Genomic DNA, 72,089 nt, shown 5'->3' on the forward strand with positions numbered 1-72,089 from the left:
AACTGCTTCTGTCACTTTCCATTGACAAAACTGCACTAGCCATAGCTCTGGATGTCAATGAAGTATATAGGGAATGGGTAGGGATGGACTCCGTTAGATTACAGTGTGTGCTGCAGTTTCCTCATCAGTAACACAGGTGACTATCATCTTTCTCTTTCAGAACCTTAAGGATTAAATATGTTTCAGGTAGAATATCCACACACTGGGGACTGGATGAATAAAATTTTATCTTGTTTATTGCTTTATTTTTTTCTCCCTCTATGGAACATAATAAAAAGAAGTTTTTGCTCATCTAGCACATCAAACTATCCAAGGGAAACACTCAGTAAGGTACTAGAATAAATAAACGAATGACAGTCTGCAAAAATGACTTTCCATACGACAGTTAAAGATAATGGCACAATGAAGAGAGCCTTGGGCAGAAAGACAATAATCTTAGGTCTTGAATTTGGTAAGCTTAGATGAAATACAATTTTTTAAAGGGCGTTTTATTTTCATTTATTTAGGCAGGACAGAGCCACAGGCGTCTACGTTACATCCTAACTACCTCTGAATATTGATTGAATTTCCTCTCCCTTACCCCCATGCTTTCCATACATCTTCCTCCCTCACCCTTTTGCAGGGATCTTCAGGACCACAGCCTGAGCTGCTCGCTGAGCTGTTCCCTATTGCCTGGTTTACCTATAAGTGTAGGAAGTTAGAAGAATGCCCCATAGACCAGAGTAGTGGTTCTTAATCCTGGGTGCACCTGGTGAGAATTACCTGGGGAGCTTTTTAACTAAAGATGCCAAGCCCCACTGAACACTAGAATCTCTCAGAGGTAGACCTCTGATAATATTTTCACGTGATTTTTATGAGCATTAACTGGTGAGAATCACAGATATACGTGCTAAGTTGCTTCAGTCATGTCCAACTCTTTGCGACCCTATAGACCATAGTCTGCCAGGCTCCTCTGTCCATGGGATTTCCCAGGCAAGAATACTTGAGTGGGTTGCCATGCTTTCCTCAAGGGAATCTTCCTAATCCAGGGACTGAACCTGAGTCTCCTGTGTCTCCTGCATTGGCAGGCAGGTTCTTTACCACTAGTGGAATCTGGGAAGCCCCCCAACCACAGATAGAGTACTTCCCAAAGTGTTTTGGTTCATCTATGAGTTCAATTATGGAGAAAAATCCCTGTAACATGCCTATCACTATTCTATTCAACAATTTCATTAGCAATTTGAAAGATGTTGAAGGCATAACAAATTCACCAATGGCAGCAGAAAAGACCCAGTGTATCAAAGACAAATATAAAGTTTTAAAAAATAAAACCATTGCTTAATTAGCATTTATATAAAACAGAACCAAAGATCTAGTTGCTAACATATTAATGTGACCCAACAATATGACAAAGGCTGTCAACAAAGTAAGTGCTATCTTCAGGGACATGAATCAATGTGGCACATCTTTCTATTTGTCTGCTCAAGATGGGTTCAAGATGGCAGAGTAGAAGAATGTGTGCATATCTTCTGTGAGAGCACTAAAATCGCAACTAGCTGTTGAACAATCATCAACAGGAAGACACTAGAACCTACCAAGAAAAGATACCCCACATCCAAGGACAAAGGAGAAGCTGCAGAGACAGTAGGAGGGGTGCAATCATGGTAAAACCAAATCCTATAACTGTTGGGTGGGCAACCCACAAACTGGAGAACAATAATATCAAAGAAGTTCCTGCACTGTTGTGAAGGTTCTGGGCCCCATATCAGGCTCCCAGCCTGGGGATCCGGAAGGGGAGTGGGAATCCCCAGGGGATCTATTTGTCTACTCAAGTCAGCAACTGGGTTAAATCTGGCCGCTGCTTACTTTTGCAAGTTTTATTGGGACACAACTACATTTATTTGTTTATGTATTGGCTATGACTGCTTTTGCACTACAAGAGCAGAGTTGAGTATTTGCATCTGAGACCATAGACCCTGCAAAGCTGAAGGTATTTACTATCTAGCCTTTTTCTGTAAAGGTCTGTCAACACCTATTCTACTCTAAATCTCACCCTCCCCATCTTCCTTAGTAGTAGGACCTACAACTGTTATCTGCACATACAGCTGCTTAAAGACTGCATTTCTCAGTATCCTCTGCATCAGGTATTTCGTGTGACTGTATTCTGGCCAGTGAGACATGTATAGAAGAATTTTGTTCCAGCTTTCTGAAACCTTTCTTAAAGGATGGTCCCTTCACCCTTCATGCCAGTTGGAAATGAAATCTGATAGCTGGAACTCAAAGAGCCATCTGGGTCCATGTAGATAAAGGCCTAGGTTTGGCAGCCTGGAACTGAAAGGGGCCTAAGATCCTGAGTCCCTGACGACTTTGTAGAATTTCCATAATAGCCCTCCACTGCCATCTGCCAGGCAGTTTTTACATAAAATTAAAAGAAGTATTGGTGTGTTTAGGCTACTATTCATTGGACTGGGATGCTCTGTCACCTACATATGAATCTGTCCTGATAGATACAGATGTATGATGTCCAGATTCTAGCACTGATTCTGCTAGTTCAACACATTTGGACCCTTCCTTGTGAAGTTACAGAATTCTCCATCATGGGAAGGTTTTCAGTCGATCCTGAGTAACCACCTGTCAGACAAGTGATGCAGAGTTCCCTGAATTGGATGGAGGTTAAATTATATGACCTCCAAGATTCTAAGTTGGTTATTCCTGGACCACATTTTTCTTTATTAATGGAAAGTGTTAAATGGGTTCTTAGTTCAAGCACTTAAAATGATTAAAGTAACCAGCCAGAAAGCCACGCTGCCAAAATGGAAAGTGCAGAAGGAGTAAAATATCAGCACAATTTTAACTTTCTATTTGCAGCAAAGCAATGATTTGGATGGTACATTAGGCTCTCATTGAGGAAAGCACTGACACTACATCAGATGACAAAATCTCCTGTCCAATAAGCTAGAGCTATCCATTTTCATAGAAATGCTGGGACAAGGGAAATATCACTCCATATGGGTGATTCCTTTAGCATAAAATTTGTTTTGTTTTATGCTTAGCTTTTACCAATGTAGTTAAATTGAGTCCAACCTAAACAACAATAAATATCTTAACATATCCTTTATTAAATAAACAGGAAGGAACAGGAAATTCTTGAACTACCAGAGGATAACAGTCAGGGATTATGTGACTCTGGCACAAACATACCTTCTCAGTGTTGATGCATCTTTCTATTTTCGCAGGATTCGTTGTAAATATAGTTCCTCAAGGATCATGCCATGACCCAGCAAGACAAGCCATGTTTTCTCATTATTTTCTTTCACAGTGTCTTATACTTATCCTTCAAGAAATTGCCACAAATATAATCAATCGTGAGAGCCCCTCCTAGTAGACCGTAAGGTCCTCAAGCACAGTGGCCATGTCTGTCTTCTTGTGTTCTTGTCCTTAACGCAATGACTGGCAATAGAGGCAATCAATAAAAACTTGTGAATGATGATGATGATGTAGTTAGGAAAGGTAATCCTGTTCTTTATTATATGTTACCTTCACACTGGAGTGTAGCTGCAGGTTTCTCAACTTTAAACAACCTGAGGCAGGATTATTCTTTTTGAAAGAAGTTATTGCATTTTAACCAAAAATGACAGCCATATCAATGACAAGAAACTGGAAATCCTAGCAGTGGAAACTTGTCATCTTCTTTTTGGCTTGTGAACATCTGAGAATGCTTTCATGTTTGGGGAATTCCCAAACCAGTGATACTGCTTTGGGTATCAGCTTTGGGATACAGCTGAAAGTAGCAGACACTTATCTCCTAGGCTCTCATCCACCTTGGGAATAAGTAATTGATCTAGATTCTAGTCATTAACAAGCTTTTGACTTTGAGTCAGGAACTCTGACAGCTCTTGTGGCTTGAAAATAAGACCTATATAAAATTCGGTACCATAAGTTGGTACTCCACAACAGAAAGAGAGAAAAGGTTTGAAATGATGATGCTGGGAAGAATGAAGACTTGGCATGAGTTCAATAATATGGACTTCCTGTAGGAAATTTCCATTAGGTCAATCAAGCTGCTGCTATTGTTGAGTTTCCATTTGTCAACAGCACCAACCCTAACTCTTGATGGGCACCTAGATGACAGATGTCAGGCTGATTACATGTGATTTATTTAACCATGAAAGGAACTTCAATTTTTCCATATTAGAACAGGTAGTTGATAGCTTACCATGAGCAATGTCGGATTCGTGATCTCCAAAGAAGATTTAGCTTCGGGACCAGAGACCAGGCTTGACCACTCAGGGCTCTTCTGTGGCAGAAGTTTTATTACAGTGAAAAGGGACAGAGAAAGGGGGTGGAGAGTGCCCCCCTCACTAGTCTTAGCAAGGGAGCTATATACTTTTTTAATTGGTTATTACAATAAATCAAAAGAATGTCTCAAGTTTTAAAGGTCTCACCAGACCCAACAATATATATTTTAAGATGACAGGATTAGTCAGAAGGTTCTCAGGAAGAAGAAACATGTCCTCAAGCAGGACACATTGTTGTTATATAATCATAGGTACAGAGTTTAAGCAAAAATATATCCTTGAGCAAGATGAGTTGTTTTGTTGTGCAATCATCAGTTCTGGGCTTAAAGGAAAAAAAGAAAAAAATGTTTGTCCTTTTCTCCTTCTTGAGAATTCCAGACCCCTCTCTCCTCTTTGGGGACCCAGGACTTCTTATCAATCTACTTTGAAATTGACTCTCTCATAGCTATTATTGGTTTGAGCTTTTTTCCCCCACCTACCATGTTTCTTTCAACAACTATCCATGGGATTACTGAATACCCTATACTACACAATAGTCTCACATAGCACTGGTGATTACTTAGACTTATGCTTAAAACATAATTAAGGCAATAAAATGATTATTATCATACTTTCTAGTCTTACCACATGCTGCTTGACCCAGAAGCAACCAGTGGCATATACCAGTAGGATGTTTTATTAAAGTATATTTGAGTGTCAGCTGCAAACAACTTGTGAGGCTGAGGTATTATCTTACAAAGTGATATATACTCTGAACCAGAAACCAATACACTTATTCCTATAGTCAAGACACAGAGTTCCAAAAACCAAGATATGGGAATATAAGTAATTCATGTCTTAACTTGGGTATCCCTAAAAGCACAGCTTGTGGAGAAAGCTGTATATAGGCTCTCTGGTAACTGTACTTGAGAGGAGGAGGTTAAATAGCAGGAATGAAGTGAAATGAATGTCACAGCTGATACAAGTTTATATTTTCCAGTTCACCACCACACTGGGCAAATGGTACTAAGACCTGCATCTTATGAAAAGCATCTTAGGGTGTTCCTTTTGGGGAAAACATTCCCTACCCCCCACCCCAACATGGACAAAGGTGGTTCATAAGCTTCTGGTCTGCACATGCATGACTACTGAGGAGGTTCCTGCATTGTTTGTGACACAGAATCAGAGAGGCTATGGAGCAGGAAATCAGAGGAACACGACCCAGACCCAGGCTGCACCATGCACAGAGCTTCTCAAAGCCCGTACGGGCCTGGTCATCACCAAGGTGACGAGAAAGACACGGGGCTGAGAGGATTTGAAGGGAACACGAGTGAAATATTTCACACATCTCACTAAAGTCTTTAATAGAGTTACTGTCACTGATTAACATAACAATCCATGAAGTGAAAGTGTTAGTTGCTCAGCCTTGTCAGACTCTTTGCAACCCCAGGGACTATAGCTTGCCAGGCTCCTCTGTCCATGGATTTCTCCAGGTAAGAATATTGGAGTGGGTTGCCGTTTCCTTCTCCAGGAGATCATTCTGACCCTGGAATTGAACCCAGGTATTCTGCATTGCAGGCAGATTCTTTACTGTCTGATCCACCAGGGAAGCCCTGTAACAATATACCATCCTCAGAATATTTTTGCTCTGAAGACTATGATTCTTGGTGTTAACAACTTAGAAATCTTAACATCAAAGAGGAAATTCTTCCACCAGGGGATGAGGAGTAAAGTAAGAAATATATATATATCTCCATCCTGTTGGTTCTGTTTCTCTGGATAACTCTGACTAATAGAGGGTACACTAAATAAAAGTGTCAAGAGCGTATCTCACAGCGTCCCTTTCTGCTATGACATATGCTACTTATCCAGATATTACCAGGAACATTTGCCCTAACTTTGAATGAGGAACCAAAGTTTTTTGGCTGACTACAATTAAGACTCTTATGATCATAATGTTGGGAAGATAAAAAGAAGTTATACTCTGACTGAACTTTATATACATATAAAATTTAAATATATAAAAATATGTATTTTATATATACACACACATTAAACTTTAGTCATGGTCATTACTGGTGATGGCCTACAGGTTGTATTCAGCCCACTCTCTAAGGAATATTTGCTGTTTTATTTCCTATTATGCCTTAGATGAGGCTATCTGAGAAGGTAGCTAGCCAGTTCATAAGATTGGAGAGTAAATTAGATTTATAAATAAACAATTAAAAATGCCAGAGAAATGCTCTATTCCCATGAAGCAAAGACATGCTTATAAATTTAAAAGAAAGCAGGTTATTTGTGGTATGAACAATGCTAATTAAAAGAAACATATATCAACTACACAGAAAAAAATTTGAAAGAAAACCTAAGGACAAACAGTGCTCTGTTCCTCTCTTTGTAACAGCTTATAATACTGTTACTTTGACTTGCTTTTCCTAATTCTATGTACAACTAACTAAAGATTTTATGTATTTAAATGCTTAATAGTAATTCTCATTATGGTTATCACATTACCCACCTTTCTGAGGAAAGTAAAAACATCAGGATTATCTTTGGAAGAAAAAGGAAGATGAAAGGGAATTACCCTACAACAGTCATTAGGATACCCTCAGAAATGGAGCAACGGAAATAAGAAACTGAATATGGCTTCCATTCAGGAAGGCACTGTCTGGTCAAAGTTCACTGATGGTTCCCAATTCATCCATTAATAATAATAATTTTGCCTTCTTCATTCAAATTCTGACACCTATGTTTACAATTTCCTTCTTGCCACACTGGTTCTGCAAAATAGTTGCAGTGATAAAATCAGAACTGCTTTTTGACTAGCCATGACAAAGACGGATCAAAGAACTGATGGAGAGGAGCAAGCTGGGACACTGGGAGGCAGTTAGTTTAGGTGTGATGTGCTGATGAATTCTAGAAGGAAGATTAATGAAATGAGTAGGAAGGGACATGACTGAGAAATATTTTAGGTATTTCTCTGTGAAGAATTAAGGGGGAAAAAGGAAAAAAAAATTTCAAGCCTTCCCTGCAGCAAAAGGTCTAATCGTTATTATGTGCAACAGGGACTGAAATTGACTATAACCCTTTCATCTAAAAAGACGTGAAAAAAAAGTACATTAATTCAACTTTGTGGTATGTAGTTCTAAATAAGTGATTTCAAGATAAATTAAGAAATATTTTCATTCTTATACATTAAATGATCTGACAATCTAGTGATATTTGAAATATGATAATTAACAGTATTCTTCCACAATTTCCAAAGCAATTTTACATGGATTATTTCATAAAGTTTGCATGAGATAGAAGTGTTTTTAATTTATGTAGCTCTTAAATTATTTAATTCTCATATACCTATGTTTCCTTTTAACTCACTGTATTCACTCACTGACAAAACCTTTGAACTTATATTTTTCTAGAGAAAGACCTACTCTCTAATTTTATTTCCTAGCCTATCTAGAGGATATCTAACTAATCCTTTAAAACCTGGTTACTGCAGGCGAGGCTTTCCTCTGCTGGGTGTGTATGTTTTTGTACATGTGTGGGGTAGGTGTAAGTTATCAAGAGGGCAGAAACCAGTAGTATCTCATTTGCTTGGGTCCATGAAGCCAACCAGTCATCTTTGGCTTCTATAGACTATCCCCTGGAGTACCTAAGGTCACGATGAGTCAAACCCATACACACAGGTGGAAAATCACAGCTGAAAAAGAAGAGCAGCTTTATCAAGACACTCAGCTTTACGAAGATAGTTGAAAGGCCCAATTTCGATAAGTTACACCACAGGTATGCAGACATTTGCTGGCCAATGAACCTAACTTTTTAATTTCACAAAATTAAAATGTGTTTAATTCTATTAAGTTTAGTTATAGCAAAAAACCTGTAGTAAGTTTGAAAACGATGTCTGAACTTTGTTTCTTCAACACAATAGATATTAACTCTTAAAAGTTTTCTCTTAAAGTTATGATCATAGTTTGAGTTCATTTTTGTTTAAATTGTGTGCATTTCTTTAATAGTTTAAGGTTCCAGGGAGTAAAACTGAGTCAGTTATCTCAAAGGAATCAGAAGAAAGTGCTTATGTGATGTAAATATCAAACAATTTGAAACCTCTTTCTGATTTTAAAGAATAGTTATCAAAACTTACATTTATGTTCATGATGATTTTACAAAAGAAATTGATTACTATGTAAACAAAATATCCTATAAAAAAGATAAATGATGTTCAGAGGACCAAAAAAATACATCATGGAGAACTGATAAATCCAGAACAACTACTCATTAACTCAGCTATCTGTCAGTCTTTTCGAAATTACCTAACCAGTGGGGTTGGGTCTATCGCTCAGGACACTGAGTCAGACACTTCCCATGCTTAGATTCAGACCATATTTTATCACGTTTCATATCTGAAACATGACCTTATACAGGATTTTTCCCCCTTAGAATTTTTAACTCCCTCTCTCTCTCCTTATTCTCTACAGAAAAGGCATATGCCTTCCTCTCTTCATCATTAATCATAATCATCTGATTCAGAAAACCCATGTAAAGGTATCAATTTTATTGTCAAGAATATTACTCATAGGGCTTACTGACTTTGGGTTCTAACATGTACCAGCTGAATTTGTAAATTTACACCTGCACCAATTTCAATTGTAAGTCATGATTCTTAGTCTAACATCTGTCCTTTTCTATGTTCCTTGAAGAGAAAGGTCATATTTGTTGTTGTTATTGTTTTTTTTTTTTTTTTAAAGTAACAGGGACTTCCCTGGTGGTCCAGTGGTTAGGAATCCACCTGCCAATGCAGGGGTCATAGGTTCCACCCCTGGTCCACAAAGATTCCACTTGCTATGGGGCAACTAAGCCCAGGCACAACAACTACTGAGATCATGTGCTGTAACTACTGAAACCCATGTGCCCTAGAACCCGCTCCCCAACAAGGGAAGCCACCAGAGTGAAGAGCAGTGCCTGGCTGTCACAACTAGAGAAAGCCCATGCACAGCAATGAAAAACCAACGCAACCAACACACTTTTAAAAATTAAAAAAAATTTTTCAAAAAAATTAACTACATAAAATTTTTAAAAGTAACACATTTATTAAGATATTATTGATGTAAAAAACTGCACATATTTATTGTACACAGTTTGATGAACTTGGACCTGCTGCATACACTCAGGAAACGTTCTGTTTTCTCTTAAACAGTCATGATAATCTTATTCTCCTTGCTAGTGATTGGTTTAGGGATATACAAATACTCTATTCTGGCCAATGATAAATAAAAGTGATTATGTTAGAGGCTTCTGGGATATTTTATCTACAGATTAAAAGTGGAGACAAGGGGGTGAGCACAGAGGAAGAGACTCCCTTTTCTCTCTCTCCCCTTCCCCTGCTAGACTTGCTCATGTCTAAATGTGACATCTGAGCTGCACTGGCCATCCTGTGATCCTAGTGGGGAAATTTTCAGAAGGTGGCAAAGTAGAAAATTGAAAAGAAATTGGATTCCTGGTGACAAAATTGAACTAATGAATTAATCAACCTTGGAGATTTAGTAACTCATAATGTTCTCATTTTTGAAATAACAAATTTTCTTATTGTTTAAACCAGTTGAGTTAGGACTTTCTGCTACTCATAATTTCTAGTAATAAACTATCAGTTCATAATATCTTTTCATGACAATCTAGGTTTATTCCCCAATTCTTCATCTCTTATATCTTTTTTTTCAATTCCTTTTTGTTTTTTTTGCCTAAGCTTTTCTTCAAAAAAATACGTCTGAGTTGTATGACATACAATTCTTGAGTCATATGCCTGCAAATATATGTGTGTGTGTGTGTGTGTATGCATATATATATATGTATGTATATTTATTGCCATGCTTGATTGATATTTAGCTGGACATAGTATTTTCTTTCAAAGTCATTTTTCTGAAAAACTTTGAAAGCAATACATCATTAACCTCTAGCTTCTAATGTTGCTCATGAGAAGCCTCAAGCAAGTTCGATTTTCATTCATGTTTAGGTAAGCTGTATTTTTCTTCTGAAAAATTTCAGAATTTTTTTTCCTCTTGATTCTTACACTTCTGAAATTTCATAAGACAGTTTGTGTTTCTTTATAAAATTTTATTTTTTTGGACCTGGGAATCTTTTTTAATTTAATAACAGATATTCAACTCAGGGAAATTTTCTATTTCTTTCATAATTTTCTCACTTTCTTTTGATACTGAAAATCTGACTACATAGATAAACCTATTTTCCACATCTTTTAACATTCTCAATTCTCTTTTCTTCTTTAATCGCTTTTATTTCATTATTTCTCATCTGTGGTCATCGGAGAAGGCAATGGCACCCTACTCCAGTACTCTTGCCTGGAAAATCCCATGGATGGAGGAACCTGGTAGGCTGCAGTCCATGGGGTTGCTAAGAGTCGGACACGACTGAGCGACTTCACTTTCATTTTTCACCTTCATGCATTGGAGAAGGCAATGGCACGCCACTCCAGTACTCTTGCCTGGAGAATCCCAGGGACGAGGGAACCTGGTGGGCTGCCATCTATGGGGTCGCACAGAGTCAGACACAACTGAAGTGACTTAGCAGCAGCAGCAGTGTTCATATTTTCTTACACTAAGTTTCTCAGCTCTTCCTTTCAAATTAATAATCATAATTCTATTATAATAATTAAAAAAAACAAACATACAGTGCTTATCTATGTGCTGAGTACATATACTAGTTTATAAAATACAACAACCCTAGTAGTAGATGCTAATATAAATCCATTTTAGAGGAAAGGACATTGAAGTAAAGAGAGATTAAGTAATCATGTAGTGTTGCACAGCTACTAACTTGGCAAAATTTAGATTAAATACAGAGACTGTGACTCTGGACTCGGTCCTTTTAGCAATTATTCTATCCTGGTTTACAATTTGATAGCAAAGAGGTTGTGAAGAAGAGGTAGAGGTCATGTTCAAGAGACGGAGAGGACAAGTGAATGGACACAGCTCTGGACTGTATTACGACTTCCCCACTCAGGCTTCCTGAAGGTCAGTGGTCAGCGCAGCTCTCCAGAATGAGAGTCCTGCTGTGTCAGGAAAGCCCTAAGTTATAGCTTCCGCCTTTATACTATCATCACAGCACTCCAAAGTTTCCATACTAACATATTTGAAACATGCTGTTATATCCCTGCTGCATCCTTCCAAATTCTTTTTCTTGCTATCACCAGGCTAGGGGATTGCTGATAACATGTTTACTCTGCCTTTTTAAACCCTAATTAAGGCTTCCTAGGCTTCCCTGGTGGCTCAGTGGTAAAGAAACTGCCAACCAACGCAGGAGACCTAAGAGATGCAGGCTCAATCCCTGGGTCAGGAAGTTCCCCTGGAGAAGTCAATGGCAGCCCACACCAGTATTCTTGCCTGGGAAATCCCATGGATAGAGGAGCCTAGTGGGCTACAATCCATGGGGTCACAGAGGAGTCAAAAATGACCGAGTGACTAAACAACAAGGAACCAGGCCTATGCTCTGTGATACTTTTTGCCACATGGATTTTGGGTGGCTTTCCAATTTCAAGACAGTATTCAAACTGTTCTAGACATTCCAGGCTGTCTTTCTTATAGATTTATAACACAAATGTTATAGATTTATTAATTTCTTGTAAAATATTATTCTCATCATTTTAGCGGTAGGGGGAATGGATGTGTTCAGTCACTTATTTCCAATCAAGTGCGTGGCAATCTGAATTCTTCCAGTTTCCTGAAATACCTATCCTAATACTCACCTACTCTCTAGGAAATAAGGAGAGTCTTTCCAGGAAGCCCACTTTTGACAGTTTTTCTGGGAGGTAGTGAGTAGGCACATTTATGAACCCTGCACAAACCAGTGTTATCTGCTGGGGTGCAGATCCTGTTGAATGTATCCAGGTCTACCAGATAGACTGTCCAATTTTCAGAGTGTACTTTGGAGTACAAAGTTTTTTATCATTCTACTCTTGAGTGAAAAGAAGGCAAACCTAGTGCTTGCTTTAAAACATGATTGCATTTGGCAGCAGACATATAAGATTAAAATCTTTAAAAAAAAAACTTTTGGCCATTTTGCAAATGGCATTATTAGTTTTTATTAGTTCAGGCAGCACTTGTAGAACTATGATTCATCTGTTCCTTATATATGAAAAAAAGATTAAATTCAGTAAATGAAAAATATGAACCTCAACAAAAGAGGAAACAATATGTCATTTAAATCAACAGTGGCTTTGACTTATTATTACCAGAACTTTCACCACAATCTGTGGCACATATGTTATAAATTACATTTTTCTCCAGCATATGAAATACTTCAATTTAGTTTTGGCATTTAATCTCCTGGAAAGGCCATTTATTTCTACTTCTATGTATGCCCCTGAAGTCATAGACATTGTTCTTTAAGTAACTTTCCTTTTGAATCCAAATTGAAGATACAGTTAAGCGTATTTAGACCACTCTGTTTGAAATGTTTCTACAAGTTGTGACGGGGGAACAGAATCAAACTTGATAGAAAAAGATCTTGGATAATAGGCAAGGATGGTAGCAGGTTAGAGAGAGAGATTCTTTTCTACCTGCCTCAAGAATGCTAAGGAAATTTTTCACCCGCAGTCCTGCTCAATGTAGACTGTCCATATTGGCAAACGGGAGCTGTCACCCAAATTAATAGCTGGAACCCCTTAGACATGGAGCACATTAGTGCTGTTGCCTGTTGCAAGGATGCAGCTACTGACACTCAGAACTGTTTGCCAGACCACATATTGCAGGATATGCCATTCGTTATATCTTTTAATTTTTGTCCTTGTGTAGACCCCAGGTAATTTAGCCAACTAGAAATGAGAATGAATTGTCTGCTCCATGAGTGGTCTCCCTGAGTTCAGTGCCAGTGATTTAGACTCAGGCACTGCTGTCTCTTTGCTGATTGTACCGTTTGTAGTGCTCAAAAAGAATGATGCTTCAGTGTGAAGGGAAACAGTGAGTCAAGACATACACCAACGGTTGTAATCATCTTAATGACAAACAATAATAACGCTGTCACTTGACACTTAATCTGGTTGCCCTGCTCTTTAAAAATGAACTTCTTATGACTTTGTTTTCCCAGATACCGCTTTTTAACCTTTATTTTACTCATTTTAAAGTAATGTAAAACCCAGTATGACAATATTCATCACAGAACACTTTTTATTATATTTTTCTGCTTTATCAAGACAATTTTCTCTGCAAAAAAAGATGGGTAGTGTAAGGCCATAGAGATAGAGTTAATTTTAGTAATTATGGACCCACATTTATATTAAAGTTTCCTTAATGCTCTGAGATGATGTTTGTGTTCTGTATGCATATGTCCTTTGTCTATTTCTTATCCATTGCTACTCTAGGCTTAGACTTCATTTTCCTTCAAAGCATATATAATATTTGTGCAGATGTTTGTATCTATTTATTATTTTCCTCATAAATATTAATTATTTATATCCGAACAGAAAGAACCCAGGAGGATTGGAGATTATTTATTTCACTAATGCAACACCTGCTTTTATTGAAGTATTAAATATTTGGATAACCAAACTACTAGAAGTAAATTACCTGTCTGCCTATATTTTATTACAGTATAATTTTACTATATTTTTCTATAGCATATATAATATAGTATAATATATAATACTATATATAATAGTCCCTATATTATAAGTATAATTTAGTACTATGAATAGGATTTCTGCCAGAAGACAGAAATTGGATAAAAGGTTGGAGACACTTTTATCTTAAACTGTTAATACTGAAGTTGTCCCCTTCTCCTTGCTTGGCCCTGCAATAAACCTTTCTGTCCTCTAAAAGAAAAAATTAATACTGAGCCAAATGACTGTTCAAAATACAAATATAATCATATTAATAATGACAAATATATACATTACAGCTTGGGCAACATAGGTGTTGGCTTTTATAGCAATGTTTGATTAATCATTATTTTTACCCTTCCACTAGAAAATAATTGTGGAATATTTTTTTTTCCATAATGAACCAGTCTAAGAAATACAAATCTAAGAAAGCAAAATAACATCATTTCTAAAGCCTATGAAATCTAGAACTAAAAGAGTACTTAAAGTCATCATTCTGTGCACACATATTCTTTCCTTCTTCTCATCTGGGAGCTAGAGACCATTAACAGTCATTCATATCTAGCTTGTGCTTCCATGGTATAAATATACTTGTTATTGGTTGGCTGGTTGAAACTTCATCCAAAAAACAATTTTTTTAAAAAATTTTAAAAGGCACAAAAAAATGCAATTAGGTAGTATAGGAACAAAGAAAAATAAGAATTGAAACATAAAATAGAGTCAGGGGTGAGGTTAAAAATTCATGACAAAAACAATCACACAGCTGACATCAGTGTGTATGTAGCAATTACTGAGAAATCTTTAGCATAGGTTTTGGAGGGAAAACAGCTATTTTTTTTTCAATATTGAAGATATGATGTCAAGAAAGATTGTGACTTGAAAATCTTAGATTTAAGTTTTGGTGTAACTAACCAAGGAAACAGAAAAAGTTGTAAAGAAATCATGAAAGGATGTATTTCTGTATGTCTCTTTTAAACAGGTCTATCCTTTGAAACCTGAAATATATATTTTAATTCAATAGAGTACATATTTTTAAAAATGTTAATGCAAAAGAGTATATTAACAAATATTATGAGGGAGGAATACACCCAAAGTAAGAAACCACCAAGAAATAATCAAGTAAAGTTCAAAGATATACCAAAATATTATCAGTTTTTATCTTTGAGTGATGTGATGACAGGTAGTTATTTTTAACTTGCTTTTTTATGATTATTGTTATTTTCTACATTTTCATTTTTCTATTGAGGTATAATTGACATAATATATTAGCTTCAGGTACAGAAGTTACTGATTTGATATTTGTATATATTGAAAAATGATCACCTCAGTAAGTTTGGTTAACATCTGTCACTATTGTCTGCAGTGAAGTTGTATTTTTTATAAAGAGAGACAAACAACACATGTTTTTTTCAAAGTGAATGAAAATAAAATGATCATAGCTTTGGCTTTAAGAAGATTCAGAATACACATTAGACATAAATTATATACAAAAACACTAAATAATAATAGGAAACACAGGATAGCATATGTAAGTAATAAAAAATTTGCATGCATAATCTCATCATATTTCATCTTTAGGTCAACTCTGTTTGTTGACTATTGTAAGATTTACTATTCCCATTTTATCGCTGTATACCTCCAACTGCCTACATTTTTTTTTTTTAGCTTGGATGCCTAAATGAAATCTCAAAGTCCAAGCAGGTTCAGAACTGAACCCCTGATGTTTGCCTTCCTCTCCAAATTGCTTTACCCAGTCTTCCCTCTCTCAATTGATGGTGACTCCATTGTGCCATTTTGCCAGAAATCTTGGAATCATTCTTGACTCCTCTCTTTATTTCCATATCACATTCAGTCCATAAGGAAACCTTGAAAATACATCCAGATTTTGTCTACTTCTCCTTACTTCCATTGTTATTGTTCTCACTTAACCCATCCTCATGTCTTGCCATATTCACATATATACTCCTAACTGGTCTCCTTGCTTCCACTTTGTCCACCACAGTCAGAGTGACCCTTCTAAAATGCACATCAGATTACTTAGATATGCCAGAAACCTGAAGTGGCTCCCATTCCACACAGAGTATAAAATAAAAAGTCTTGCAATGGACTACAAGGCCCTTCAAGTCTCTTCTTTGTTCTCATTCTCTCTTTAAATTTTTCCCTCTTTAGTCTCCTCCTTACTCATTCCACACCAGCCACTCCTAATTTTCTGCACTGGCTGTTTTCTTTGCTGGGATTGCATTTTCCCCAGATAGACATGTGGTGAACTCCTTTACCTCCTTTAAGACTTTGCTTCAATACTGTTTTTGTAATAAGGCCTGCCCTGATTCCCCAAGTTAAAATCTCAACCTGCCTCTGCCTCTCCCATCTTCTGTGTTCTTTTCTACTTTTTAAAAATCACACTACCGATCATCTTACAACATGCCATACCAGTTATTTACTTACATTGTACATTTTGACATGTCTGCGGGTTTGTCTCCTCCTCCTAGAATGTAAGGTATTTGTTTTGTTCATTGACACATTCCAAGCATAGGGTTGATTCTTAATAAATATTTGTTGAATTTGACTATCTAAACTGAGATTTTTATAAGGTTACATGTCTTGCCCCAATTCATAGGAGACAAAAGTAGAATAGATCTTCTTATTCTAAGTCCTTGCAATCTTTTAACTCTTCCATGGGGTTATGATCTGTGCCATAAGAGAGGTATAAATAACAGAGATAAATTATGTTCAGTAGAGGAAAGTCAGGCAGTGCTCTGTGAAGCATTTCATGACTGACCTTGAAGAATGGGTTGGATTCTGAGCTAAAGTAAGGGAAAAGGACATCCCAAGAAGAAGGAAAGGAATGAGCAGAAACACAATTGGAGCTACTCAGGAAAAGAGGCTTAGGACTGACTCACAGTCTAGCCTGACCACAGCGTAAGGGGCATGGAAGACTAATGGGATAGGCACAAAGGAGCAGCTAAGGCTTCCCTTCAGGAGCCTTGAATGCAGGGTGAAAGCTTAGTGTTAATTTGGTAGTCTGACATTTTAGAGCAAGAGGTTGACACGATTAAAGAAAGACTTTAGCAGGATTAATATGTCAGTTGTGAGTAGACTGCACTAGTTTTTGGAATGGATAGGTGAGGAGACAGTTAGAAAGCTATTACAGTTGTCCAAGTGAGGAGTAATAAGGGCTTCTATGAGGACTGTGTCAGTGGGAGTGGAAAGAAAGGAAGAGATAAAGAAGACATTGTGAATTCAGTGGAAGCAAAATGAATATAAACTGGCAAGTAATTTAAGGGGTCCTAGATGACCAGATTAACATGATGATGAAGGTTTTAAGCTGTAGTGACTGAGCAAACAGAAAATCAGAAGGAGCTGGTTTAGCAGGATCTGCTGTATTCTCTTTCGAGATGTGGCATTGAAAGTACTGAGAAGTCTGGACTGGCAGAAAGTCAGCCCTCTGACAGGGGGAGGTACCAATCTTCCAGCATTTTTCTACCCCCTCAGTCACTTCTAGATTGTCCCCTATGAATAGCAAAATGTCTCTTACAGGACTGTTTTCAAGCCCTGGTGTGGCTCACTGGCTACCCAAGATGCAAATTCACTTTCTGACATACAGGGAAATGTTTCTGGTTTTTTTTTTTTTTAATTTGTGCTCTTTTTTTCTTAGTCAGTTGCAGTTGAACACATAAAGTCCAAACTCTGTTCCGAACGGCATTTGTTTCTAAGGATTTTTAACTCAGCCATAGTTGCTCTCCTGCCTGGCCCTGCTGTTTATTACTGGGTTCCTCAACTAGGTCAGGACAGCATACAAAAGTGCCTTAATTGCCACAATATTGGGGACTGAATTAATCCGTAGCAGATGAACGAGGATAATGAAATCAATTTCTTTTCTCTCAATGGTGTGTGCAGCATCATCTCTTCTGATACACTTCAGTGTCTGACCTTTTAAACTGACAGGATGTTCACTGCTGAGGCTTTTTAAAGACATCTATCTCTCCTCAGAAAAATGGAAGCCAGACATCCAAGACCGACTTATATTTGTCTGTGAATCAAGCTGTCATTTTTGTTCTGCCAGAGTCTGTTATCACGTCTGGACAAGTAATTATTCTCTAGGTTAGGTTCTTACAACCTTGAATTTTTAGGAAAGTCCTTGAGACTGAAAGCAGTCCCTTTCTTGCTGCTACAGTTCATGCATATTAGTGAGTTATGTAGTGACTTGGCAGCTATTACTGCTATTAAGCATTTAGTCTATTAAGCACACCATTCTTTTAACTTTGCAAAAGCTTCTAGCCTCCATCTGTTCCCCCTATTTATTAAGATCCTATTTAGTTCTCTGACCACATTTAGGTAGCTGGCAGCATGTTCCTGGTAGAGCAGGTGTAAGCTGGGACACAGAAGGACGAGATGGAGCAAAGACAAACAACTAGCTTCTTTAGGTTCACGTATCTTCTGGCGGGAATCATGGAGGTAGGGAAGAGAGGGCTTCCTACTCAGTACTCATTTCCGCTGGAAACAGGGCACCCATTTCAAGCTGCTGAACAAAACATAGCCACGGCACAGAGAGGTGGGGCTGGCAGAGGACGGAAGGGCCCAGATTGATCTGGCAGACACTGGAAACACACTTCAGTACGTGGAACACAAAATCTAACTCAAACTGATGCAGCTCATCTAAGTTGCTAGGCACTCCAAATCAACTCAGAATTCAATAGTTTCCAATGAAAACCTTAGGTCAGATTTCAGGGGAAAAAATCCTCAGTGAGAGATTTAATAATGTATAAAGAGACCGGCACCTCCTACAGAATTCTGTTTGAAATAGAGAATTGCTGGAATAAAAGTCTCATTACCTACTTCTGCTTGGAGGAGAAACCATTTGCAAGCAGTTAGACAGTGGGTCAGTCACAGATATTACACAGTGTAAATTTAAGCTTGGTAGTTTGACAACAGTATTTCGACTATATTTTGAAAAGGTGTTTCTGCTTTTTCATGCTCATTTATCCATAGGAAGTCACATCCATGGGCAAAAACTCACTCAGCCCTCTCTGACTCCCCACTCCCAATTACCCTGCTTCCGGAGCTGTCATGATGAGTAAGATATGGCACATTGTCCAGAATCTTAATCTTTAAAGCATCATTCATAATATAAAAGCACAGCCCGGCACACACAATAAAGACTGTAAGGAACCAAAGGAATCACAGTGCAGGCTCTCAAGTCTACACTGCAGATTTATAGGAAAGAAAAAAAAAGCATGTTTCCACCTCTGAAGCAGAGCAGAACAGGTGAAGGGGCTACACACATCCCATTACGCTTTTTTGTTTCCGAATGACATGTGATCCTGACCATGCTTCAGGCTTGGGGATGAATGACAGCCATTTCCTCTCCAGTCCTTTATGTATAAATGGTCCAAAGAATCTTAGTATTATTAGGAAAAAATATTAAAACAAAAATATGCTTATTACTTTATTACTTGCTTTCCCCTGCAATTATTGGAAAGACACGACATTTGAAGAAATAAGAGTGCTCCGGAGAAGAGTACTTTCTTACCTAAAATCTCACCCCTTCTTAAGACGTGGAAATACATTATTTATTTTGTATGGGGTTATCCTCAGCTGAATACTTTTAACAAAATAAAGTAAGAATACAGGGCTCCCAATTCATTAAAAAATTGGCATAAAACCTGAATACTACTTTGGGTATCCTCATAAACATACAAACCGGCAGCCACCATTGAGAGACATCAATGTGACACAGCTTCATGCTTATCATTTCTTCCTGATCTTCATGGAGGCATCTCTTGTGTGGCGTTTGGAGTATGGTGGACCTATTTCCCTTGGCTCCACTCTCACTCATACCTCTTTCATTTAGGACTGCAACAAGGATAACTGTCCTTCTCAGTGGTTTTATACTTAGTCATTGGACGTGCAGAACAGTGATGATCAACTCTGTCGTTGTTGCCAAATCATCTGTTGAGTTCATAATGTTGAGAGACCCATGGTAGTTCTCATGGGTAGTTACTGTCTACCAATATGTCCAGCTGAAACAAACAGGAAATTCTAAGAGCAAAACTATTTATGTACCATGTGATCTAAATAATTTGATGACGGCACCAATATGAGATGAGAGACTACTTTCCGTTGTCTTTTAGGCTTAACTTGGGTGACATCAAAAAATAAAACGTTTCTTTTCAACCTCCCTATTTTGGTTGGAACTTTTCTAAATATTGGATTCTCAAGGCCTTAATTATGAGAAAGAAAATTCAATTTCTTTAGGAAATTATCTCCCTCTTGCTTTTAAGAATCTGAGCTCTGCCAAACAGAAACAATAAATAGGAAATAGTCTTTTAGAACCGATTGGAAAAGCCAGGATGCCATCTTTCAACTTGCAGTGTACATTACCAAATGGGGACTGTTTTCTACAAAACATTAAAGGCTCTTTTCCATGTGTTACTTGGCTCAGTGCTTGGAAAAAAAAAAAAATTCTTGCATTTAGAAAAAAATGCATTAACTGAATCCGCAGCACGTCTCATCCAATCCTTAGGAAAATGCTCCATCTTTGCAGTAAGGGCTGCGAGTGCAGCAGTTATATATAAGGTGGGCTAAACAAAGGAACACGCATCATGAGATACCATATACTGGTTGGCACTGCAGCAAGAAGGAAACTGAAATAAGCTTCAGGACAGATTTCTCTAATCGGCAACTTCAAAAAATATTTTTGCAGTTGAAAGCTGCTTTCAGAAAACTGGAGGCACAGACTGAATGCCTTTCCAAGGTCATTATGCTCGAGTTCTGTTCTCGGTTTTGGTGTTGCTTTCTTTCTTCTTAACTTCTTTCCCTGAAATATGGAAACACCCAGAATGCATTATCTTAGAACACAGGCAAACCTGACACACCCACTCTGTTCTTGAAGTGTAAACTGGTTATCTCATGCTTGTAGTGGGACTCAAGCCCACTGTCCTCAGAAGAGATTTTTCCTTGAGCTGTCCAGATTCAAAGAAGTTCTTCTAATATACATAACTGAGTTTTACCTAAAGCCACCTCCTCTAGTGGCTGTTACCTAAGCCTGTTGTGTAACCATTACCCTTGGTCTGCGGAAGGACATGTCTGTCTCTGCTCTTGATCATACCATCTGCCACAGAAGGAACATTTCCAGGCCAGTAATTATGTTTTGCAACATCCACATTTTTACCATTCCCACTATGTAGCAAGCAGAGAGCGATTGTTACAGAGGAGATTACCATTTACAAATCTGTTCTGTCTGTTAGGGATTGTTCCCTTCGCAGGCGGTGGCTGTATGGAAAGGCTGCCATTTGGAATTCCCTACTTGCTAAGGCAGAGGCAGGTTCAGAGGGGCCAGAGCTGTTTCTGACTTTGAACCCTGGGTGACTGGTCCAATCAGGATGGACATTCCAGGAGTGTAAGTAACTGGTACAGAGGCGCCCTTCTAATCTTTCACAACACTGCCCACTGTGCTGAAGTCAGAACACTGGGCTCCTGAGGGGAGCCAACGACATTTTCTGGACAGTGCTCCCCTATGTGCAGAAATGCTTCAGAATGCCACCCCTGTGACTTAAAACTAGCTTCAAATAAATAACTGCACTCCAATCAAGTCAGAGAAAGTTAGTCAACATCTCTCTCCAAGACACTGGGGATTTTCTCGTAAGTCATAATTCAATCCTTCATTAGAAGGAAGAAAAAAAATGTAAATTAAAAATATCTCAGCCAAGCCATTCCCAGAAGCAATAACTGAAATCTCTGCTGGCTAAACAAGAGGCCGCCAGGCTGCTATCAGAACCTCTCTGTTTGCTATCAGTTTAGGTCACAATTAATTTAAAAATTTTACTTGCAATGTAAAGTGAGGGAATACAATAATCTCAATTTACTTTTTTTAATAAAAAGCTTAAGTGGAAAGGGTCCTTTGGGAAGGCTCAGCCCAGGCCAAGGTAATTCTCATCATGAGGAAAGGCCCCTGTTTAAGATGCAGAAACGCAGGACCGCCTGTGCTCTCTTCCCAGAATGCTTCCTCTGAGCTGAAGCCAATTCCTTTATCTTTTTTTTTTTTTCTTTTTGGTTTTGAAAAAAAGTAAAGATGAACTTGCAAACACCAGCAGTAACTGCCTTAAAAAAGGAACTCGAAGGAATCAGGAGGCTCTGCTTAAAGAATACTCTCCAAAAGTGGCAGGGAACAGAGGAATGCAGGGGCAGGTCATGAAACAATGTATCAAACATACAAAGCGTCCAGAAAGGAGCAGGGATCTCCTCCTAGAAGCAGTAGGATAAGATGCCAAGGGACAGCACTGGGGAATCAGTAAACAGAAGGTCATAGGAGGTTTGTTCAAAAAAGTGGTCTGGATTAGAGAAAATCAACCTCAGGTCACAGAGGGCATCTGAAAAGGTACTGATTTAGCATGGGATTCTACTACCTGGGCTAACCATGAAGAGCAAACAAGGCTCTTCTCTGCGCTATCAGAACTAGGGTAGCAGACAGACTACTCTGGGTCATGTTTAAGCACAGTGGAAAAAGGATGTGTGTGTGTACTAAGTCGTTTCAATTGTGTCCGACTCTTTGCAACCCCATGGACTGTAGCTGTCCAGGCTCCTCTGTCCATGGGATTCTCCAGGTAAGAATACTGGAGCAGGTTGCCATGGCCTCCTCCAGGGGATCTTCCCGAGCAGGGATCTAACCCATGAGTCTTCTGTCTCCTGCATTGGCAGGTGGGTTCTTTACCTCTAGCACCACCTAGGAAGCCTGGACCAAGAGATGGGCATAACTAAATCAATGAACGTTAACTAAAGATGGAAGTACTGTCCTAGGAATAATTCCCCAATAACATTCTAATGCCCAAATCAGATTAATAAAATCTTTATTTGAACAGTCTATGGCTGATAACAATCACATTTTTTGTTTCTATGACAACACAGATTTGTTTCTCTTCCCATCCCTCAGCCCCTTCCCAGTCTCCTTCACTCTCTCTCTCTATGTATGGGCCATATCTCAGTGTTCTCATGGGATCCATCTGTGGCCCTCTTTTTATCACACTTATTCCTTTATATGTATACAAGCAATAAATACTTCCAAATCACATCTCACCCCTCACTCCCCCATTGTTTTCTGAAAATTTTAGTTACATAACCAGCTGTCTGCCAGAAATCTTCACCTGCATTTCCTAAAGGCACTCAAAATTAAACACCATCATATCCAAAACTAAACTGAGACTCTTTAGCCTTACCCCCTATTCCTCCTGGGCAAATTGTCTTTCTCCTTTATTAATCTGCACGTTTTCATATTAACATCTGCTAAGGAGTGAACTGTGTCCTAAAAATTCATATGTTGAACCTCTAACTCCAAAGTGATGGTATTTGGAGGTGGAACCTTTGGGGGATAATGAGGGTTAGATGAGGTCATGAGGGTGTGGCCCCCGTGGTGGGTTTCATGCCTTTAAAAGAGACTCCAGGGAATTTGCTCTCTCTCTTTCTCTCTCTCTCCTTCAGGTAAACAAAAGAAAATGTCATGTGAGCGTGTAGCAGCCGGACAAGCCAAGAGAAGAGACCTCAGAAAGAATCCTACCTTGCTGGCACCTTGCTCTTGGACTTCCCAGCCTCCGGAAGTGTGAAATAAAATTCTGTTGTTTAAGTCATCCTGTGTATGATATTTTATTAGGGCAACCTGAGAAGACTAATCTATCATTTAACCAACCACCCAAGACAGAGACCAAACATTAATTCCAGGCCCTTTCTTCTCATCTACTTTCCATATTTAAGCAACTGTGACGTTCCCATTCACTGTCATTTCTCTCTGACTTTCAAATATGTCCTCCTTTCTCTAATCTGACTGTCTCTCTTCTAATGCAGGACATACCATATCATATCCGGATAATTTCAATAGCCTCATTCTTGATCACTGTGCTTTAGACTGGTCACCTCCTTAACACGCCCGTCTCTGCAACTATCACTTCTTCATGGTGGTACCGTAATGATCCTTCCAAAATGCAAAGCTGACTGTCATGCACCTGTTTAAAATTCTAATGTGTTAACAACTTTAGGGTAAAATCTGAGAAATTCAGTATTTTTTAAAAGAAAATTCTTCATTGTCTGATTGAACAAGCAGAACCAAGCAGAACCCTGTTGGGGGGGGGCGGCTTTCCCATGTTCCCCATCTATTGTTTGCAAGAAAAAGGCTGAAGTCTCTTAAACCTTCTCTCTGAATTGCAAAGGGTAGATTCAAAGGGCTACTGTTTAGGGAGGTGAAGCAATTCAGAAACAAAGGAAATGCAGTTAAGAAACAATAATTTAGCAATCAAGCAGAGCCCTAGTTCCCACTCAAGGAATATACATAATATATATCTTTGAGTTCTTCTAAAGGAACTAAGGCCCCCACCCAGGAGGTAGGATGATAACTTCAGGCTGAGCACAAGGTCCCTGGAATACCACCCTCCCTGCAGCCCTAACCCCAACTTCTCCCTTTGAAAAATCTTCCTTAAATAAATAAATAAACATTCTCCCTTAGAAACCATCACGGAGTTTGAGTGTTTTGAGCACAAGTCACATGCTTTCCTTGCTAGGCCCTGCAATAAACCTTTCTCTGCTCCAAACGCCAATGTTTCCGTTTGCTTGGCCTTGCTGCATGTCAGACACATAAACTTAGGTTAGACAACATGATCACCACTTATTTTCCAATTTTATCCCCTGACACAACGTCTCATAATACCAGATTACTTGTGCTTCCCCAAACACATCATGTTCTTTAATATTTTGCTGACTACTTATGTTGCTCCCTTCACTTCAAATGCTATCCTCCCCAAAATTATCCTGACAAATTTCTATTTATCCTTCAAAATGCAGCTCAAGTGTCAACTTCTCTTTAAAGCATTTTCTAATCCTTACTTTTTCTCACTATACTTTTCTACCTTTACAAAACTTCTTTTATTTCCAGTAAGTATTTCCGTATATTGGAATTCTTTTAAATAAATTTTAATAGATGCCTCCCAAAAGTTTTGATTTGTAAATACTTTATTGTTGCCAAGTTTAAAATATGTAATTTTATTATGGTTTCCTCTTTAGTTCATTGCTTTTTAGAAGATCATTTCTAATTTTTAAACATAAAAATGCTACCACCTTTGAGTTGTTGATTCCAAATTTAATTAAATTGTGATAAATATGTTCTGTATATTATTTACTCTTTGACATATGCTATGACTTCTTCTTCTGAGCTACTACTTGGTGAAATTTGTAAATATTTTATGTGAGCTTCAAAATGTTTTTGCGCCCTATTGAGTCAATAAAAAATTATTAGTTTAAGCTCACTGATGCTCTTTGATATTCTTAATTTATAAGTTCCTGATAGAAATGTGTTAAATTCTCCTTTTAATTTCAATAGAATTGACTTTGTACTTTTTGAGGCAGTATTACTAGGTGTGTACAAACTTGTGATATTGATATCCTGGAAACTGTTTCTTTTATTATGCAATGTCCTATTTTTTTTTTCCTATTAATGCCTTTATACCTTGGTGCATTTTGCAGTAAAATTTGAATGTTTTTTTTTTTTTTCTGATATATTTTTTTTTTTCAATCTCAGTGCATATGTTGTCTATTTTTTTCTGATTAGTATATTATGGTATATGTTAACTCTTAATTTTCAAATCTTGTGTATGAAGAATGATTGGAAGCAGATACCTGGTAACATTTTCTAACCTATGAATAGGAAAATTTTTTCCATTCCCATTTCTTTTTCACTGCACTGTGATTTACTCTTACATACTCAATGGTTTCAGGATCTAGCCTGTACCACAGCGCAAAAACTGACTGTGCACATCTCTCTGCTTTCAGTGACATCACAGGAGTACTGGAAATAGGCCATGGCAGCATGGTAGAATTATTTACGCCACAGAAATTCACAAATTCTACAAACCAGGGCCTTTTATTCTTCCAAAGAAAACAGCTGTTAAACATATTTTAGCATACCATTAGGAGAAGGAAATGGCAACCCACTCCAGTATTCTTGCCTGCAGAATCCCAGGGACGGAGGAGCCTGGTGGGCTGCCATCCATGAGGTCGCACAGAGTCGGACACGACTGAAGCAGCAGCAGCAGCATACCATTGGACATGTTTGTTATGACTATCACTATATTGTGTCTTTTATATACCATTCTTTTTCTGCTTCTTTTTACTTTTGCCTTCTGTTCAGTTGAGAAGAGTTTTCAATATTTCCTTTGAAGGCATTTTGTTTCGCCTCTCTAGATTATTTTTAAATTCATTTTTAATGGAAGTTTTTAATCATGTATGGGTATCGATGCTGTTGTTCTGGTATTTGGTTTCTGATTTTTGCCTACCCTCTTTCATATCTGTTCACATCCAGAAATCCTGTGGTTGCCTCCAATCTGATGTGGCATGCCTGTAGTTGATAACCAGATCTTAAAAGATTTTCAGAGTTCCTTACTTGCAATGATATTTATGCTATCACAGGTGAGATTTGAGAAGGAAGGGAAAATACATTCATGCTCAGTAGTGTCCAACTCCTTCTGGCCCCATGGACTGTAGCCCTCTAGGCTCCTCTGTCCATGGAATTTTCCAGGCAAGAATACTAGAGTGGGTTGCCATTTGCTACCCTAGGGGATCTTCCCAACCCAGAGACTGAAGTCGCTTCTCTTGTGTCTCCAGGTGTACTCTTTACCACTGGACCAACAAGTGAGATTACTTGCTTATTATTCCACTTGATAGAGGAAATATTTTTAAATAAGTGTTTTTTCTGACCAGAAACTAATACATATTCATCGCCAAACTCTAGAAACATATTAAGAAGAAACAAAAGCCCAAATCCCACCCTACAGATTTAGCTACTTCTAACTATATTTTTATAAATTTATAATTATACCCTACTGTTTAATTTTGTGTTTGGTGTTTCAACTTCTATTGCTCTATAAATATTATTCAACATATCTAATCTTTTTTGAAAAATAATTTTATGTATAACATTATCAGATAGAAACACCATAATTTAAAAAGCCATTTCACCACTGCTGAATATTTGGGACACTTTACTTTTTGTTTGGCTACTAAAAAATGTTGTCAACTATAGCGCAGGCTTATATATCCTTAGAAATTATTTTTTCCAGTGAAATAACTATTTAAAAATGTGACCTTTTTAGAGAGTATATTTTCATATTTCCGCAATGAAAAATTATATTAATATATACTCCCATCAATACTATAGGCACATGCCAAGACCAATATATTTTATAATTTATCTCTAATACTACTGAATTCAAGATTGTTCATCCTGTCCTATTATTTCTTCTTATGTGGCTTAGAAGAGGCAATATAAAGAAACTGAGTTGCCCAGTAAATGTATTGAAATATGTTAGGTAGATGTTCTTTGGATTTTATCTTAAAGAAAATTAATTCCTCCAACTCTGTTACTCTCTGTCTTCTCCTATAAGATGTAAAGAAACATATTAGATAATATTAGAGGAGAGGTGAGTGTACACCGTTTCCTAAGAGCTAGGAACACTGGATACTGCATTTTATTTATAGCTTTTTTTTTTCTTTTCTGCTTTCCCCTCGGGGAGTATATGGACTGCTGTCTATCAAAACCAAGCATTTCCTAGACCTGTGGACATATCAACATACCATGTCAAATACTGTAATGCATATTTTTATCTCTATAACAATATGAAGAGTTAATGATATAAATAACGATTACCTGATTTTTTAATCAAGGATTTCAACAAAAATGAGACATTCTTTTTTTCCCAACAGATACTCTTTTTTTCCTACAAAGTGAAATCTTGAATTATTTATCCTATGCAATTTTCCATACTACTACAGTAAACTTAGTGTCCCACCTTCTGTTTTCAGTGTAAATAGTAATCTTACATCATTTCAATGTCCTCTGAGCCATTTTAAGGTTATCTGTGCATAGTTGCTAGATTAATCATTTGTATTAACCTGACTCAGTGACAAAAATTATTTAGCTCAATTGTATTTCATAGACTGGACACATTTTTTTCAGTTGTTTTAGAACAGTGAAAACACATTAAATCTCCCTTAGATATTTACTTTCAAGATTAAGAGATGCAGGTCACCCTATGTTTCTTTAAAATCTTATTAACAAACTCATTATCTCCTGTTTCTGTTTTGAGTTATTTAAAAATTGTCACCAAAAATGTTTAGTATGAAACATAAATTTGACCAATATATTACAATGAGTACCTGACTAGCTCTGAATATAATGAAATCATTTGCTTTCTGCAAAAAGCTAGTAAAAAATAAATTAATCAAAATGTGCATTTTAAAAAATGTGCACGATTAATAAAAGAAAAATATCATACCATAGCCTTCAGTAATCAATCTCCTACATTAAAGATAAAAAAATAAGAATAAGTTGGTACAATGGTACACTGTTCCATTGGTACAGTGTTCACCAGAACACTGTATGGTAAGAATGGTTCCATATGGTACCATTGTTCACTGGTACAATGGTTCACTATTAAGAATGCAATAAAGATGTTAATGCATATATGCAGATTTTTACAATATATTTAATATTTATAGAACTCATAGCATGAAAGTTGTTCACTAAGTCTGGGCCTGTCTGTTTCCTTGGTAAGGAAAAATTGAAGAGATTACTTTTTTTCCTCCATTTTCATGAAAGTCCTCCTCACTACAACAAAATAGACAAACAAAGAGACAAGTGTTTCTAGATTACTTGTTTGGTTGGAAGAGAAGGGCTCTAGGGTGTTCAAGAATGTCTTAAGTAAAAGACACTACTATGAGATGAAAAGAGTAACTTCTTTATGAAAATATTAATAGCTCAAAAGGAAGATTATATAATTACTAAGAATAAGATTCACCTCCCCAGAAAGACTTCTGTTTTGATTTTGGTTTTTAAGAAAAGACATTCATTAACTTTGTAAGAGATACTTCATGGGTTTTATAGGACACCTGCCATTATGTTTCTATGAATACATGATTTCTAAAAATAATTTATTGCCTCCATATCTATGCAGAGTACATCATGTGAAATGCCAGGCTGGATGAATCACAAGCTGGAATCAAGACTGTCAGGAGAAATATCAACAACCTCACTCTAATGATAGAAAGCAAAGAGGAACTAAAGAGCCTCTTGATGAGAGCTAAAGAGGAGAGTGAAAAAGCTGGCTTGAAACTCGACATTCAGAAAACTAAGATCATGGCATCCAGTCTCATCACTTCACAGCAAATAGATGGGGGAAAAGTTGAAACAGTGACAGATTTCATTTTCTTGGGCTCCAAAATCACTGTGGACTGTGACTGTAGCCATGAAATTAAAAGATGCTTGCTCCTTGGAAGTAAAGCTATGACAAATCTAGACAGTATATTAAAAAGCAGAGACATCACTTTGCTGACAAAGGTCCATATAGTCATAGCTATGGTTTTTCCAGTAGTCATGGGCAGATATGAGAGTTGGACCATAAAAAAGGCTGAGCATCAAAGAACAGAAGCTTTCCAATTATGGTGCTGGAGAAGACTCCTGAGAGTCCCTTGGACAGCAAGGAGATCAAACCAGTCAATCCTAAAGAAAATCAACCCTGAATATTCATTGGAAGGACTGATGCTGAAGCTGAAGTTCGAATACTCTGGCCACCTGGTGCAAAGAGCCGACTCACTGGAAAAGACCCTTATGCTCGGAAAGATTGAGGGCAGGAAGAGAAGTGGGTGACAGGATGAGATGGTTGGATGGCATCATCGACTCAATGGACATGAGTTTGAGCAAGTTCGAGGAGACTGTGAAGGACAGGAAGTCTAGCCTGCTGCAGTTCATGGGGTCACAAAGAATTGGACATGACTGAGTGAGTGAATAATGAATAACCATGTTTAGTCAACCTCAGACTTCATCTCTTTAAGATTTGAAGTATGCTCATTCATTTTCAAATTACAAAAATGGTGAGGAAACAATATTTCAGTTCACTTCAGTCACTCAGTCATATGCGACTCTTTGTGACCCCCTGGACTGCAGCACACCAGGCTTCCCTGTCCATCACTAACTCCCGGAGCTTGCTCAATTCAAACTCATGTCCATCCAGTCGGTGATGCCATCCAACCACCTCAACCTCTGTCATCCCCTTGTCTTCCTGTCTTCTATCTTTCCCAGCATCAGGGTCTTTTCCAATGAGTCAGTTCTTCACATCAGGTGACCATGAAACTTCAGCATCTCTCTTTAAAAAAACAACCTACCTCCTATGTGCTAGTTTAGCACAAATATTAAAATTTTAACACTTATGATAAGAGTATCATCTTGTCATAAGCAAAGCAGGCAAATGAACTTACATTTAAGGGTTTAACTTCTTGCTGGGTTGTCAAAACCTCAGCAGGAACTGTTCTCTCCTCTAATTCAGTCAAGGAAAAGCATAGCTACTCCAAAAGCTACCCTCTTGTTTTCACCTTTTATAAGACAGTCAGGAAAGCATGTGGCCAAATCATTACAACTTGCCACAATCTTCACAGCCTCTACCCATCTTGGGACCTATCTTGCGTATTAACATTTACAGATTGAGGGATAATAGTAGAAGAGAAGAATAAAGGGTAGGATACAGGATGGACTGAAGCCACTGTTTTTCACTAGAGTACAAATTAGGATGACAGACCAAAGATCAGGCAGTGTCAATTTCAGGTGGCCTCCATCAACACACTCAAAATCCACATTTCCAAATATGAGTGGAGAGCTAGAAAATTCCCTATTAGCCCTCTCCACATGCCTGGAAAACAAATGTTACTTCTGCCTGTCTTACTTTCACACTTTACTGCTGATTCTTTTTTTTAAATTCTGTATCATAGCAGGAAATAACAAATGAATAAACAAACTACTTCACTCAAACAGGCCAAAGGGTCCTTATTGGGAACAATGTAAATGCCATATTCTCTACTATTATCAATTCTTTGTTAACTGAGACCTGTCAGAGATGGCCTCAAATATAGTCTGAGTTGATGGGCCTAATTAAAAGACCTAAATTTTTACAAGGTTCTCATGTTTACTCACAGCGAGACTTTATATTATCATGAAATCCCTATTCAATTTGTGTTGCTTTTCTCAGCCTTTACATTTCCTTAAAAGAACTCTTTTAATGTTCAAAATCACAGTTAGAGAGCAGGATTAGTCTGCTATAGCTTTGATTCCCCAAGGGACATGAAATGGGTCCTCTGATTAATGTTTTGTTTGGGTGTATATCACTTACCCGAAGCAGAAAGGCTTGTTGCAGAACTGAGATGTCTTTGATGTAGACTGTTTACTGTCATGCTTACACTCTCCTGGGAGAAGTGGGTCTGCTGCTGATGGTTGCCTTGTGCACCAGGGAGAGACCTGTTAATCAGGCATCAGGATCGGTCTTATTGCTAAGTTTTGTTAGACCGTAAGTTGGTAGGACAGTTGTCAGCAACATGCATTTGTATGAATCTGTTGCTTGACACCCCAAAATAAGTACCTCTATTTTGGCAAGAAAAAAAAAGTAGAAATTTTAAAGAAACAGAACACCAGGAAACAAAGAACAGAACTCTCAAAATTAAATTTATGAGAGAAGATATTGCTGAAGGAGACAAAGATCAATTGAAATGATATGGGGAAACTAGCTGACAAAGAAGATGGATGTTTACCAAGAATCCTGATATTCCATGAAAGTGTACCATAATAGCAAAAACCTGAAAGCACACTAATTCATGTATTAATATCTAAGCTTGAATGAGATGGGACATAGGAAGGTTTACAGCCAGAATTCGGAGTGCCAACATCACTATCATTCAGAGACTTGGCCTGAATGAAATATTACTTAAGTTCTTATTTATTTCAAAAAATGTATCAAATGCCTCACTTTTTAAAGAAAGATTTTATGAGTTTTGTGGATTTGGTTCTGACGTGGTCTGCTTCATTTGTTTATGGGATTAGAAATAGTCCGTGGTTAAAACATTGAATACCTTTTAGATTTTATTTTACTTTGGTTTCAAAAAATCTTTCAGGCTGATCCCATTTAGAGTTCAAGTTTTTTCTAGGTGAAGTATTGCTCCAATATACTGTTTCCAAGTTGGTGCATAGCATATCCTGCAGGGATACTGCAAGGGCTAACACACTACTCTGAATGTGACAACTGAATCTTTTAGTTATATTCCATTAGGTTAAGTTCATAAAATTTGACCAGCAATAGTTGACTATCAGTCAGGTATAGTAATACTGAAATGGATTGGGAATGCTGTGTTCTAAGGTACCTAATACAAATTAAGGGTGGTTACTATTTTAATAAATGAAGGAGAAAGTGACAAGTATTACTGAGGATATAGGCAAATTGGAATTCTTGTGCACTGATAATGGGACTATGGAATGCTGTAGCCACTATGGAGAATATTATGGTAGCTCTTCAAAAAACTAAAAATAGAACTACCATGAAAGTGAAAGCTCAGTCATGTCTGACTCTTTGCGATCCCATGGACTGTAACCAACCAGGCTCCTCCGTCCATGGGATTTTCCGGGCAAGAATACTGGAGTGGGTTGCCATTTCCTTCTCCAGGAGATCTTTCCCCACCCAGGGATCGAACCAGGGTCTCCCATATTGTAGACAGACGCTTTACCATCTGAGCCACCAGAATTCCACTTCTGGGTATATACCCAGAAGAATTGAAAGCAGAGACTTGAAGAAATATTGGTATACCCATGTTCACAGCAGCATTATTCACAATAAAAAAAAATGGTACAAACAACCCAAGCGTCAACAGATCAATGGGTAAAGCAAATGTGGTAAATACATACAGTGGAATATTATTCAGCCTTTAAAAGGAAGAAAATTCTGACAGTTGCTACAACATAGAGGAACCCTGAAGACATTATACTAAGTGAAATAAGCCAGTCACAAAAAGACTAATACTGTATGATCTGACTTATATGAGATAACTAGAGCAATCAAATCCATGGAAATAGAAAATAGAATGGTGGTTCCCAGTGGCTGGAGGAGGTGGGAATTGACAGCTATTGTTTAAAAGGTACAGAGTTTCAGCTTTGCATGATGAACAAGTTCTATGAATGGATGTTGCTGATGGTAGCATAGTACCTTGAATATACTTGATATCACTGAATAACACAGGTATACAAATGCTAAGAGGGCAAATTTTATGTTGTGGGCATTGTACTACAACTAACATCCAAATAAATAAAATGCTCTTCTGGTGAGATTATGGAAGAAATTTTAGTACCATATTTTATTTGCATTTATCATTATCTTAAAATACTAAGATAGCATGAAGAAAGGAATTTTCTGGGAAAATGTTAAGGCTTTGTGTATTTGACTCAATCAACTGGTTACTTCATTTTAAAAAAAGTAATTGATTTTTAATATCACAGATGGTGATGTCATGTAAAAAATACTTGATAAACTAGCTTTAATGAGCTATTTTAAATATTCAATCACACACTTATTTGTCAAAATATTAAAAAAAAAACTACATCTTTTCATTATTGATGTAGGTTTTTCAACTCTCATTGTAAAGAAGGGAGTAAAAAAATTATTTTTAACAAGGCACTGCAAAGCAAAATCTCCTTAGGTACCATAACTCTGGGGTGAATTAAAGTTGTATTTCAAATACTCTGACCATGCATGTGAATACTGATGTATTGCCCTTTGTTGAAAATCTACTTGAACTTTAAACAGATTTATTGAGATGTAATTTGCATACTACCAATATTCAAGAACTGTAACTGCACAACTTAGAAATTTTTTAGTAAATGTAAACAGTTCTGCTGTCAACACCACAACCTTGTTTTTGAATGTTTTCATCAAACCATAATTGTACTTTGGGCCGATTTACAGACATTCTTTGCAATCACCCTTAAGCCCAGGCAATTACTGTTTTTTCTTTATAGTTTGCCTTTATCTAGAAAATTCACATGAACAAAATTTTCTAGAAATTTCACGTGAACAATATGTGTCTGGCTACTTTCACTAAGTGCAATGATTTGAGGTCCATCTGTGTTGTAGCATGTATCAGCAAATCATTTCTTTTTATTCCTACATAATATTGCATTTTGTAAACATACACACTGTGTTTATGAATTCACAAGCTGATGGACACTTTGTGTTTGTACTTTTGGGCTATTATGAAGAACACAGTTATGAATATTTACATTCAGGTCTTTGAATGGACGAAAGTTTTCACTTTGGGTAGATACTGGAATTGAGAGGAGAGGAATTTATGGGTAATGTGGCAAGTTTGTGTTTAATTTATTAAGAAACTACCAAACAGTCTTCTAAAATGTCAATACCATTTTACGTTCCCATTTCAGCATGTGACAGTTCCAGTTTCTCCAAGTCCTTAATAACTCCTGGTATTGCCCAGTTTCTTGATTATAGTTCTTCCAAATGTCTGTGTAGCAGTATCTCACTGAAATATTTGTTTGGATCTTCCTCATAGCTAATACCTCTTCATGGATCACAGCTGTGCTGAGGCAAAGGGGCTTCTGTAACTTGAAGGTATGAACCACGCCGTGCAGGGCCACTCAAGATAGACCGGCCTTAGTGAAGGGTTTTGAGAAAACGTGGTCCACTGGAGAAGGACATGGCAATTCACTCCAGCTTTCTTGCCTAGAGAACCCCATAAACAGTATGAAAAGGGAAAAAGATATGGTACTGGAAGATTAGCGCCTCAGGTCAGAAGGTGTCCAATATGCTACTGGGGAAGAGCAGGGAGATGGCAATTACTAACAGCTCTACAAAAAATGAAGTGGTTGTGCCAAATGGAAATGATGCTCTGCTGTGGATGCGTCTGGTGGTGAAAGTCAAGTCCCATGCTATAAAGAACAATACTGATATGACACTGAGAGATGAACTCCCCATGTCGGTAGGTGCCCAACATGCTACGGGAGAAGAGTGGAGAAATAGCTCCAGAAAGAATGAAGAGACAGAGCCAAAGCAAAAACAACACCTGGTCATGGACGTGACTGGTGATGGAAGTAAAGTCCGATGCTGTAAAGGACAATATTGCATAGGAACCTGGAATGTTAGGTCCATAAATCAAGGTAAATTGGATGTGATCAAGCAAGAGATGGAAGATGCAACATCGACATTTTAGGAATCAGTGAACAAAAATGAACAGGAATGGGAGAATTTAATTGAGGTGAACATATATTTAAATCTGTGGGCAAGAATCTCTTAGAAGAAATGGAGTAGCCCTCATAATCAACAAGAGTCTGAAATGCAGTACTTGGGTGTAATCTCAAAAATGACAGAATGGTCTCAGTTCATTTCCAAGGCAAACCATCCAATATCACAGTAATTCAAGTTTTTTCCCATCCACTGATGTTGAAGATGCTGAAATTGACCAGTTCTATGAAGACCTACCTGCAACAGTTTCTAAAACTCACACACACACACACACACACACACACACAAAGATGTCCTTTTCATCATAGGGGGTTGGAATGCAAAAGTAGGAAGTCAAGAGATACCTGGAATAACAGGCAAGTTTGGCCTGGGAATACAAAATGAAGCAGGGCCAAGGCTAACAGAGTTCTGTCAAAAGAACATGTTGGTCATAGCAAACACCCTTTCCCAATAAGCCAAGAGACAACTCTACACTTGGATATCATCATATGGTCAATACCAAAAAAAGACTACTTATATTCTTTGAAGTCAAAGATAGATAAGCTCTATACAGTCAACATAAGCAAGACCTGGAGCTACTGTGACTCAGATCATGAGCTCTTTATTGCAAAATTCAGGCTTAAATTAAAAAGGAAGGGAAAACCGTGAGACCATTCAGGCATAACCTAAATCAAATTCCTTGTGATTATCCAGTGAAGATGACAAAGGGATTCAAGGGATTCGATCTGGTAGACAGAATGCCTGAAGAACTATGGACAGAGGTTAGTAACACTGTATAGGAGGCAGTGACCAAAAACATCCCAAAGAAAAAGAAATGCCAAAAAAAAAAAAGAAAAGAAAAAGAAATGCAAGAAGGCAAAGTAGTTGTCTGAGGAGGCCTTAAAAATAGCTGAGGAAAGAAGAGAAGCGAAAGGCAAAGGAGAAAGGGAAAGATACATTCAACTGAAGGCAGGTTTTCAGAGAACAGCAAGGAGAGATAAGAAGGCCTTCTTAAATGAACAATGCAAAGAAATATAAGAAAACAATAGAATGGGAAAGACTAGAGCTCTCCTCAAGAAAACTGGAGATATCAAGGGAACATTTCAAGCAAGTATAAAGGACATTTCAAGTACAATAAAGGACAGAAGCTGCAAGGACCTAACAGAAGCAGAAGAGATTTAGAAGAAGTGGCAAGAATACACAGAAGAACAATACCATAAAGGTCTTAATGACCCAGATAACCACGATGGTGTGATCACTCTCCTAGAGCCAGATATCCTGAAGTGTGAAGTCAGGTGGGCCATAGGAAGTATTACTACAAACAAACTAGTGGAGGTGATGGAATTCCAGCTGAGCTATTTAAAATCCTAAAATATTATGTGTTAAAGTGCTACACTCAATATATCAGCAAATATGGAAAACTCAACAGTGGCCACAGGACTGGAAAAGGTCAGTTTTCATTCCAATCCCAAAGAAGGGCAATGCCAAAGAATGTTCAAACTACCATACAATTGTGCTCATTTCCCATGCTAGCAAGCTAATGCTCAAAATTCTTCAAGCTAGGCTTTAGCAATATGTGAACCAAGAGCTTCCTTTTTTAAGCTGGGTTTAAAAAAGGCAAAAGAACCAGAGATCAAATGCCAACATTCATTGGATCATGGAGAAAGCAAGGGAATTCCAGAAAAAATACCTATTTATGCTTCACTGACTTTTGCGTGGATCACAATCAACTGTGGAAAATTCTTAGAGATGGAACCAGCCCACCTTACCTGTCTCCTGAGAAACCTGTATGTCAGTCAAGAAGCAACAGTTAGAACCAGACAATGAACAACTGACTGGCTCAAAATTGGGAAAGGAGTACAAGGCTGTGTACTGTCGCCCTGCTTATTTAACTTCTAGGCAGAGCACATCATGTGAAATACTGAGCTGAATGAATCACAAGCTGGAATTGAGACTGCCAGGAGAAATATCAACAGTCTCAGACATGCAGATGATATCACTCTAATGGCAGCAAGTGATGAGGAACTACAGAGTCTCTTGATGCAGGTGAAGGAGAAGAGTGTAAAAGCTAGCTTGAAACACAGCATTCACAAATGTAAGATCATGGCATCTTGTCTCATCACTTCACGGCAAATGAAAAGGGGAAAAAGTGGAAGCTGTGACAGATTTTATTTTCTTGGGCTCCAAAATCATGGCGGATGATGACTACTACCATGAAATTAGAAGATGCTTGCTTCTTGGGAAAAAAAGCTATGAAAAACCTAGACAGCATATTAAAAAGCAGAGACATCACTTTGATGACAAATGTCCATACTGTCAAAGCTACAGTTTTTCCAGTATCTGTATGGATGTGAGAGTTGGACCATGAAGAAGGCTGAATGCTGAAGAATCTATGCTTTTGAACTGTGGTATTGGAGAAGACTCTTGAGAGTTCCTTGGACTGTAAGGAGATCAAATCAGTCATTCCTAAAGGAAATCAGCCCTGAATATTCACTGGAAGGACTGATGCCAAAGCTCAAATATTTTGGCCATCTGAGGTGAAGAGCTGACTCATTGAAAAAACCCTGATGCCGGGAAAGGCTGAAGGCAAGAGGAGAAGGGGGCAACAGAGGATGAGATTGTTAGATAGCATCACTAACTCAATGGAGATGAATTTGAGCGACTCCAGGAGACAGGCGAGGAGAGAGGAGCCTGGTGTGCTGCAGTCCATGGGGTTGCAAAGATTTGGACACAACTCAGCAAATGAACAACACAACAACATGGCCAATAATGTTGAGCACTTCTCATATGATTCTTAGCCTCTGTGTATCTTCTCTGGTGAAATATTTTGCCACCTTTTAAATTGGGTTGTCTGTATTCATATTAATGAGCTGTAAGAGCTTCTATATATTCAGATTATTAAGTATATTATTTTCAAATATTTTTCTCAGTCTATAGTTCACCATTTTTTTTTTAGTGGTGTCTTTTAAAGAGTAAAAGTTTTCCAGGTTTTTCTTTATGGAATGTGCCTTGTATATCATACCTAAGAAACCTTTGCCTCGTCCAAGATCACAAGGAATTTTCTCCATTTTTCTCTGAAAATTTTATAATTTTAGCTTTGTATTTATGTCTACAACATTTTTATTTGACTTTTATGTACAATAAGAAGCAAGGGTCTAATTTTTTTTTTGCATATGAATATTTAATTGTTCTAGCATCATTTGTTGAAAAGACTATATTCTTTCACCAATAAATTGCCTTGACATCTTTGTCAAAAATCAACTGATCATAATTTAAGGGTTTATGTCTGGATTTTGCATGCTATTTCACTGATGTATTTGTCTATTACTATGCCAATTGCACAGTTTTGATTACTGAATCTTTATACTAAGCTTTAAAAGTGGATGGTGTAAGTTATATGTTCTTCTCCTTTTAAGGATTTCTTTGTTCCAGGACTTCCGTGTTGAATCTATAGACAAATTTGGGGAGAACAGCTATCTTAATCCTCCTACACTGTTAGTGGGAATGAAAACTGTAAAGTGTAAATAACCACTATGGAGAACAGTATGGAAGTTCCTTAAAAAACTAAAAATAAAATGATTATGATCCTGCAAATCCACTCCTGTGCATATACCCAGAGAAAACCATAATTTGCAAAGATACATGCACCTCAATGTCCATTTCAGCACTATTTACAATATCGAGAACATGTAAGCAATCTAGATATCCATTGACAGAATTATGGACAAAAAGATGTGACACATTTATTTATGCAATGGAATATTACTCAGCCATAAAAAATAATTAAATAAGCTTATTTGCAGCAACATGGACCTAGAGATTGCCACACTGAGTAAAGTAAGCCAGACAGAGAGCAACAAGTATCATATAATATCACTTATATGTGGAATCTATAAAATGCTACAAATAGGTCTATTTACAAAACAGAAATAGAGTCACAAATGTAGAAAACAACCTTATGGTCACCGGGGGAGAAAAGTAAAGGTAGGGATAAGTTGAGAGATTGGGATTAACATATACACACTACTATATATAAAATAGATAACTAATAAAAACCTACTGTATTATGATAAGAATTACTAATAACTAATGAGAACCTACAGGGAACTCATCTCAATACTCTGTAATGACCTACATAGGAAAATAACTTAAAAAGAGTGGATATATGTATAACTGATTCATTTTTCTGTAGCGCAGAAACTAACACAACATCATAAATCAACTATATTCCAATCAAAATGTAAAGCAAAACAATATTGAGTCTTCCAATCTATGAATCTGGAATGTCTCTCTATGGATCTTCTTTAATTTCTCTTAGCAATATTTTGTAGTTTACAGTGCACAGGTCTTGCTCTTCTTTTGTTAAATGTATTCTTAAGTACCTTGTTTTTTATTTGAGTATGAATAACACAGTTTTCTCAATTTGAAATTCATACTGTTCATTGCTAGTATACAGAAAAAGTATTGATTGTTTTATACACTAATCTTTCATCATATGAATCAAAAAATAAAAGCTTACTAGATCAAGGTCTTTTTCCCTTTTTGGTTCTTTTTTAAGGATCTTCTACTTTGAGGATTATGCTCTTTGAATAAAGAGTGTTCGTTATTTCTTTGCATCTTGAATTTGCAGCTTTCATAGCCATACCCTTAACTCCTTCAATCTGCCTTTTGCTCTGAACCCTCAATAGCAATTGTCACAAGGATCTGTCCTTTGCCTTGTGACTTTCAATAGCCTTAACTCTGGCCTAAATGATGCTGTAGAAAGAAAACTTTCTAGAGAACCAAAAGTCTGAAGTGAAAACTAGTGATACCAAAGACAAAGATCAGGAATCAAAATTCCATGAACTGGTAGAAAAACAATAAGGAAGAGCAAACACAAAGACAAACATTTAGTTTCTGAAGACTAATTGCACAAGCTTCAGGGTGTGGATTCCAGCCTCTCTGCATTGCTTTTCTTCCTGTTTGCATCTTCCCAAGTACCCCACCAGGGGGATTTATGTAATGCCTAGGTGCAAGTTCACATCCTCTCTCTCATTATGTTTTAGCTCTTCCATCAGATGGTATTCATGGGTGTGTGTATGACAGTGCTTGTCACAGATCACACTCAACAAACGGACTCTTCTTTATTTCAAACCAGCTGTTCTCTGAGGGCTCTCCTAACTCCTTCCTATGCTTTCTTACTAAAAATTGTAAGCTTCTGTCTGTGGAATCACAATTTCTCCTTACTGTGAAAGAAAACCAGGAAAAATGTTGGTTCCTCCTTATTTTTCAACCTCATATCCAGCCATTTATCCACCTTTTGGTATGAGTCAGATCAGGCTGGTATAATACATTTCATAGACTGACTTAGACAACACTTATTTCTCACATTTCTGGAGCTCAGACAGTCCGAGATGAAGGTACCAGCATATTGGCTATCTAATGACTTTTTCCCTGTTCTTAACATGCCCATTCTCTGTGTCACAGAGAACACAAACTCAGGTCTCTTTTCTCATAAAGACACTAATCTCATCTTGAGGACTTTTCCTTCATGACCTCAGCTAAACTTAATTACCTCCTGAAGGCCCACCTCCTAACACCATCCCACTGAGAGCTAGAATTTCAACATATGAATTTTAAGGAGACATTTGGTCAAAAGCAAGTTATGTTAATTACTCTATCTCCAAAATCTTATCTTTTTAATTTCTGCTTCCACTACCCTGACCAGGCTTATAGTACCTTATGTCTGTATTATCACAATAGCCTTTACTACTTACCTGAAACCAGAACATAGGCTTCATAGTTTTATATTGAAGAATAGGCAAGAATGAGCACTTCAAGTTCTTTATTTCATCTTACTGTTGAGGTATTTATAAAGCAGTGCAAAGTGTATTAAAAGGAAAACACTATGAATATGTGTTTTACCAGCTTTCTTTTGTATCTTCTGGAGGCATGAACTTGGCAGCCCACATTGATCTGAGATGTTCATTAGGTGAAAGAGGCCAAGGATGAGGATATAACTGTCATTTACATCCCAGTCACATCTGTATCCAGAAGCAACTTACTTCATCATGTAAATTATTTCTGCTACTCTAACATTTAAGCACAGGGCTTTGAAATTCTTGCTGGGCTCTGGAGGAGTTGTTCCTAGCCTGCCCTCAATTTTTTCCCATTTACTCTTCAATTTACTCTAATTTAGCTTTTGTCCCCAATGTTCTATCAGAACTCCACTTTTCATGTTCTGCAGGGAACTCCACATTGCTAAACCCTATAACAGATCTCTGTCCTCATCTTATCTGTGGTACTTGCAGATTTTGGCACACCGTATCACTCCATACCCCTAGATACACTGTCTTCATTCAGCTTCCAGGATATGGGTACCATTTACATTTCATTTGCCCTTCAAGAGCCCCTCTTTTCTCCACAACTCCTTCTGATGCAATGAGGCTGACCTGCATGGATAACATTGACAGATTGTGCCCCCTGCCTTCTAGTGGCATCTAGTGAGAAGGGAAGGATCAGAGGAGAATGAGGTCAAAGTATGGATGCTCTGGCTTCCTGTCTTCAAGGCTACCTGAACTGGCTGTGTGCCTTCTCTTACAGAATAGACTTTACAATAAACACTCCCCTGCTTGTCTCATCAAGTCCAGAGACTACATTAGCACCTGGTCACCCCACTATCTCCAGAGGCTTCCAAACACACACATTTGGGAACAATTCTGATTACTTCTCTCCACTTCCACTGGAACGATCCTACGCCAGGCTGCATGACTCACAGGGGTGTTTGCAACAGTCTCATAATTTATTTCAACCTGTACCTTCCCAACATCACTCATCATCTATCCTCAACACAGCAGTCCGAGTAACTCTTTTAAGATCTAAGGTAATGCCACATATTAATCTGTTTGAAACTGTTTAGCGTGTTAGTCATTCAGTCATGTCTGACTCTTTTTGGCCCCTTGGACTGTAGCCCACAAGGCTCCTCTGTCCATGGGATTCTCCAGGCCAGAATACTGGAGTGGGTTGCCATGCCCTCCTCCAGGGGATCTTCATGACCCAGGGATCAAACCCAGGTCGCTGGCATTGCAGGCAGATTCTTTACCATCTGAGTTACCTACAAGGCCCTACATGGTCTGGCCCCTTTACTTTGGTGATCCCATCTTCTATTAGTGTCCACTGGCTGGATCCATCCCAGACTCACTTCCCCAAGTGGATTTCTTGCTGTTTCCCCTCCAAGTTGTTCTTCCCTTGCTCTAGGGCCACTGTGTTGACTGTTCTGCCTGAAGCACTCATCCCCCAGACGTCTGCAAGTCTTTGCTCACTTGACACTTTATTAACAAAGCCTATCCTACTTAACTTTTAAATTTACAACCCACTCTCTCCCCTTTATTGTCAATCCCCCCTATTGAGCTCTATTTTTTTCCATATCTCATCACTTCTAAACTACTTGATTATCAAACCATGTACTTAATATTATATTTACTGACTGTAACTTTGTTTCTCTTTGTTAGAAAGTAAGTTCCAGGAGGTCAGGGATCTTTGCCTACTACACTGCCTGGTACACAATATAAGTATGATAAGTAATTGTTGAATGAACATCTAAGCCCTGGGGCAAACTCCTTTTATCCTTGCCTTTGGTTCGGGCACAGGGGCATTTTCATTTAGGCCCTCTAGGGCTTTGTACTCTTCCTAGAGATGTTTTCATTCAAGCTTCCCACAACCTAATTTACTTTCACATTATTATTACTCTTCCCTGCTCAGGAGCCTTAAAGTGATGTAAAGTAAAGTAGTAGTTGTTCAGTCACATCCAACACTTTGGGACCCCATGGATTGGAGCCCGCCAGGCTCCTTTGTCCTTGGAATTCTCCAGGCAAGAATATGGGATTGGGTTGCCATGCCGTTCTCCAGGTGATTTTCCTGACCCAGTGATTAAATCCTGGTCTCTTGCATTGCAGGCAGACTCTTTACCATTTGAGCTACCCAGGGGCCTTACTGCCTTTTATATAATACTTCAGTCTTCTGTTGAGATTTCCATTCTGGTCAAATGGAAATCTCTCTCATTTTTACCAAAATACATTCTAACACTAGACAAAATATCACATTATACTTTTGTGGTATTTGTACTATTATAGTCCTAGATCCAGTCTTTCCAACAAGCTTATAAGCTTTTTGATAATAGTCATACCATGCCTTTCTTTGTAATCTCCAATTGTCATATAGACAATATCTAAACTATGCTGTCAAATTTAATTGGAAATTTAACAATACTTGATAAATCCTTGATTCATCCACACTCAAATATTTCTCTCAAATATAAGATGAAATTTTGCTAAATTTATATGGCTTGTTAATATGAAACTCATAATATTCTTTTCTAAAGAAGTTGATTTCTTGCAACCATGCTTTGAAACATATTTTATAAAATTTGTCAAACATTTTTTGAGGTGTGTACAAAGTGCATACACTTAATTTGAATTCTGAAGGTTAAAGCTCTTAAGAATATATGTTGTGTGCATGCTCTGGGTCAATCACATAATGGCAAACTACATAAAGATGCAGAATAACATCTAAGAATTCTTGTCTTGAATAAATTACATGCTCATTAATGTTGCATAAGTGATTCCACATATGTGTCTTGGGACATGGAGTCACTTTTCCAATTTGTGTTTATTACCTAAAAGTGTTAATGTATTATTAATTCCACACAGGATTTGGGAGGTCTGGGACTTCATTGTAACATCCAGTTTAGTTAAATTAATAATATATCTTTCTTTAATGATAAAATATCAATTAATAAACTTATACATATGAGTCTTAGAGGCCCTGGTGAGAGTCTCAGATAAGTTAACTCCAAGATGTACTGCCTAAGAAATTAAATTCTTTACCAGCATTGTTTCTAAAACAGAAAGGAACAGAAGTGTGGGAAAGATGGAAGGACAGAATTGCAATTTGGATATATAGACCAGCACTTTGGAGCATATATATCTTTTTTGTAATTAGATTTCTTCACTTCTCTTGATTAGTAATTCATTCATCATATAATCACCCCAGAATTGGTCACTTAGTTTTATTAATTTCCTTCAGTTTTCATTCTAATGCTTAAGATCATTAGAGTGACTTAATCTCCTGTTTAAAAAAATTAATGTGGTTGTATTAATTTTTAATATTTTAATATTCATTCTAATGATCTGATAGCCAAGCAAAGATTTAATATCTGTGTTGTTGTGGAAACAATAAATATTTTAGATTAGATTATTAATAATTATGCAATTTTCACACTCCTTCTTCTGGGAGGTACGCTCAGAATTATTTTCTTACTGCTGGGGCCGGTAGCCAGAGTCACAGTGTGTGTGACACTTACCTGGCTTATCTGCACTCCCCATTTCCTTCACCAGCCTTCCAAGCCAACTCGGAGGTATCTGCCTGTCCTTCATCTTTCCTCTTCTCTCTGCCCCTCTTCCAGACTTTTTATACATTATCTGCCAGGATTCCACGAGGTTCACATGAAAGAGACATGTGGTTAGAGAATCCTGTTGAAGTCCTCTCATAAAAAGCTAGATACCAATGAGAAAAATCTTGCTTTAGTTTAATCAGCAGCAGAATAGCACAGTGGTTAAAACCATAGAATCTAAAGATGGATTCATATTCTGGCTCTGCCTCTAGTATATGATTTTGTTTATTAATTACTAAGAGGCTCAGTTTTCTTAATTGTAAAATGGAGATAAAGTTCCTACCTCATAGGGCTATATAGGATTAAATATGTCAATCTTTAAGTTAATATATAAATACTTAATTTTAACATACAGTGTATAAAGTACTTAGAAATATCCTTGGCACATAATGAGTACTAGTTATGCTATTATTATGTAATCATTAGCATGCTATTATGCTATTGCTATTACTATATCTAAGTTATAGCTATATACATTTTAGTCAACACTACTATTAAACTTACAATAATGAAGAGAATGGGTTTTCATGGCAATCATGCTAGACTGTGTTCTCTATTATGGAAAAATGAAAACTTATAAACAATGTCTCCATGATCTTTAAGCCCATATATAGCTTCACTAAGACAAAACAAACTATAATTATATTTAGAAATTACAGTCACTGTAAAATCTTGATTAGCTTTTGTGTTCTTTGCTTAAATTTATAAAATTTGCTTTTATCATTGAGAAACATGATATCAAAATCCCCAAATCTATAATTTCATTGTGGTCTACAGTTGTAACTAAGCAAACTTTATCCAAAAAAAAAAAAAAAAAAAATGCAGGTACAAGTACATTGGTAAAAAGAGACTGTAGAAAATTCAGTCCTTCTGTAACATTCATTCCTTCTTACAATTTGATATTAGAAATCACAGTATCTTCCTTCCCTATCACATCATCACTATGTCCCTTTCATCACTTAATACTATTTTCAGAGTCTTGGTTGAAAAACTAAGAATCTTCTCTCTCAATAAAAGCTAAATAGACAAAGAAAAACAGGCATGTATGTAGATTATATACTAAAGATTGGCATTTATGGATTGAGATGTCAGTAGCAATATTAGAGATATAAGTTAATATTTAAAATAATTTTGCCATCTAAGAATCAACACACATTTATAATCGGCTGATAAAAGGCAGGCTTTGTAGTAGTCAGCCCTATGGTGGATAAAGAGATGGCACTATTTTATCATGATCTTAGGCATTGCACCAGGTGCTGGGGAGACAAAGATGAATAAAACACAGTCTGGGCCCTTGCAGCCAAGCGGGAAACAAAGCCATAGCTGTCAAGGGTCTTCAGCTTAATTTTCAAAAAATCCCATGGCTTGCAGAATCTCACAAACAAAGTGCTGCATGAGAGAAACGTGGCCCCAACTTTGGGTTTCCATTTGAGCAAGGTTCAAAAAGAGGCAAGACCAAGCTATGGTGTTAGAAATAAATGACTACCCTTGTAGGAATCAGAAGGGAACACAAAGCAGGCTTCTGTGATGCTAGAGAGACTCATTTTTTAAAATATGAGTACTGATTATAAAAGGCTCCTCACTTTATGAATGTACACCTAGGATTTGTATACTTTTTGGTTATGAATATTATGGGGCTTCCCTGGTGACTCAGATGGTAAAGAATCTGCCTGCAATGCAAGAGACCTGGTTTTGATCCCTGGGTCAAGAAGATCCACTGGAGAAGGAAATGGCAACCCACTCTAGTATTCTTGCCTGGAGAATTCCATGGACAGAGGAGCCTGGTGGTCTACAGTTAACAGGGTCACAAAAGAGTCAGACAGGACTGAGAAGCTAACACTTTCACTTAAAAAAAAAGAAAATCCCATTACTTAGAATTCTAAAATATTCTTCTGATATTTCTCCAATTTCTGGGGAGAGGCATGATAAGATTCTCTTGATTTTCACTTCCCCTAGGCCTTCTGCCTTTGTGCTTTTAGAGATTTGGGAAGTATATGGGAAAGTACTTTATACCGTAGGAGTGTACTAAACATTCAATGTAATAAGATCACTGTCCAAGAACAAGTTCTTTGTGTACCCCGCCATTATGGAATCCAGCTCCAGATTCCCCACAGACTTTCCCCACCAGATTCCCCACCAGACTCTCATCTGGTCTTTTTCCTGTGTATTCTCCTCCTTTCCTCTGGATTGGCTCTCCCTGTGCGCCTTCTCCAGTCTCTACAATGTGCCTGACTCCAGGTATGGAGTTCCGAGTTTGTTTTGACTCACTTCATTCTGACAGCATCTCCCTCAGTCACACATCAAAAGTTCTATGAGGCCCTTCCCAGCCATGGGGTGGGAGGCAGAGAAGCTGATGCACTGGAATAAGCCAAGTGTGTGTGTTGGGGGGGAAGTAGAAGGCAAAGCGCTGGGCTATTCCGTGGTTCTGACACATCAGTGGACAATGTTGAGTTTATGATTATGAAGTTGGCTGATGTTTTGCACTTTGGAAGACCTGAGCCAAGAAAATGACATCATTAGATCAGACAACTATCATCTCAGGACATGCTATGAAAGACAGAAGGTCTTCCAAGGCAGCGCCTAGAAAGACACTCACTTCCTGCAGCTACTGGGCAGATTTTGCTCAAAATCAGTCTCAGGAGTTTCAAAAGAAAGTATAAGTCTAGCCTTGAAAGGTTTCCCATGCTCTATCTTGCGGAGCTATAGCTTTTCTCTCTAGTCATTGCAGTGCTTACACAGTAGGCCATGGAAGAAAAGGCAAAGCGGCAGAGTGCAAATGATACACGGTTTGAGAAATATGAACCCTCTTCTCAAGACTGATCTAGCTACTACACATCTGAATACATGACTGTCAGCATCAAAGATTAATGGTGACTTCTCTCTCTGGTGTTATCCTGGAGAAAACCAGCCAGCCATCTGGGTGGCTTGCAGATTTTGCCAAAACCTATCCACCTTGGAAGTGGCAGCAAGAGTTTATAGAGGGACTGACATCTCCTCCAGATTTGTTTTTACCTTTTCTGCCCATGTTCCTCCACCCTGCCATCACATAAGAGCTTACACAATGCCTTATTGACTGGGATGGTTTTTTGTTCAATGTTGTCTTCAAATAAGGGACCCAATTTATAGCAATCACTTGGTTGAGCATGGAGCAGACTAGTGCTAGCATAAATACATGTATTCCACAGAAGCAGTCAGTCAGGATGACAATAGCCTATTCAAATATCATTTGGGTGCTAGTCTAGAAACAAAATCCTGAGTGTTGAAGTGCTAAATCAACAGTCAATATACGGTACTGTGTCCTCAAAATTTACAATACCCAGGTTGAAAATAAGCCTTGGATGTAAGACTGGCCCTCTCACCACCATTTCCAGGGATCCATTTGCAGAATTTGTGTTTTCAACTTTAAGTTATGTAGATCTAGAGGTCTTCATTCCCAGAGGTGACTCCTATCAAAGAACAGAGAACTGACAAGGGGTAACATCCCTACTTTCCCTGTTGGTTGAAGATTGTGCTAATTTTCCTGCACTTATGGGCTTTGCATGTGTGTGGGTCTAGTGAGCTTCCTCTGCAATCTCATGCCACAGTTTAGGTTTTCTGCTAGATCTAAGATTTCTACTGACCCTGATTCTATGGTTATTTCCAGGTCACTTTAGGATGGCCATGCTAGTGTCCATGCCAGCAGACAAAGAAAGAAGATCCTGATTGCCATGAGATGCTAGGAATGCTACATATAAGGGCAGGAAGGAGACTATCTGGAATCCAAGGCACTAATTGGAACATTCCCTGATACTTTTTATCCCTCAGTTCAGTTGCTCAGTCATGTCTGACTCTTTGTGACCTCATGGACTGCAGCACACCAGGCCTCCCTGTCCATCACCAACTCCTGGAGCTTGCTCAAGCTCATGTCCATCGAGTCGGTGATGCCATCCAACCATCTCATCCTCTATTGTCCCCTTCTCCTCCCACCTAGTAACACTGGTAAATGGCAACCGCCATTCAACAATGGAAAAACCACTGAGGCATCCTACCTTTCAGGGGTAAAGGTTTATGTCACCCTATAGGCAAGTAGCCAGACTAGTTGAAACTATGGTTCAGCTTGAGAAAATTTCGAATAGGTGATGGAATTAAGGCCTTATGATCCATATAGCAGAAAAAGGGGATCTTGTTTCAGAAATCCTTCCCCTACCAAGTCCTTTGAAAGACTGGACTTAATGAAAGGCAGGAACATTACAATGGGTGAACTGTGTCAGATGACTCTTATTCACCAACCACAATTTCTTGGCCTCCCTTATCTATGATATCAGTCATGTCCAGAGCAAATTCATTCTGTGTAGGCTTCAATTTACCTTCAGCTGACAGTATCTTATCTCAAAAGCATGCACCATACTCTTTCAAGCCCTTTGTGACACTGTCTCATGCGGATGCTGATGGGGGTTCATTCAGGGGAGAGACAGGCACAACCTGAATGGTGAGGGAGCTGTCTGTGCCCACTGGGGCAAACCAGAGCTAATGGGGTCTGGGAAATAATCAGGAAATTCTTATCATTTTTTCCCAATTCTCAGGTAGAAGTTTCTTTGAAGTTTCTTCTTCCTTCCCTAACTAAGCAGAATTCAGGCACTTCTTTCCTTTCTTTACTGATTGATTTTCTTTAGCCTATAAATGGGCTCAATTTTATCCCAACTAAAACATTCATATACCCATATACACAGACACATCCATTCACACAAATTCTGAGACAAAACAAAGTCACAAAGGGCAGAAAAACTACTCACACTTGACTTTCTTCTTCTCAAACTAAATGTGTTAGTAGCTTAGTCGTGTCCGACTCTTTGCGACCCCATGGTCTATAACCCGCCAGGCTCCTCTGCCCATGGGGATTCTCCAGGCAAGAATACTGGAGTGAGTTGCCATTTCCTTCTCCATCTCAAAATAAGGGTTGACATTTATTGAGTACTTACCATATGCCAGGTGTCTTTCTAGCAGATTATATGTAATATCTCATTTTATTTTCACAAAACTCTAGGTGGTACTATTATTATCCCCAAATATACAGAGAGAAATCTGTAGCTGTTCGATGTTAATTCATTTGCTCAAGGCCTACCTTCAATGTTTGAGGAGGGATTAAAACCTATATCTCTCCATCCCAGGAGTATGCATTCCAGGGCTAAGTATCATGGTTACTATTTTCATCTCCTCACTTCTTATTCTTTTCAATTTATTACCATGACTTCCCATCAAAACAGTATGTTCTAGGGTCACCAATATTGTCGATATTCAATGGATACAATTTATTCTTATATTACTCAAAAGTCTTCCTATTTGATAAATAATAAGTCTCTTATCTCTATCTGAGTTTCTCCTAACTGATGACTCTTGCTACTTGTTCATGGTCTTTTTTTATAAGTTCCCCACTCTTCTCCTCGAAGTTAAATACTATGGTTATACATTTTAGTTCTCAACTTTCTTTTTACTTTATCATTTCTTTTTGGGTGGCTGCAACTACTATCTAATGTTGACCTCTTGACAAGCATTTTCAAGAACCAAAATTTTACCTGAATTTCCTACAAACAATTTGCATTTAAAATTTAAAAATTAATGTTTTCTAAAATCGCCATTTTGTTTTTTAACTCGGTCATCTACCTACCCAACGTAGAAACATGGAATCTTCACTGAGGCATGTAGGAAAGCTCATTTCACATTGCTCATGTTCTTAAAGATTATCAGCATTAGAAGAAAGGTGGGGAATCATCAGAGAAATCTAAGTTTATTCAGACTCTTAATTGCAAGAACTGGGATGTAAGTAAGTACTTCATGCTCAGTGAGAAGTAGGAGTAACTTCAGTGGGTCATGACTAGCTGTCTCAGATTTCTTTAGCAGGTGATTCTGAAAATACAGTTAGTCTGAAGAGTGAGGAAAACTCCATACAGGGAGAAGGGACTTTCTGTTTAGATAGCTTTTGATTGCTTGCTGCTATTACCATTTTTACTAAATAGTGGTGCTGTTTATTAAAATGTTTTCTCATAATCTATTTCCACCTAAAAGCTTTGAACTGTGGGAATATATGAAAAATCTCTTCTGATTTGCCTCAGCTCTGGGACTAGCCTTAATAGAATATGCAGCAGTGTTTATTTGCAAGCTGATTATGAAACTTGTTTTCATATTAACTCTTCTTGATTTATTAACCTCATTTAGAATTTTAGAGCTTCAGATCATTCGCAAGCGATTAAAACAAAATACTGTTGTCCTTCCAAGAATAGAAACGGTGCCTTCCTTCCATTCTATGTAAAGTTAGCTTTACAAAACCAGGTTTGTTTTTTGGTTTTGACCCTTGTATCTTGTGAACAGTTGTCCTTTGCCAACTACTAAAGTAAACACTGGAAATAAAGATATTGGAGATAGTTAGGAGAGCTTTCTGGAATTATTAAATGCAAGTCCCCTCTTGGCTTGCTTTTTCAACCAAGTCTACTTGTTAATCGTATATTTAAAAAAAAAAAAAAAAAAAAATCCTACCTAAGAAGGAAAGAAGAACTTTAAGTTCTTATGAGTAGAATCAGGTGAATCTAACTATTTGTACTGCTTTCATAAGCTGCAATGGACCTCTTCTTGGGGCACATCAGACCATTGGGAAACCCAAGACCCTATGATTAGGTCACCTATGGGCTCTGTGTGTTTGAACTCAGTATAGACCTTATGTTGATCTACATGTTCCTTGCTTGATATCTACTACAAAAAGCATTTCACTTACTTCATTAATAGTATTATTAGTATTCTGTATTCTTTTTCAAAGAATAAAACTGGGAACCTCATTGACTTAATGATATGCTAACACTTGCTTATTTCATCACTGTTTCTTAAAAAAAAAAAAAAAGACTGCTTTATGACTGAGGCTAAGAGTATCAGAAAAAAGTCATCTGAAATTATTTTCAAAATTCATAGTCTTATTGAACCAGTACTAAGAATTTTGGTTCTTATTTTACCCTTCTTCCATATTACACTGCTGTTTTCAAATGTCATTCTCATAGACCAGTGATTGGTTTTTAAATCTTTACTCTCCCCATTAAAAGCAAAAAGCTTTTAAATGTAGACCAGAAATATCTTTTTAAGCAAAGATTATTTAATCTGACTGAATTTTTTTAAAAAGAATTTAAATTATAAAATTTTCCTGTTGACTACCTAATCAACACTTTGTGCTTTAGTTGTGGAAGAAAAAGACTCACTTTATCTGTGTTTGGTAAATATTTTAAAATGCAATGCCCATACACACAGTTTGGTTCTTCAATTACTTTTCCTCCACACTGACAAACCATCTAACGCTATTTAATGGCCTTTCCTAGAGCGCTTCATGATTCAGAGTCTTCCAGCTGTGACAAATCAAAAGGCACCTATGTATTCTTTGGGGTTTCTATTTGCAAAAATGTCAAAAATTCAATTTAGTTTTGATTTTGATGTACATTAATCTTCACAACCTTTTATGCATCAATTAACTGGTAAAAGTTATGAGGGCATCTTTTCACGGAATGTGTCATGAAGGCCTTTTAGTCTATTTTTTTTTAGTATATATTCTTTGCTGTTTTTGCAGTGAGCTACACTTTTAAAGGGCCCATTCTTGCCTTCTCTTTTTGGAAGTCTGCTTTATATGAAAACAAGTTTAGTTGGAGTTCCCTAAAAGTGCACGCTCTCCATCTAGAATGGTTCTAGTGAAGCAGGATCATAGCAAGGACACTCATAACTAACTGAGCTTAAAGATGCTGATTTACATTTTACTTTTTCTAATTTTGAAGTATTATTAATGTATACTATAGAACTGTAAGAACTTTAGAAAGCATTCAGCCCAACTCATTTTTACAGATGAGAAAAAAGGGACAGAGTTAAGCTGGACATCTTGTATATTTAAAACAAAACCTCAGGTCCTTTTAGCTTCTCTAGAGTATCACCCTGCTTGTGTCAGCCTGAAACAGATTTTGTGATTAAGAGATTACAATCCTTTCTTGCCCATTTTCATACAGTTAGCTGAGCTTCTGAAACTGAGCAGGACCCTATGGGGCTCCTGGGCATGGAAACCTTTCCGCGTCCCTCATTTCTTGTGGAGAACAGACTCCAGCCTCCATGGCCTTCTCAAAGGGTAAATTCCAAAGGGTAGATCTGAACAGTTGCTAATCGGGGAATGGAAGGGATGCAAAGTTAAGAGAGAAATAGCCAAGAAACAATGGTGCAGCCTTGGGGGGCACAGTCATATAACCATGTCATTAAGTACTTCATAGAATTAAAACCCAGCAAATGGAAGATGTCAACCTTCTTCATACCAGAAAGACCACCTGAGCCAGTCTAAAGGAATCAGAGAAGTTCAAAAACCATCATGATATTGTAAAGTAATTATCCTCCAATTAAAATAAATAAATTTAAAAAAAAAAGGATTACCTGAGACCAGATTAGAGGAGCACAGGCCCTGTACACACCATAATCTTAATCTTCAGCCTCACCTTTGAAGCACCTAAAACCCCTCACCAAAGAGCCCTGGGTTGGAATACACAGGGCAGGAGCCTGCTGTGTCCCTTTTTGCCTTGCAGAGCAGTAAAGTTATTGTTTTCTGCTTCATCTAAAACTCTGTCTCCAAGATTCAATTTGGCACCTGTGTACAGAGACCAAGCTTTTCAGCATCACTTCCACATTGATCTCCATTAAGAACTGTGAGCTCCTCAGAACAAAAGCTGTTCACACTGCCTAGGATGTCTCCAGCACACTCAATAAGACATTCTGACTTTAGCCTAACTAGCAAGAATGAGAGAACTTCTAAGTGTGAGCAAAATGTGGAGCTGCCCCTTAAAAATGAATGCCCTTTTAATTTGATACCATTCCTTTGGCCTAACCCCTTTAGCATAGAAGCCTGGTGTGGTTACTTGGCTTTCTTCCCTCAAATTCATCAGTAGGACATAAATCACTTCTGGATACTTCTTGCTTCTTCCCCTTCTTTAACTTTTGAAGCCAACTTTCCACTTAATCTATTATTCCTGGACCCTAGACATGGTAATTAACCTCAGAGATGGAATTTAGTCAAAAATGCACTTTGCAAACTGCTTTACATTAGAAAAACTTTAATTGTGTTCAGCAACATTTCTTAATTTAATCTGAAAGGTTACAGTATCTTCCATATCAATCAATAACCATTTAATTTCTGGATGAAGGTTGAAATGATTTTCTCTGACTTAGTAGCTTGGCATAAGGTTGTGTTTTGGGCTGTTAATTCACGTTGCAAAGGCTTCACCTGAATTCCTCTGGGTTCTGAGAGAGTGGGGCACCTTTTAAAAAGTGGGTCATCTTATTATCATAAGTCATAAGACAAACTCAAGAGCGTCTCTCTTTGAGGAACATCAAGTATAAGATGGTGGGCTTTAAAAGTATGTGTAACATTTGGAATGGGAGGATCCAGGGCTTGGGGGAAAGGCTCTGGGATTTATTATCTCTCTCCCTCATTGCAGAGCCAGAGACTGAGTGATTTTAGATCATTTTTGGAAGACTGTTGTTGTAAGATTTTACATTGTTGTAAGAATTCAATGTTCAGATGTTATATCCTACTTAGAACATAAGCTCTTCAAATAATGAAGAAAATTTTACATTCTGTATCATCTCTGATCACAGACACTATTAATGATGACCGTTATGTCACTAAATTAAAATGACAATTTGAGGAAACTTCCACCTAGACAAATTTTCTTGTATTCCCAGTGTGTCACATCATCTTTCTAGTCTGTAGAATTTGTTCTCTATAACGGGAGAAATAGAGAGAAATGCCAAGGTCTAATTACTGATGACTTTGAGGTGCAAAAGTCTGAAACTTCTATAGTCATGAAGTTGGGATCATCATTAAAATGTTTTTTCCCATCACTAACATTTGGGAAGCACATGGCACAATGTATCACAAAGCCTATGATATGCTTCAATTAAAATTCTCTAATCAAAGAAACAAATCAAATGAGAATCACTGCATTTGAAAGCAGGAAACGGAGACCTTGGAGATCCAGTTTCACAGATGAGGATGCCAAGTCTGACTTACATTAAAGTGATGTGCCAAAGGTCACATAATTAATTAGTGGCAAATTTGGCACTGAAATCTTACTACGTCAGAACTCTTTCCATTAAAACCTTACATTTCTTGAATATTCAGAGCATTTATTTTAAGGGAAAAAATATCTTCAAGTCTGAGTGAAGACATGCCAAGAGTTCCATTATACTAAAGATTTTAAATGTTGCTCTTCTTTTGGCCTCTGCTCCTTGGCTAGCTTCTCTTATGCCTGTATACAGTTTTCCCTGAATGATCTTATACGAATACTGATGACCGCACTGAGGCTGTGTCTCAATTTCCTGTAATGTTTACAGTCATCCCAATCCACCCATCTTGCAAAATAAGGACCTAATCATACACTTTGTTATCTTGTCAATAAAGGTCTGTAGAGTTAAAGCTATGGTTTTTCCAGTAGTCATGTATGACTGTGAGAGTTGGACCATAAAGAAGGCTGAGTGATGAAGAACTGATGCTTTTGTACTACTGCGTTAGGGAAGAATCTTAAGAGTTCCCTGGACTGCAAGGAGATCAAGCCAGTCAATCCTAAATGAAGTCAATGCTGAATATTCATTGGAAGGACTGATGCTGAAGCTGAAGTTCCAATACTTTGGGCATCTGATGTGAAGAGCTGACTCATTAGAAAAGACCCTGATGCTGAGAAAGACTGAAGGCAGGAGGAAAAGGGGATGACAGAGGATGAGATGGTTGGATGGCTTCACTGACTCAATGGACATGAGTTTGAGTAAGCTCTGGGAGATGGTGAAGGACAGAAAAGGCTGGCGTGCTGCAGTCCACGGGGTTACAAAGAGTTGGACATGACTGAGTGACTAAACAACAACAACAATACACTCATCTGCCTCCAAACATACCATTTGCCACCAGTTTCTGCTAATTGTACTTCAAGAGCGACTCCAAAATTTGTGCCTTGACCTCTATGGCCTTAGCATGTTTCTCCCAGATCTTTGCAGAGCAACCCTGCCCCCAGTTTGTGTCTTCTCATCGCATGTCTATCTCCCTGAGCCTATACTCCATTTTCCCTTAAGTTAATTCCTCTTTAACACAAATCTGATCACAAGCATTTCTGTACGTACAGAACTGCATGACTCTGCAATGCCTTCACATCCTGGCTCAACCCACCACCCCAGGGTAGCCCTGCTCCCTGGCAGACCCATGCTGTGGTTAGATAATCCAGCTTCTCAACCTCCTCTGCACAAGCCACAACCTTTCATAACCCCCAGGCTTGCTTTCTGACTTCCTTCTCGTGGAACACCTTTCTTCCCTCCCATTCATTGATTCCAAAACTCTTATCCTAGTTCAAACGCAGCTTTAAAAAAAAAAAAAAAATACTTTTCAATATGACATTTCCTGAGACCTTTGGCAGTAGTGACTCCCTGCTCCTATCTCATTCTGTTCATGCATTTCTTATGACACTTATGGAACTATTTACTGCAATTTTTTTTTTTTTTATTAGTTGGAGGCTAATTACTTCACAACATTTCAGTGGGTTTTGTCATACATTGATAGGAATCAGCCATAGATTTACACGTATTCCCCATCCCGATCCCCCCTCCCACCTCCCTCTCCACCCGATTCCTCTGGGTCTTCCCAGTGCACCAGGCCCAAGCACTTGTCTCATGCATCCCACCTGGGCTGGTGATCTGTTTCACCATAGATAGTATACATGCTGTTCTTTTGAAATATCCCACCCTCACCTTCTCCCACAAAGTTCAAAAGTCTGTTCTGTATTTCTGTGTCTCTTTTTCTGTTTTGCATATAGGGTTATCGTTGCCATCTTTCTAAATTCCATATATATGTGTTAGTATGCCGTAATGTTCTTTATCTTTCTGGCTTACTTCACTCTGTATAAGGGGCTCCAGTTTCATCCATCTCATTAGGACTGATTCAAATGAATTCTTTTTAACGGCTGAGTAATATTCCATGGTGTATATGTACCACAGCTTCCTTATCCATTCATCTGCTGATGGGCATCTAGGTTGCTTCCATGTCCTGGCTATTATAAACAGTGCTGCGATGAACATTGGGGTACACATGTCTCTTTCAGATCTGGTTTCCTCAGTGTGTATGCCCAGAAGTGGGATTGCTGGGTCATATGGCAGTTCTATTTCCAGTTTTTTAAGAAATCTCCACACTGTTTTCCATAGCGGTTGTACTAGTTTGCATTCCCACCAACAGTGTAAGAGGGTTCCCTTTTCTCCACACCCTCTCCAGCATTTATTGCTTGTAGACTTTTGGATAGCAGCCATCCTGACTGGCGTGTAATGGTACCTCATTGTGGTTTTGATTTGCATTTCTCTGATAATGAGTGATGTTGAGCATCTTTTCATGTGTTTGTTAGCCATCTGTATGTCTTCTTTGGAGAAATGTCTGTTTAGTTCTTTGGCCCATTTTTTGATTGGGTCATTTATTTTTCTGGAATTGAGCTGCAGGAATTGCTTGTATATTTTTGAGATTAATCCTTTGTCTGTTTCTTCATTTGCTATTATTTTCTCCCAATCTGAGGGCTGTCTTTTCACCTTACTTATAGTTTCCTTTGTAGTGCAAAAGCTTTTAAGTTTCATTAGGTCCCATTTGTTTAGTTTTGGTTTTATTCCTAATATTCTGGGAGGTGGGTCATAGAGGATCTTGCTGTGATTTATGTTGGAGAGTGTTTTGCCTATGTTCTCCTCTAGGAGTTTTATAGTTTCTGGTCTTACATTTAGATCTTTAATCCATTTTGAGTTTATTTTTGTGTATGGTGTTAGAAAGTGTTCTAGTTTCATTCTTTTACAAGTGGTTGACCAGTTTTCCCAGCACCACTTGTTAAAGAGGTTGTCTTTTTTCCATTGTATATCCTTGCCTCCTTTGTCAAAGATAAGGTGTCTATAGGTTCGTGGATTTATCTCTGGGCTTTCTATTCTGTTCCATTGATCTATATTTCTGTCTTTGTGCCAGTACCATACTGTCTTGATGACTGTGGCTTTGTAGTAGAGTCTGAAGTCAGGCAGGTTGATTCTGCCAGTTCCATTCTTCTTTCTCAAGATTACTTTGGCTATTCGAGGTTTTTTGTATTTCCATACAAATTGTGAAATTATTTGTTCTAGTTCTGTGAAAAATACTGTTGGTAGCTTGATAGGGATTTCATTGAATCTATAGATTGCTTTGGGTAGAATAGCCATTTTGACAATATTGATTCTTCCAATCCATGAACACGGTATGTTTCTCCATCTGTTTGTGTCCTCTTTGATTTCTTTCATCAGTGTTTTATAGTTTTCTATGTATAGGTCTTTTGGTTTTTTTAGGTAGATATACTCCTAAGTAGTTTATTCTTTTTGTTGCAATGGTGAATGGTATTGTTTCCTTAATTTCTCTTTCTGTTTTTTCATTGTTAGTATATAGGAATGCAAGGGATTTCTGTGTGTTAATTTTATATCCTGCAACTTTACTGTATTCACTGATTAGCTCTAGTAATTTTCTGGTAGAGTCTTTAGGGTTTTCTATGTAGAGGATCATGTCATTTGCAAACAGCGAGAGTTTCACTTCTTCTTTTCCTATCTGGATTCCTTTTACTTCTTTTTCTGCTCTGATTGCTGTGGCCAAAACTTCCAACACTATGTTGAATAGTAGTGGTGAGAGTGGGCACCCTTGTCTTGTTCCTGATTTCAGGGGAAATGCTTTCAATTTTTCACCATTGAGGGTGATGCTTGCTGTGGGTTTGTCATATATAGCTTTTATTATGTTGAGGTATGTTCCTTCTATTCCTGCTTTCTGGAGAGTTTTAATCATAAATGAGTGTTGAATTTTGTCAAAGGCTTTCTCTGCATCTATTGAGATAATCATATGGTTTTTATCTTTCAATTTGTTAATGTGGTGTATTACATTGACTGATTTGTGGATATTAAAGAATCCTTGCATTCCTGGGATAAAGCCCACTTGGTCATGGTGTATGATTTTTTTAATATGTTGTTGGATTCTGTTTGCTAGAATTTTGTTAAGGATTTTTGCATCTATGTTCATCAGTGATGTTGGCCTGTAGTTTTCTTTTTTTGTGGCATCTTTGTCTGGTTTTGGAATTAGGGTGATGGTGGCCTCATAGAATGAGTTTGGAAGCTTACCTTCATCTGCAATTTTCTGGAAGAGTTTGAGTAAGATAGGTGTTAGCTCTTCTCTAAATTTTTGGTAGAATTCAGCTGTGAAGCCATCTGGTCCTGGGCTTTTGTTTGCTGGAAGACTTTTGACTAGAGTTTCGATTTCCTTGCTTGTGATGGGTCTGTTAAGATCTTCTATTTCTTCCTGGTTCAGTTTTGGAAAGTTATACTTTTCTAAGAATTTGTCCATTTCATCCAAGTTGCCCATTTTATTGGCATAGAGCTGCTGGTAGTAGTCTCTTATGATCCTTTGTATTTCAGTGTTGTCTGTTGTGATCTCTCCATTTTCATTTCTAATTTTGTTAATTTGGTTCTTCTCTCTTTGTTTCTTAATGAGTCTCGCTAATGGTTTGTCAATTTTGTTTATTTTTTCGAAAAACCAGCTTTTAGCTTTGTTGATTTTTGTTATGGTCTCTTTAGTTTCTTTAGCATTTATTTCTGCCCTGATTTTTAAGATTTCTTTCCTTCTGCTAACCCTGGGGTTCTTCATTTCTTCCTTCTCTAATTGCTTTAGGTGTAGAGTTAGGTTATTTATTTTGCTTTTTTCTTGTTTCTTGATGTAAGCCTGTAATGCTATGAACCTTCCCCTTAGCACTGCTTTTACAGTGTCCCATGGGTTTTGGGTTGTTGTGTTTTCATTTTCATTCATTTCTATACATATTTTTATTTCTTTTTTGATTTCTTCTATGATTTGTTGGTTATTCAGAAGTGTGTCATTTAGCCTCCATATGTTTGAATTTTTAACAATTTTTTTTCATGTAATTGAGATCTAATCTTACTGCACTGTGGTCAGAAAAGATGACTGGAATGATTTCAATTTTTTTGAATTTTCCAAAACCAGATTTATGGCCCAGGATGTGATCTATTCTGGAGAAGGTTCCGTGTGCACTTGAGAAAAAGGTGAAGTTGATCGTTTTGGGGTGAAATGTCCTATAGATATCAATTAGGTCTAGCTGGTCCATTGTGTCATATTTACTGCAATTTAATACCACTCTCATATTATTCTATTTAAAACATATTGTGTATTCATGTTGTGTATTCAGTCACTCAGTCATGTCTGACTCTTTGAGACCCCATGGACTATAGACCACCAGGCTTCTCTTGTCCATGTGATTTCCCAGGCAAGAATACTGGAGTGGGTTGCCATTTCCTTCTCCAGAGGATCTCCCGACCCAGGGATTGAACCCAGGCCTCCTGCATTGCAGGCAGATTCTATACCATCTGATCCTCCGGGGAAACCCTTAAAGCATATCAGTTCAGTTCAGTTGCTCAGTTGTCTCCGACTCTGCGACCCCATGAATCGCAGCACGCCAGGCCTCCTTGTCTATCACCAACTCCCAGAGTTTACTCAAACTCATGCCCATTGAGTCGGTGATGCCATCCAGCCATCTCGTCCTCTGTTGTCCCCTTCTCCTCCTGCCCCCACTCCCTTCCAGCATCAGGGTCTTTTCCAATGAGTCAACTCTTCGCATGAGGTGGCCAAAGTACTGGAGTTTCAGCTTCAGCATCAGTCTTTCCAATGAACACCCAGGACTGATCTCCTTTAGGATGCACTGGTTGGATCTCCTTGCAGTCCAAGGGACTCTCAAGAGTCTTCTCCAACACCACAGTTCAAAAGCATCAATTCTTCGGCGCTCAGCTTTTTTCACAGTCCAACTCACATCCATGCATGACCACTGGAAAAACCATAGCCTTGACCAGATGGACCTTTGTTGGCAAAGCAGTGTCTCTGCTTTTTAATATCAGGGCCTAACAAATAAAAAGCAGTTACTTGGCTTTTTCAGAGGCAAATAGATCTGAGTTTGATATCTACTCACCAGCTTCTAACAATGACTTGATACAATCTTAACAATCCTGTTTATTGATTTGCTGAAGGTTGATATTATTAATGCCCACCTGTGAGTCTGATGTAAGAAACGGCAATGACGTATGCAGTGTGCTTCATCCTGCATCAGCCCCATTTGTCAATTAATAAACAGAGATGTTCACCCTTGTATTCTCAGCCTTTAATTAAGTGCCAAGTTTATTTCCTGAAAATAACATATGTATTTACTCTTTACAAACTTAGCTTATGTGAAAATATATATCATATTTTGTTCCTTTACGCCTGGCTAACCTCTCAAGTTCTCATTTCTGCTGATAGTTACTCAGTGTTGAGATGACGCTGTTTCTTGTATGAGAACTAGTTTTTTGGAAACTACACATTCTATTCAGGATTTTCTCCCTGATCCACTTTCCTCCCCGCAGGGGCAGAGTGGAAGGATTCATGTACTCTCCAGGCATCTGAGAGATACCGAATTTGTACGCATTTCGTGCTGCTGTCTGCCTTTAGTTGAGGTGTGGCGCTTCTCACCTGGTCTTGGACTTCAGTCTCTGGCCCTGTTATTTTCACTACTATCAGATGACAGAAAGATCAGTGGAAAGCCTGAGTAAATTTGAGAGGATCTCAGAACAGAAAGAATCATAGTCTGACTTTCCAGGCTGTATTTCCCCTGGAAGACTGCAAACTAAGTCCCATTTCCACTTGATATTGGAGGCTAGAAGTTGGAAATCAAGGTGTCAGCAGAACTGGTTCCTTTTGAGGGCTGTGAGGGAAGGATTTATTTTGGATCTTTCTTCTTGGCTTAGAGATAGCTGTTTTCTCTTTGTGTTCCTTCACACTGTTTTCCTGCTATGTTTGTCTCTCTCTGCATCCAAATTTCTCATTTTTTAAAAGGACAACAATTATATTGGATCAGTGCCCACTCTAATAACTTCATTTTAACTTGAGTGCCTTTGTAAAGACTCTCTCTACAAGTCAGGTCTGTCTACAAGTGAAGTCCTAACTAGGGTTTAAGGTTCCAATATATCTTTTAGAGAAGGGGCAGCACAATTCAACTCTGACCATTTGGTTATTCTAACTGCAAGACCTTCATATTGGTTGCCCACCCTCTCAGGCACCATTACACCCTCTGAAGGTGCCCCTTGTATACACAGGACTGTGAGGCTTTCTAAGGCACATCCCTATCTGTGCCTTCACTGGCTATTGCTCTTCTATTACTCTGGAGTGATGGTGAAGTGGGTTTTCCAATGAGGTCTGTGGCATCCTGGAGGTGAAACAATCAGGAAATCAAATCATGGTTTGATCCTGTCTGCTTTGGAACTTTCCCAAAGGCACCCAGGTTTCCAGGGGTGTTTCTGTTATCCTACCATCTCCCCTGGTTAGCCCAGGTGGAGTTCTACACCTTGCTCAAAGACCCCAAATCGCTCTACACCAGTCATGTGCTTCCAATAGTCTGTTTTCTGGTGGGCTTACTCTTATCTCTATTTGAGTGGGAAAAAAATGACTACTTTATTGTCTCTTTTCTGTAATAAAAGCAGAACTACTCAAAATTTATTACAGGTAAAAATAATTAAGCTACTTGAATTCACATTCCTGTCCTTGTCCTTGTAGACTCAGCGTAGGGCTTTATAACCTGCATTTTTATGACATACCCTAGATGTTTCTGAGATGCAGGTCATGCTTTGAGAAACACTGGTTTTACTTATAAACTCATGCTCTGCAATTTGTTTGTCTCTTAGTATATAAAACTAAGTGTTTTAAATAAGAATGTGAAAAAAAAAGAAACATTTTCTTTCTTAAGTACTTGGCTCTTGAAAATAAAAACCATGACTATAAAGATCATTACTTTAGCTAGAGATTTTCAAAATCTATCTAAAAAATCTAAATCTAATAAATTGACCCTCTGTTCTTTCACATTAGCTCTTCTTTCACATTAGCTCATGCCCTATATGGGCACGAGAGAGAAAGAGCAACAAAATGGAATATGGGAAAGAAGGTGAAGCACAATGGAGAAAAAGAATTGTACATGCAACCAGTCACAACTTATTTGAAATTCTGGCTCTTATATTTCTCATCTGGGTCAAGAGAGAAAATAATTTGATTTATTTTAGTTTCAGTCAGTTTCCTTCTATATATACAAGATTCTTTCAGAATACAAGTACATTTTACTTTAATTTATATTCTTTAATCTGGCAGACTATAGAGAAATTGTCATTATTTGTTGAATGAATAAATGGGTGATGTTATTTCTAATGAAAGGCAATAGAAGAGTTCATTTTACTCCCAATTTAGTTCTATTCAGTCCAAATACTGTGTTTAAGGAATAAGCCTCATCATGGCCTTATTTTCATTTCAAAAGCCACATGACAGTCTTTAGGAACGTGTTGACGTTCTGGCTACTCCAGTGAATGTATTTTTCCTCCTTTGAATGTCAGTAGAACTTACTTTTTTCACTCATGACTTAACGTGTTAAGTCATGAGTGCAAAGAAGGGGTCGTTGTCTCTCCTGGAAGAGATATCCCCTGGGAATGCAAACCCTGAGGTGACTCAACTATTGGAACCGATCTGGAGGTGCTAGGCCTAATTGGGTCTTGCAGCTAAGGGTGAAGCGAGGAAAAAGAAAGGATCCTCCATGGGTTAAGGTTACCTTTCCAGATGGTCCAACAACTAAGTTGCCAGTTTCCAAGGACATTTTTACCACCTATGGAAAACATCAGATCAGTGCACACCGGACCGATCCTTGGCAACTCATCCCACCATCCCCATGCACAAGAGTTACTACACCTGCGGACAAAGAAGGCGACCACTGAGTTTCTTTTCATTACCAAATAGATATAATATCCCTGCCAACAACAACAAAAAAAGTACATTAAGTGTCTCTTCATGATATTGCAACCAGTTGAGACCATGCTAAGAAAATCAGCTTGTCTAAATGATGACCCCTGCTTTTCTTCGGTAGCCCGGATTTGAAGGAGAGACTCTGACCTGTGTCACTGGAGGCTATTGGAGGATGTGCTTCATTAAAACAAAGGAGTAATCTAAGTAAGAAAGCATGGTGTCCTGAAAATATAAGATCTCACAAAGGAAAGCAATGAAAGAAAGTCCCATGATGACTACTGTGTCAACCGCTATAGGCTCAAATTGGAGAAGGAAATGGCAACCCACACTAGTATTCTTGCCTGGAGAATCCCCCAGACAGAGGAGCCTGGCAGGCTACAGTCCATGGGGGTCGCAAAGTGTCCGACACAACCAAAGCGACTTAGCACAAGCATGTCCTCTCTCTACTAAGCGCTCAGCTTCTTCTTGGCAGAGACCATAAAGACCTGTTATTCACATTAGCTAGCAAACGGCCCTTTACTTAGTAGGTATTGAGCGGGTTATTGTCCTTGATGATGATAGTGAGGACACTAAATTTAAACAAGTAAATACGCTTCTTTAACAAATAATGCTGATATAATTCTTCTCTCAGAAGAAGAAATCCAGACTCACATGAGTTCAGTGGCTTGAAACAGGCCCACAGTTAGGAAGAAACAATTCATTACAGCATGATAATAAGGTCTGTTTTGTTTGTTTAAATTAGGATATTCGATATGAAGTTGTTAGGTCTGACAAGATTTTCTTCTAATAGGAACGACTGAGATATCCTTGAACAGTCATCAAAATATTTTGTGTTATTTACCTTCTCTTTCTGATTTTTACAAGGAAAATTGATTTCTGCCTTTCAGGCATGGTCTAGGCATTGCTCTGCAGAAGTAGAGAAATTAACTAAATGTTTCTCATATTCATTTTGGCTCTGTACGCTTTTAAACTGAATTCTATTCAAAACACTTTTTAAACTCTGAGTTCTATCTTTTCCTGGGCATTTTGAAAATAATATGCAAGTAACAAAGTGAAAATAGTATGGATGAGTCAAAGTTAGGAGGTCAGGGCAAACAGAACAAAGTTACTAGCCAGTGGAGTTTAGTATGCATGCACCACTATTAATGGATTGAAAAGGAATAAAAATACACAATATTGCTCTTCATGCCTGGGCACAGGATTTTGAAAGCGCTCTGGCACATTCCAGATATTAAACCCCAAAGTGGAGGAGTTTGTGGAGGTCCCAGGAACTTGGAAAAGTCTTGGTTGTTTGCTTTTGTCAATCTCCAATCCAAACTGTGCTTTCCCCACTCTGAATGTAACTTCATTTTAAAATCTCTACCTCTTTTGCAGCTATTTTTACTCATTTGTTGTATTGCAGACTACAGTGGTCAGTGTTCATAAAGGGTGAGATCAGCTAAACAGTTACTATTCTATGCAGCCATTACAGGAGTTTTGAAAAGCAAAGCACATGGAGCCCCATTAGCAAATAAAGAACACAGGACTGAAAGAGCCAAAGAACAAATATTAATAGTTTATTTCAGTACATCTTGTATAGCAACGCATTACCGGAGGCAATGGGTATGAAAATTCAGATCGGCACTGGAAGTGCTAAATGATATTCATTTGCCACCATCACCAAAATAATAAGATTGCCTGGGAATATTTTTTGATTGTCAAAGATAATTTAAATAATGTGATTTTTTGTGACCCACAATCTAAGTCAAAGCCTTATCCCACCAGGTAATAGAGATGAGATGAATTAGAAGACTATAGCCAGACACAGAAATGGGGAAAAAAAAAAAAAGGAAGAACCTTTTAAATTCTAATAGATGAAACAGGTAGTTCAATACAGATAAAAGTAGAATAATGATGCTTTTGATGGGTCTTTATCACAGAAGACCATGTTATTCAGAAATTATGAACCATAAAAAAAGGAATTTTAGTCAAAAGACAAGTCTGTTTGTATTATCAATGAATGATACGAAATAGAAAAAAAACACATAGGAAAACATGATAACTGCTTGATAACTCTATCAGCTGTCTCTACGCATTAAAAAATACAGAAGAATGAAAGATTACTCAGAATAAAATTCCAAAGACTATCCAAAATGGCACAAGTACTTTCACTTTGGAAAAACAAAGAAAGAATGGTTTTTGTGTAAAAAAAGTGGTCTGTCTAGCTTCTATTGAAGTCAATTTCACATGTAGATTTTCATAATACTGTCTTATCTCAGAGGCCATATGAAATATACTCAAAGTTATACTCTTTAATGTGGACTGGTGTTGATTTTTTAAAAATATGAAAATCCTTCAATTTATACCCAGATGTGCTCCTAAATATTTTGTCAGTAATTATCACTAAAAAGTTTGATAGTGATTTTCTTTAATGTAAAACTAATTTGAGTCTCTGGTAGATATATATAAATTGGAGCTTTGCTATATATTTTTATTAATATACCATGATGAATCTTTGACAGGTAAGTAACCACTCTTATACATTAAGAAACAATATTATTTGGAGAAAGATTTTTTAAAAGCTATGTAGACTTCTTAGTCAAAAGGGCCACAGTTTAAGAAACAAGAGTCCTAATTCCTGCCTTAGCAGGATAGCTATATAATCCTGGGAAAGTTCTAGTTCTCTGTGCCTCATGGTTTTCAGGCTTAAAATAATGTGGCTGGAAAAAAAAAACACACTAAACTGTTTTTTAAAACTTATTACCCTATGTTTTACTGCTGGTATATTTTTTGTCTTTTTTTTTTTTTTAAATCAGTGCTTAATCCTACTTTCCAAATTTATTCCAACTTGTCTCCTAACATCAAAAGCAGCTGTCTTTTAAAGCTGACAGGTGTGGGGGAAAAGAAGATTTCCAATCACCCAAAGGGCTTTTCCAGCCCCCTCACCCTTTCTGATCTGCCTCCAGAACTCAGAATCACTGCTGCCAGGGGACGTCAGTGTTGATGAGTCTCTTTCTCCTCCCCATGGTGTGCTGGGGTGGAAAAAGATTGAGAACCATCGGTCTAAGTCCTTCACAGAGAGTGTTCTCTGAGGACAGAAGTGCTTGTCAGGCATAGGCATTAAGGAAAGCATCCCTTTAGGGGGATGTTGTCTTCTCAGCATCACTTTTACCTCCCACGACTCCTGTAGTAAGTGTGAGGACCGACATACAACAGCTTTCTTTATTTAATGGTCTGATTTAAAATTCTGTGTTACTGACATTGATCCTTTCTTTTCCACTCCACATTTTATGTCCTCTCAGTTCCTAAGCTGCCTTAAAGATTCCATATGTCATAATTCTTTTGTTGAAAGCAACAGAAATGGACTCTGGCTAACTTTAGCAAAAGGAAATTTATGGGACAGATATAGTAAGCTCAGAGAATGTATAGGAGCCTGAAGACCTGGGCTTGAGGGTGAACAGGTACCAGTGCAGTGGTAGAAAAAAAGCAGGAAACACAAAACTTCATCATCTTGGGGATTGGTTCTAGGACTCCTGTGGGTACCAAAATCCAAGGATACTCAAATCCCTTATATAAAACAGCACAGTACAGTTGGTCCTCCACATCCACTGCCGGAAAAACTGTGGACATAGAAGGCCAACTATAATAGCAAGAGGTTCTGACCAGGAGACTGACTCTCAGTAGAGAACTCCAGGCAATTTCTGTCTCTTTATCATGTTGTTCCTGTTAGATTCCAGGGAGTGAACATCCTTTTGGCTTAGCAAGGCTCATATCACCTAATATGTAAAGGGAAAGAGGTTCTTCTAGAATTCATTGGGAAAAAGATAATTCCCAGGAAGGATCCAGGAATTTTCTGTCGGGAAAGGCATGCAAATGCTGAGCAGATACTAAAAGGACAAACGTTCATGTGTGTTCATATATCTTTCTCCTAGTTAAGGCAAAGCTATTTCTAAGAATAGGCACCTAGTCCACATTCTCTGTTGACAAACTGGGTTAATTTCTCTACTCATCACTTCTTTTCTAAAAGCATGATTTATCTTCATTTATGATTCCAATTTCATCTAATAGTGTTTTTCTTAGGAAAGTACAGGTGTACCCCCAATGAGAAAACTGCTATGTAACCATGCTTAAAATCTGTTCTACATTAGTAGTCAAGAGAGATTTAAAATGTTCAAAAGTTAGATGGTGCAAGCTTTCTTTAAAAATAGAAATTATTTGATAACTTTTTTTTTTAATCACCCCTAAGGATATTACTGTCTACATTGATACATAAGGTGGTCTCAAACTGTAAAGTAAGTAGCATAAAAGAACATGGCATGTAGGTAACATGTAATAGGAGTGTTCTGCAATATGTCCAGATGGGGTCATACATTATCCCACATCTAATACTTTCACAAAGTGATAGTGTTTCTCACGTGTTTTCTGAAATACCTTTGATAGAAATTGCGTGGCATATTTTTCCCTCATTACCTATGTTCACCTATTGGACTTTACGGTATTTTTTTCTCCCACTACTACAAACAATTTCCATGGGATTTAGCTACTTTTAAAAAAGGCTTCTGTGCTTTATATGGTACTCTATTATTTTCTTTGATCATTCAGTCCTTTTTCTTACCTTTGAGATAACTTCTTCTGTAAAGACCAACCTAGATTGTACTCGGCGCAAATCCAGTCACATAGAAAACCCTATTCAAGTGAATCCAACCACTAAGTAATTTCTGTCAGGATTCTGGATAACCTTAAGATTGGAATTTGCTAACTATTGATATGAGTCTGATGAAAATGAGAATATGAATTCACCCAATACTAGATTCTTCAAGGATTGATTATTTATTCGGTGGGGTTTTCAGGCCTTTTGCTTCTATGCTTTGACCACTTCCATTGATCAGACTCTTTTGGGGATGAAAAAAGGAGGTGAGATGAAATTCAAGCTGATTTGTTTTGTTGTTTAGCTACAGCTCTGGTTAGGGAGAATAAAAAAGATGTTTTGTTGAAGAGAGATGATGAAATGTAGAAATTATTGGCTCAACTTAAATTAGGAAAATCACTTTGGAAGCTGTTGATTTATGCAACCCCTGCTTGTATTTGCATAGATAACTGAGTTAGCTTTATAAGAGTTTAGAGTTCCCTCACTCACAGATATTTTATTCATGGGTTATTGCCCTTAAAAACACTTAACTATGAAGGAAGTCCTCTAAAGGAAATTCAGCCTCTGCAATGAGGCTTACAACTATTACACTGAAGATTTGACAGGCACAACTTGCCTCCTTCGGTTTAATGATGATGATGTTGCCTTGGTCACAATCTTTCTTTTGTTCATTTAAATGGCACAGGAACAAAAAACGCCACTTGCCATAGTGGTTTGCACATTAAGAAGTGCAACATAAGGGGCTTCCCAGGTGGCGCAGTGGTAAAGAATCCACTTGCCAATGCAAGAGATCAGAGTTCAATTCGGGGTCCAGAAGATCCCCTGGAGAAGGAAATGGCAACCTGCTCCAGTATTCCTGCCTGGAAAATGGAATGGACAGAGATGCCTGGTGGGCTACAGTCCCCTGGGGAGCAAAGAGTCAGCCATCACTGAGCACGAATGTATTCATAAGACCAAATTACAAGGCTGTACTCTTCCTTAAGCTGTTAGCTCGCTCTAATGTTTTCCCGTGGCAATGACAGATGCCCTGATACCTATATAACCTCCAGAATAGGAGTTCAGTAAATGTAGTATCTATACAACTTTGGAAGCCTTGAAATCAGTGAAATTCATTTCTGTGATTCCTTAAAGTGAAAAATTAATGTTTTTGCAAACAATAACTTTCTAACATTTTACCTCATATCTTAAAAAAAAAAGACAGTTCAAACCGAGAAATGTAAAGGAAAAGAACAAAATAAAAACCACTTTTAATGAACCACACCACTGCACTCTCTGATGAATAGGGAAGTCTCAGCTTCTAGGTGCCTTTAATCCCCTATCCTGTCACTGCCCTGTTTGTCAAACAAAGCAAGCACCTGTTGAGATGGAGGCTCTGCTGGGAGTCTCCACAAGTTCCAGGATCCAAATGATGGAACATCATGAGCTGCAACTGCACTGGCAGAACATTATCATAATAGCCCGACCTCCTGAGTTTTTCCTGATTACCTGGATCTTACCTCCCAAAGGGAAAATGACTTCAAAGACTGAAACTCTTGCCTGAGTTTTTCAAAGATTCAGCAACTTGAAGCTACAGATTCTCCCAGCTTGTTTTCAACATGCACAATAATGCCAGAAAATGAGCTGAGTCCCCTTAAGAGTCCAGGAGGATGTGGCAGCAACGCCCTCACCACTGGCCAAGTCTTTTTACACAGAACTGCACGCTGGCCTCTGTCATTCTAGGTGCAGAAAGAGGAAGGCTACAGACTCCTTTGTATTTCCTTCGCCAGTTGTTTTTACTTTAACATATTTAAAAAGGGAGCTGTAGCTTCCAAAGTCCATTTGGAAAGCCTAACAGATTAAAAAGAGTTTCAAAAGAGTGCTAGCCCAAATCCTGTTGAAACTTTTAATTAGTCTGATGTTATTTTTAGACTCTCTCAAAGCTCCATAATTGAGCCCTTTGCAGTTGTACAAACAAACAGAAACCTTGTAAGATCTTGAAATTCATGATAGTTTACTAATGAAGTCAGCTTGGAAAACTCGTCATTGAATATTGTAATTTGATTGCCATCTTATTCTGATTGGACCCTGGTTTTGCATTCAAATGAGTATATATTATTTGAAATGCAAAACAGCATGTTATCTGGGGTATTTTGCAGGAACAGACAAGATTAAAAACATCTAATGTTCCATTTTATAAAAACATTACAAAATGGAAGTGTAGAGCTGACTTTTAAAATTTATTAGTTACAGCTTACAATAATTGGACATTAATTAATCCTAAATTGCAAGACATTTCTGCGGAAATGCATATTACATCCTTCTCATCAGTACTTAGCAGATACATTAGTATATTATTTTTGTTTGGCATACTGAAGGCAGGAAGGGCAATTTCTTCCTAAAGCAGTTGCTGCTACAGAATTGACTGTTGCTCATGTGAGTTTAACACAATAGATCACCAATTACTGATTTGCAACAACTGACCTTGAGTATCCAATTAAAAAAAAAAAAAATGCAGCCGGAGCTGAGGCAAGCTGAATTCATGAATTAGGTTATGTGTCGGCTTGTTCCAAGCTTTGATTTTTGTCCGCCTTTGTGTTTTGAGATGGCTTGGAAAGAAATTTTCTGATGCTGTAACCCTTTATTATTCTTCTCAACTGTGGCTTTTGTGTCTTACATAGAAAATTGTTTTCAATCACATCATCCAAAAAAGAAGGTCTCTGCTTGAGAAGAGCATGGAGGTCTCTGGCAGCTATCTCTTTATTTGATTGTTCGGCTGTCAGAAGTTTCCACGACATCTATTCTCAGACACATGTAGTTATTCATAACCTATTATGCTGATTTTTTTTTCCTCCCTTCAAGATCTTGCTGACAAAAGATTGTCAAAATAGGACCCGGGATTTATAAGTATGTTATCCAGGTCTGTGATATAATTTTTAATTATTTAGATATTATATAGAGTGAATTGTAATCTGTGAAAGAAAACTCTATGTGGAATTTAGACAAAGACATTCCTTCCCCTCTTTCATATTCCTGAGCTCAAATCTAGGGATAGAGGAAGAACAGTTCTTAGCGGCTTCGCGAGTGAGTAAGATGGCGGCAATGACGATGCCTACAACAGTGGTGGAAATAGCAGAGAAATGGCAGGACTCTACACCTGCATTTTTGTCAGGCCTGTGCCAGCATGATGTCAGCTCAACCTCAGGTCAGCCCTAATGGGCAGTTCTAAGATTTTTCACGGAATTTTCTGCCATCTGTAAAGTGCACACAAGTACCACTGTCATATAATCCATTTGGAGAACTCTGCTGAAGTAATTTTGATTTCTGAGATTCTAAGACTAGGAAAGTCTGCACTTAATCCTTCACTTTCAACCCAGTGGCCAAAATGCATGACATACCAATTTTTTAAACTAGGATAAGTCGAATTTTCTGAACTCAAATAAAGCTTAAAATCAAACTGTCCTAGTTTAAATAAAAGATGCTTAAATGTTGAGAGAAAATCTAAATGATCTTTCTATTAGATAGGGATCATGTACTCGATGTGGACAGATGTGGGCTTCAGCGAGGTACTACATAGGCCCACATCTTATGAAACTTATTATAAGTGAATGACAGCTGCCAGCTTCCTATATGGCCCTATATGCCCAACCAAGCAAAATGATATGAGGATTAACATATTAGCTGGTCCATCAAAGTCTCTCCTAGTTTTTTTTTTTTTTTTTTAAACTGGAACAGAGGAAAATATCCTCTTTTCTCTGTTGGAAAAAGTGAGGATATGTGAACCCAGGTTTCCAGTTGCTATGACTCAAGGATCATCAGTAAAGGTGACCAAAGAGAATATAATTGAAGCGAAAGAGAAGTATGGGCCAGGGATAAGGAGCCATGCCATCTGAGTCAGTTGTTCTGGTTGTCCCAGAGTCACTGCTTTTCTTCCCCAGGTTTACTTATTCTTGCCAACAAATCCCCCATTTTAGCCTAAGCTTGTTTGAGTTGTGTTTATCTCACTTGCAAGGAAGAACTATCCTCTTTCATACATTGAATGCATTTCTCCTTTCTCTCCCCTCTGTGGAAAAGAAGTGAAGGGGAGACTGGCCATACAGTATGAGTTTTCTCTGAACTAAATCCCCACCCAAAAGTAGAGGTAGAAGATAAATATGCTTAAGTATTATCTCACTTGTCATATGTCAAATACAAAACTGCTTTTCTGTTTTTCAGATTCAGCTGCATTCTTGATTTTAATTTCTTATTTATTTG

The sequence above is a fragment of the Dama dama genome, chromosome 13 (genome assembly GCF_033118175.1).
Source record: "Dama dama isolate Ldn47 chromosome 13, ASM3311817v1, whole genome shotgun sequence".
Lineage (NCBI taxonomy): Eukaryota > Metazoa > Chordata > Mammalia > Artiodactyla > Cervidae > Dama > Dama dama.